At 36.6% G+C, this 72,089-nt stretch overlaps 1 protein-coding gene, 1 long non-coding RNA gene and 1 other non-coding gene across 4 annotated transcripts; 1 reads left to right on the top strand and 2 right to left on the bottom strand.

The window, feature by feature from the left end:
- Positions 1-7,786: 7,786 nt before the first annotated feature.
- Positions 7,787-18,452, bottom strand: LOC145556158 (geranylgeranyl transferase type-1 subunit beta-like). The gene is made up of 11 exons (XM_081617803.1): positions 18,217-18,452; positions 14,873-14,948; positions 14,649-14,707; positions 14,398-14,537; positions 12,764-12,819; positions 12,577-12,653; positions 12,427-12,472; positions 12,103-12,227; positions 8,856-8,923; positions 8,676-8,763; positions 7,787-8,342 (listed from the first exon to the last, which is right to left on the bottom strand). The coding sequence occupies exons 1-11, from the start codon at positions 18,397-18,399 to the stop codon at positions 8,193-8,195; spliced, it is 1,068 nt and encodes a 355-aa protein (XP_081473929.1). The 5' UTR covers positions 18,400-18,452; the 3' UTR covers positions 7,787-8,192.
- A 22,786-nt stretch (positions 18,453-41,238) lies between these two features.
- Positions 41,239-41,345, top strand: LOC145556939 (small nucleolar RNA R71). Its single transcript, XR_014092030.1, has one exon. It is a non-coding gene; the product is annotated as a small nucleolar RNA R71 (small nucleolar RNA).
- A 6,652-nt stretch (positions 41,346-47,997) lies between these two features.
- On the bottom strand, positions 47,998-51,912 carry LOC145641890 (uncharacterized). Of its 2 annotated transcripts, none has more exons than XR_014115583.1 (3): positions 50,706-51,912; positions 49,570-49,664; positions 47,998-49,014 (listed from the first exon to the last, which is right to left on the bottom strand). It is a non-coding gene; the product is annotated as an uncharacterized LOC145641890 (long non-coding RNA). The 2 variants fall into 2 exon arrangements; XR_014115582.1 differs by having other exon boundaries at positions 51,539-51,910.
- Between the last annotated feature and the right edge of the window lie 20,177 nt (positions 51,913-72,089).

Consider the following 72,089-nt stretch of genomic DNA (forward strand, 5'->3'; position numbering starts at 1 on the left):
TGAGAATTTAGACAAAATTCATGGTAATTAATTAATTTACTTAGGCTAAGGTGTTGTGAATTAATTAATAAAGATTATTAAAAGCAAATAATGTTTTGAAGAAAGTACAAAGAAGCAACGAGAAACATGATTCTCGGTTTAGAGAAGCTCTGTATTTGTCTTTCATGGAGTCCGATCAGCCGCCCGGTCAGGGTGGTTACCGCCCGATCGGGCGCGAGAGGAGTGAAGGAAAAGACAGGGTAGCCGCCCAATCGGGCTTTTACCTCCCTATCGGGCGCGAGAACGATGAAAGTTTTTTCGCTAGATTTTTCCCGATCGGGCCACCACCGCCCGATAGGGCACGAGAACCACCATTAATCGTCATTCAGATTAGCCCGATCAGGCGCGAGTCTGGGCTATTTGTATTTGTGACGGTTGGTTTCATCGAAGTTGAACAGTTTTCTTCATGGAGGTTGGTTATTTTGCATTTAATATAAATATGTTCTAAAGGAACATATGTTGTCAGATACTTTTCAAGAAGAAAAGTTGTTTTCTTTATTTTTCTTTCTTGAGAAAATCAATTGCAATATTTATTTATCATCATCATAAATCCAAAGGCTTATTTTACATTGTTTTGTAATCATCCTACTTGTGATTGCAATTGTTTCTTCGTTGTATCTCCTAAGTAAATTTCCGTGAAAACCCGATTGTAGTATAGGGTCGGAATTATACTTTTGGGAAAGTGATTCCGTTCACGCCTCGAAGATTTCCGTTCTAATTGTTTGCTATTTTTGTGACCCTTGTTCATACACAAATTCCCCAACAATCCAAAAGTATAATTCACAAAGATGACAAAAGTTAAGGAATTGATGGCCAACATTCAAAAGTTGGACAAATTCGAGGGTGTTGATTTCTGAAGGTGGCAGAGGAAGATGCATTTCTTCTTGACTACAGTTGGGGTGGCTTATGTTCTTGCTACTCCGAAACCCGAGGAGAAGGAGGAGGAAACTATTGATGAAGCAAGGAAACGCAACAAGTGGGAGAATGACAATTATATTTGTTGTGGTCATATTCTCAACGGTATGTCTGATGAACTCTTTGATATCTATCAGTTTAATGATTCTGCTAAGTCTCTATGGGATGATTTAGAGGCTAAATATATGGCTAAAGATGCTTCTAGCAAGAAGTTTCTTGTTAGTAAATTTAATAATTATAAAATTATTGATAGTAGGCCAATTATGGAACAATTTCATGAGATACAAAGAGTATTAGGAAGTCTTAGACAACATAACATAGTTCTTGATGAGACCTTTGTAGTGTCATCTATAATAGACAAATTACCTTTTTCTTGGAAAGACTTTAAAAGTGGTTTAAAGCATAGGAAGGAAGATGTTAACCTTGAGAGTTTGGCTTCTCACATCCGGATTGAGGAAGAAATCCGGTTGCAAGAGGGAAATAAGGATGCAAATCCTAGTTCTACTACGGTAAATGTAGTGGAGGATGCCAAACAAAATGTGAGAAAAAGGGGTAATGACTCAAACAAAAATAAAGGCAAAAAGCTTAAGTTAAGCGGTGATGGTTCAAAGTCACGTGCTTGTTGGGTTTGTGGAAAACCCGGTCACTTCAAGAAATATTGCACAATCTGGAAGAAAAGAATGAGCAAGAAGAAGGCTCAAGATGGGAATGGCAATGCTAGCCAATCCCAAGACAAACAAGGTAAATCTTGTGCACAAATTTCATTTAATTCATTTATGAATTATATGTGTATGATTTCTGAAATCAATTGTGTACAGGCTGATTGTTCGTGGTATATCGATTCGGGAGCATCGAGGCACGTGTGCAAGGATAGATCATTGTTCAAGACCTTCTTGGAGGTTGATGATGGAGAAATTCTCTATATGGGCAATGACTCTACAGCTAAGGTGCTTGGCAAAGGACAAGTGGAGCTAGTCTTTAGTTCGAGAAAATCTCTTATTTTAAGAGATGTGTTGTATTCTCCCGAACTTAGGAGGAATCTTGTATCCGGTGCGATCTTGAATCGATTAGGTTTTAAGATGGTGTTTGAGTCAGATAAATTTATTTTGTCTAAAGGAGGTCAATTTGTAGGACTTGGTTATTTGTGTAATGGTATGTTTAAATTAAGTATTTCAAATACTTTGAATGATGTTGTGTATGTTGTTAATGATAACTCTTCTCTATGGCATTTGCGACTTGGTCATGTTAATTATAAAAAGTTGTATTTTATGTCAAAGCATGATATGGTACCTGTGTTTGATCCAAGAATAGAGAAGTGTAGAACATGCATGCTAACCAAAATCACAAGGAAACCATTTCCTCAAGTTGTTGAGAAAAATAATTCATTGCTTGATTTAGTGCATAGTGATTTGTGTGATTTTCACAACACACCTTCTTTAGGGAATAAGAAATATTTGGTAACTTTTATTGATGATTATTCAAGGTTTTGTTACATTTATTTGTTATTCTCTAAAGATGAAGCCCTTGATAAATTTAAAATTTACAAAAGTGAAGTAGAATTGCAAACCAATGAAAAGATTAAAAAGCTAAGAACAGATAAAGGTGGTGAATACTATGATCCAAGTTACTTCCAATCTTTAGGTTTAGTACATGAAACTACCGCGGCATATACACCACAACAAAATGGTGTAGCGGAAAGGAAGAATAGGACACTAGAAGAAATGGTAAATTCTATGTTGTCATATTCAGGTTTAAGTGATGGATTTTGGGGTGAAGCCGTTTTAACGGCTTGTTACGTGTTAAATCGTGTTCCCATGAAAGGGAAAGATGTAAACCCGTATGAGCTATGGTATAAAAGAAAACCAAACTTGAGTCATCTCAAAGTTTGGGGTTGTAGGGCAATTGTAAAAGTGTCGGAACCTAAACGTAAAAAATTAGGTGAAAGAGGAGTTAAATGCATTTTTATAGGATATGCGGATCATAGCAAATCCTATAGGGTCTATGTAATAGAACAAAATGACTTTTTGTCGGTTCACCCCACCATTGAGTCAAGGGATGCATTGTTTGATGAAAATCGATTTTCTTCAATTCCTAGACCAAAGGACATAACTCTAAATGCCAATGCTCAAAGTATTGATCAAATTGTCATTGATCAAGAGGTGGATGACAAAACTCATTTAGAGGAGGCATCTACATCATCATCACAACCTAGGAGAAGTAAGAGGGCAAGGAAAGAAAATTCTTTTGGCCCGGACTTTCATGTGTACTTAGTTGAAGGATCAAGGGAATATGTTTCAACACAATTTCCATACATTTTTAATGTGGAAGATGATCCTTTGACCTATGATGAGGCTATGAGGTCTCGTGATGCTCCATTTTGGAAGGAAGCTATTAATGATGAGATGAAATCCATCATGGGAAACAATACTTGGGTTTTAGCTACTTTACCACCAAAATGTAAACCAATTGGGTGCAAATGGATCTTCAAAAGAAAATTGAGGATTGATGGAACGGTTGAAAAGTTCAAAGCCCGGTTAGTGGCACAAGGTTTTACACAAAAACCTGGTATCGATTATTTCGATACATATGCACCTGTTGCTAGAATCTCAACTATAAGATTGTTGATAGCACTTGCGGCTATCCACAATCTTGTGATCCATCAAATGGATGTCAAGACAGCATTCTTGAATGGATATCCAGAGGAAGAAGTTTACATACGATAACCGGAAGGGTTTGTTGTGGAAGGTCAGGAAGAAAAGGTTTGCAAGTTGATAAATCTTTGTATGGGCTAAAGCAAGCACCTAAGAAATGACATCAAAAATTTGATGAGGTTGTGTTGTCTAATGGTTTTAAGTTGAACAATTCAGACAAGTGTATTTATAGCAAATTTGATGACAATGGTCAAGGTGTCATAATTTGTCTATATGTAGATGACATGTTGATGTTTGGAACTGATTTGTCACAAGTTGAAAAGACAAAGTCATTCCTTAGTTTAAAGTTTTCCATGAAAGACATGGGGGAAGCGGATGTCATCTTGGGCATAAGGATAAAGAGGGAAAAAGAAAAGTTGATCTTGTCACAATCTCATTACATTGAGAAAGTGCTCAAGAAATTCAATGTGAGTGAAGACACTACTTCTCTTTATTCAACACCTATGGATCCTAGCATAAAGTTGATACCTAATTAAGGTTATGCGGTTTCACAACTTGAATATGCTAGAGTAATAGGTTGTTTGATGTATGCCATGACAAGTACTAGACCAGATATTGCTTATGCAGTTGGTCAACTGAGCAGGTACACTAGCAAGCCTAGTATGCTACATTGGCAAGCGGTTCGACGCTTGTTGAAGTACTTGAAGAATACCAAGGAATTTGGTTTGTCTTATAGTGGATATCCTTCGGTTGTAGAAAGGTATTTGGATGCAAGTTGGATCTCTAACAAAGATCATTCCTCCACAAGTGGATGGGTTTTCCGATATGGGGGAGGTGCCATTTCATGGGCTTTAAAGAAACAAACTTGCATTGCGGACTCCACAATGACGTCAGAGTTCATTGCTTTGCATTCAACTGGTAAAGAAGCCGAATGGTTAAAGGATCTCATGTTTGAGATTCCTTTGTTGCCAAAACCAATATCACCAATAGTGATACATTGTGATAACAATGCTACCTTGGCAAGGGCTTATAGCCAAGTTTATAATGGTAAGTCAAGGCATATTGGAGTACGACATAGTTACATCCAAGGACTTATCAAGGATAGTGTTATCACTATTGATTATGTTCGAACGGACCTTAATCTCGCCGATTGTTTTACAAAGGCATTGGCTAGAGATGTTAACAGTAGGATGGCAATCGGTTTAGGATTGGAGCCCTAAATAATCACAATTAGGAGAATCTCAACTTAACGCCCAATAAGACGTTGGGTCTTAAGTTCAATGAGATTAATTCTCTTAATTGATGATTGGGAACTTGTTTATTCATCCAAGGTAAAGTTCCGGTTTTCTGTGATGAAAAGAGGTTGTTTTAAACTTAATAGAATTCCTGATAAAAGTGCTTTGGTCACAGGAGCATGTTGGAACTCTACCTATATAAGTACGAGGTTTAGCCGCTTCAAGAAGCTATTAGGGGTGTAGCTTTGATGTACTTATGAATAGATATGGACACATGGCTTATAGTGTCAAGCTAATATGTATTTAAGTAATTAATCTTGTGTGTGTAATACCTTCAAGTTTCCAAATGTGTTGCTTTGGTTCAAACGTTTTACGATACCAAATGGATACGGATTCTTGAATTGTATATTGCACTAAGTGGGAGTTCAAGTCTATGTACACTTTCATTTATGCATAAGATTGTTTTGTGATGATGATGTATTTTCAATGTGTCTAGTTTAATTCTCAAAATGGGGGAGGATTGTTGAATAATTTTAAGAATTTAGACAAAATTCATGTTAATTAATTAATTTACTTAGGCTAAGGTGTTGTGAATTAATTAATAAAGATTATTAAAAGCAAATAATGTCTTGAAGAAAGTACAAAGAAGCAACGAGAAACATGATTCTCGGATTAGAGAAGCTCTGTATTTGTCTTTCATGGAGTCCGATCAGCCGCCCGGTCAGGGTGGTTACCGCCCGATCGGGCGCGAGAGGAGTGAAGGAAAAGACAGGGTAGCCGCCCGATCGGGCTTTTACCGCCCTATAGGGCGCGAGAACGATGAAAGTTTATTCGCTGGATTTTGCCCGATCGGGCCACCACCGCCCGATAGGGCGCGAGAACCACCATTAATCGTCATTCAGATTAGCCCGATCGGGCGGTGGCAGCCCGATCGGGCACGAGTCTGGGCTATTCGTATTTGTGACGGTTGGTTTCATCGAAGTTGAACAGTTTTCTTCCTGGAGGTTGGTTATTTTGCATTTAATATAAATATGTTCTAAAGGAACATATGTTGTCAGATACTTTTCAAGAAGAAAAGTTGTTTTCTTTATTTTTCTTTCTTGAGAAAATCAATTGCAATATTTATTTATCATCATCATAAATCCAAAGGCTTATTTTACATTGTTTTGTAATCATCCTACTTGTGATTGCAATTGTTTCTTCGTTGTATCTCCTAAGTAAATTTCCGTGAAAACCCGGTTGTAGTATAGGGTCGGAATTATACTTTTGGGAAAGTGATTCCGTTCACGCCTCGAAGATTTTCTGTTCTAATTGTTTGCTATTTTTGTGACCCTTGTTCATACACAAATTCCCCAACTGATTATGACCTAATCAAATTACAAACCAAGACGTTTATGACTTGATCCAAAATGAAATCATGTGAAAAATTATCAAACCAAGTGACCCACTATTTTGAATCAACCCAAACCAACTTTCCATACAAATGAATGTCTCAATCCAAATCAAAACTAAACAATCAATCCAACTTGATAGTGCTACCTGCTAGGGGGAACAGGTTTCGAAACGGAACCAAAACCTGACAAGAGATTATTTTGTCAAAATATAAAGAAATCATATTCAAAAGTTTCATATGATCATAATTACTCATTATTGAACCAGAATGTCTAATAGTAAAATTCCTAATAAATATCCAATAATGTTACAATCCACGACTCATTAGGGAAGTAGCAATATCGTGGCGAATAAACTCCATACTAAAATCAACCGTCAATCCGTCATGTTCTTCTAAAGTAGTTACTAAGTTGTCTTTCCTCTAATTTTCTCGTCCCCTTCAAATTCAAAAATATAATAAGGATCCGGATCACATTTATCAAATTCCAAATCTTTAATTAAGTGCATGTCTCTTATATAGTTATACATAGTCATAGTAGCCGCAACAAGTTTCTTTTATGTTTCCAATACATAATTGATAATATTTTCCATATACCAAATGTTCTCTCTATAACGTTTCTCAATGACGAATGTGAAAAATTATAGAGCTCAGTAATGTTTATGAGAGAGAAGAGGGATTTTTTTTTTTTTTTTTTTTTTTTTTTTTTTTTTTTTTAAATGGGGTGTTAGTAGTCTTTTGGTAAAAAAAAAAAAAAAAAAAAGGTATGAAGAACTCTCCTAGAAAATTAGAAATAGCCCTTGAGAACCTCCAAATTGGTGCTTCTCATGTTAGTATATTACCCTTCATACAAGCTATTTTGGGCTTCTTAAAAAAGTGGTTTTGCTCTTAAAATTCCCTTTATGATCCAGTTTCTATTTCTTAGATTGATAAACAGTTTGAAAAACTAGGCCAAACAACTCCTTAGACAACACTTGCAAGCTGCTGGGTGGCCTAGGAGCATAGTAAGTAACAACAGTTTAAGTTCTCTTGGATACATTTTAGAAAGGCGTGTTCTCAATTCTCATTACATGGTACTTTGAGTTCTTTATGTCATCAGCATACCACCCTAAAATAGATGGCCAAACTGAGGCTATCAATAGATGTTTGATGCATGTGTTGCGATATTCCTAAGGATTGATGTTCGTGGCTTCCTACTGAAAAACGGTGGCATACTCATTTTCACACGGCGGTACAGATGACTTTTTATGAGGTTGTTCATAATCAACCCCTACTTTGTATTTACCAACCTTTGGGAATTTTGCTGTGGATGTGGTTGATAGAAGTATGTTGTAGAGAGAAGCTACGATAGCTGCCTGGAAGTTCCATTTGATCGGGACTCAGTCAAGGATGAAACCACAGGTTAATAAATATAGATCAGAGGAATCTGAGTCTTAAAGAAAGAAGCACATATTTGTTCAGTCTCACTATCATCGGTCAAAAAACATACTCTGTAAAATAAATGATGATCATATCAAATATCTGTAGGTAAAAAGAATTGCCATGTATTTCATTGTAAAAAACTCGCTTTCTATCAATCAACATTGAAATGTCTGTACTCTCAAGGCTGGAACAATCAAACCAACATTGAACAAAGGTACCAGAGAAGAAGGGAAAAAAAAAAGGAAAAGAAATAAAGAGGAGAATTTACATATTGTTCAAGAGCAAAGCACTGCCAGTGGCATATTTTTTCTTCTCTAAATATCACGACCTACATATTTTATCCAACTTATACAGTTTTCGGGGTTGAAGAAACTTTGGCTGAAAACCTATAGAAAAAAGTTCGAGTCACTTCTCCAATCAGTAGTATGTCTAACCAGCCTTGAAGTTGCATGCTTCTTGTTCTCTGTTGTAGTGTACAACGAATGATATGATACAATCTGTGCCTCAAGTAGATCAAATTTCAATGAATGAAATCTTAATTCAAGATCCAAATGCAGCTCTCTTCGTTATGCCAAGTTCAACACAGAGAGAGTTCAGCGTAGGTTCATCCAACAGACTATATGCAGAGAACCCGTAATATGAGTGATAAAGCTCCGGCAATTCCCCTGGGAATTTACTGAAACCGCCATACTACAGAAAAAACAAAATTATCATTTCCACCGGAAAAAGAGATTCATCATATACTATATGAAAGAAATAATCATGATTATTAAGAAAGAATTTGCCACCATTATCAAGAAGATTCTCGATATGCAGAACCATCAGCTTCTGGTTTTTACAGAAAAGCATGCAACTATCTAATGAATAAGCATAAACATGAGGCACACTACCAGAGAAGCTTTGATAAACTTATGACAAACATGGCCATATAGCCCATTTCAAGTGTAATTTGAATTATTTGGACATAAAAGGGGGGGTTAGAAGGGGATTTAGTTACAGGCCCTTGGTTAGAGAATCACTTACCACAGATTGACAAGTCAGTAGCGAATCACGCAAAGCATCCTTGTTAACAAATTTGCTGCCTCCCAAGATCTTCAACACTCCACCCACCCTGTATGCGAAAAATTTTCATCTTCAGGATGACAAAACAAGCATGTGACTAGGTTTACCATATAACTACAGCATAGTCTACCCCAAAATTACCAGAACGCATAGCATGTGTCACTGGGTTTGTTTAGTCTTCCCTGAAATCCACCATCTGCAGCTTGTCTCTGAAGCAAGAAAATTGCATGAAAATTGTCATAATACCACATGAAATTAAATCATCAATCTATAAACTAATGTTTACAAAGATATATGTTCAACTCTTAGTGACGCGGGTGCATGGAACTTAGTGGAAGAAGTGGAAGACATGCCACGTGTCATGACACGAAGTAGGGCCAAGCTCCTTGGAGGTCACCTTTCGGGGCTAACCATCATCACACTTGAAGAAAAGAAGCTTATCAATATATGATGCAGCTACTTCATTCAGCCATATCTCCTTCGTTACAAGGAATTTTTAGGTGATTCAAGTTGGAGGTGAAAGTAGAGTTCAAGAGATTTCCAACGACCGGTCACATGCAAAATTTGAGCGAGAAACGAAGAAGTTATGAACGTTTGAAGTTGAGCTGTCCAGAAGCAGGAAAGTTCGGCCGAACCTACACTGTGGTTCGCCCGAACTCCCAGGCAGTTTCAGAGCTGATTTTTGCACCTTTGCAGGAGTGGCCGAACTCAAAAAGTTCGACCGAACCTACCCACAAGTTCGACCGAACTTACCCAGAGTTCGGCCGAACCTTTTCCCGTTTTTCTGCCAGTTTGTGCGAACTATTTAAGTTGTTTTAAGACGTTTTTGCATATTAATTTTTGTTGAACTTTGTAATCAAGAGACTTTCACTCTCTACCATAATCTTTGTGATTATCTTGCTTTCTTTGTGATTGCATCTCTTGTAATCTTTGTGGTTACACCTTAATCTTAGCTTTACTTGGTGTTGGCTTTGATTAAGACCCCTATTTCATCTATCTTTGTGAATTTGAGATAGGTTATCTTGGTTTGTTGGTTTGAACTTGTTGTTACTTGATTTCTCCTCCCTTTTACTTGTCTTTCCTTGGTTATTTCATATCACTTAGGGTTAAATATAGATTCCACTATTTCTAGTCACCACAAGGACTTTCACTAACAACAAAATAGGATAGGAAATTTAACAGCATGAGTGGAAGACCAAAATTACCTTGATTAAAAATAAAAATAAAACAAATGGTATGATGGTCCACTCTGCATTATTTAAAGATTGAGGAAATACTTTTTATTAGATTAAATAATACTCTCAATCCACAGATTAAATTGGAACAAGTTACACTATAATAATGACAATTATTTCTGGAACTCCATATAATTTAGGCATTAAGACAAATGCCAGACACTACTTGATCTTGATAAGAATTGTGGCTTCACAGACACTCAAAACAATACATTTCCGAATTCCGAGTAAGAATCCAGAATCCAATTCAACATCATTTAGTATCATTAATTTTTTTTATTTATTTTTTTTATGCTCTGCCCCCCTGGACAAAGCACACGTGATGTTTTCTGTAATTGGAAAAAAAGTAATGTTTGACAAGTTTAATTTGATTAACAAAAATAAGGTAACATTATTGTTTTTATAGGATATCCAAGAATTTTAGTGGTATAAGTTACGGTTTTACTGTTTCAATTCCTCAGCATAAGTACGTCAATTTGATTATAAGAGTGCTTCTAACAACTTCTACACTGTTTAATTATGATTTATCATTAAAAAATATAAGTTGAACAAAATATTGTTATAAAGGATAAAAATAAAACAAGGAAAATTTGTCAAAAACCACCTTTTAAAAGATAGATTTTGTTCGAAACCACATTATAATTATTTTTTTTTACCTTAATCACACTTCTTTCGTTTTTCATTAGATGCATCATTTTTAAAATTGCAGACTCCTAGGCAAGATTTGGAGTAGAGAGAGATAGAGAGAAAAAATAAAGAGATCCCATATGATATGGGAAAGGTAGAATTTATTGACTAAAAGGGACAATCATGCAGAAACTTCCATATATAGAAAGTAATGTATCTAATAAAAAACGGAGGAATTATTTGTTTTTACCAAAGACCACCTTTAGCTAGATTCCGACTGTTGACCTTTAACTCTCATTCTCTCTCATGCCATGGCTACCTCACCACCTCCTCTTCCCTCTCCACCACCTTGACTTCCCCTTTCCCCCTCCTCCTCCTCCTCAGCCACCTCCCCTCCCCACCCCCCTCTCTCCTTCCCTTTTATCTTTATCTCTCTTAGATTTAATTTGTCAAAAACCACCCACTAAAAACACTTTTTTGTGAAAAACCACCCACAATAAAAATTTTTGTAAAAAACCACCCAAACTAAAAAAAATGTTGCAAAAAGCCACCAACGGCCAAAAAAGGTTGTTGACCATATTTGCCGATGTTGACCGCCCTCCCTTGGCGTTGACCACCCGCCCTATCCCCTTAAAAACCCTTAGAATTTACCGGAAAACATCTAGCCGTTATTCCTCCTCCCCACCCCCTTCGAAAACCCCTAAAACTCACTCGAAAATAATGAAAAACCCTATACCACCACCGGAAAATATGGTCGGAGTGATTTTCGAGGTGGAGGGGGAGTGAATACTAGGAGTTTCCAATGGGGAGTGAATGTTAGGGGTTTCGAGGGGGAGGGGCAGCTAGACTTTCCTGTGAATTCTAGGGGTTTTCTAGTGTGGTCAACGTCGGGGGATGATGGTCAACGACCTGTTTTTGGCAGTGGGTGGCTTTTTGCAACATTTTTTTAGTTTGGGTGGTGTTTTACAACTTTTTTTTATTGTGGGTGGTTTTTCACAAAAAAAGTGGTTTTAATGGGTTTGACAAAATTTCCTTTTTTTAATGATTAGGGTTGCTTTAAGTCTAGGTTGTGTGATTATCCAAGTTTTTCAAGTTGTTTTGACAGTGTATGGGCTCGTTTTGAAAATTCGAAGAAGATGTGATGGGTTTGGGATGTTAAGGTTTCTTCTTGAGTTGATTTTTGGGCGTAGGTAGGTGGTTTTGGAGGTGATTGGGTGGTTTTGAGGGGTGAGTTTTGGCGTGGTTCAGTGGGGAGGCAATGGTGGTGATGTGTGTGTTTGTAGCAATCACATGGGTGGTTAATGCCCAAAAAGGATAGTCAATGCCGGAATTCGTCAAGTTTAGAAATAGGTAGCTTCTTACAAAACAAAAAATTAAAAGGTGGTTTTTGACAAAACTTCATTTTAAAAGGTAGTTTTTGACAAAACTTCATTTTAAAAGGTAGTTTTTGACAAATCTTCCTAAAAACAACAAAAATAATGACTTCGACAATGCAAACGCTATCTATATATTGTTGAAAAGCAAACCTGCATCATCCAATCGAGGAGCACAGGAATGTCTATGATTGAGGATGATACACCCTTGGAGATAAGATCATCTTCCATAAAGCCCATCAGTCGTAGAGATGCAATTGCGCAGTATGTTGCACCGCCTGTATCACTAGTGCATAGGTATACATTATATTGACAAGGAAACTAAATGGCAGGAATAAAAGGGCAAGGTAACTCGAACCAGAAATTATGTGCCTCAAGAAATTGACAATTTGCTAACACTTACATAAACAAAAAAAAATGGAGCATTTAAAAATACATGTATAAAGCTGGTTTAAAAGTCAAGCTTTATCTACTCACCATGGGATTCCAGACCAGGGCACAAACCAAAGCCACCATCATATGACTGCAAAAACAGGATCATACAACTCAATTCAGCATCAGGATAACAAGTTTGGAAGAACAAGGCATGTCAATAACTGCAATATAGCAAAAGGTTTTCAAATAGACCTGACAGTTCAAAATATATTGCTTTGCCATCTCTTTGTCCATTCCAGTCCAGTCACCCAGCAGATAGGAAATGGCAGCTGATTGTCACAAAGAAAACCAAATGGAAAGTAAGGGTATAACAGTAATAATACTGCACGAAATCATCTTAAAAAATGTTTTAAGTATAGAAGTAAAGCTCTCATCTTACCAGCACAATACACAAACCGCAGATCTGCCTCAGCCCCAATATGGATGGGCATAAAACTGTAAAAATGAAAAAAGTAACAATCATGCACCCCATAACAACAATAGTTCATGGCTACAGAATCATAGTAGAAGGGGCAAATGTGGATGTAAGAGAATTGGTGAAAATTTGCATGTGCTTAGTTTCTTAATAACTTAAATAGGATGTGTGCTTCAAGAGCATATTTCCCAAGAGCACAGTTGTTTCCATTTAATAGATTGAAATAGTAAGTAGTAACTAATACTGTGATACATATTAAAATAGTAAGTAGTAACTAATACTGTGATACATATAACTTCTGAAAGTGCCTCAGCATTTCACAGGCTGACAACATTCTATAATATAGAGTCTAAATCACAAATATCAAAAGCACCTAGCACAACAGTTTGCACGCATATTTCAGGCTTCCTTAGAATGCCAAAATCAACACTGTGAAGAGAAGTAGCAAATAAATAGTAAATGAAATAAGCACGTAAGAAATCTCAGGCAGCATAAACAAGAATTCCTTTTTTTTTTTTTTTTTTTGCTTCCATCTTTACAGAAATTTATTGTTATTTGATTCTAAAAAATAATACATCCTCCGTTTTTTTAATACTTGCAACACTTCCCTAAAATGAAAATGTCACAATACTTGCAACACAATATAAATGGAAAGTTTTTTGGGAAAAATTTGTACTATTCCTCTTATTTAAAGCACATGGCCCACTAAATTATACTCCAAAAAACCTCTCACCCCATTTTAAAGTGTATTACATCATGTGAACCCCACTTTTCTTAAATAGCGTGAAAAAGTGTGTGTTGCAACTATTAAAGAAAGGAGGAAGTACAACTTAGCACAAGCCTGATTGACAATTCAACATCTTCATTATAAATACAGTCTGAAAGAATAAGAAATCATGTACCCAAAAACAATCATCAGAGACCGCTGCTATAAGCCTACAACTACAGCTTTCGGCTCTTGGTTTAGGACTAAAAAATCTGCAAATGAAAACAGCCTTCTAAGCTACAAACAAAAATTGTACCACCAACACCCATCTCCAACAATTCAGGTCACTGCAAGCTGAAACAAATTTTACTTCCTTAAATATGATAATTTTGCTAAAATAGCATTTTCTCAAATTATGTACAGAAAACAACTGCAATATAACATGAGTGTGGTACAACCATTGAGTACACCAATAAACCTATCCTCCAATAGTCCAATAAGCACAATGATTTAACTCGCAAGTCAAAAAAGAAATCTAGTATCAGTATAACTTTAAGTAGCACATCTAAAGTCCACTGTTCTATGTTAAAACTTGCAACATTAACAACATATCAAATCTACCTTAACATCACTATAGCATCTGTTTTGATGCATTTAAAAGAAATAGAAAAGACAAGTCAGCTAGTGCATAGCATAATATCTCCATCTGAAAAATAGAAAGGAAAAGAAAAGAGTAGTCAAAGTGTGCCAGAATAAAATGTGGTTTGCTTGTTTTCATAGCCCTAAAGATGGCAGGTCCTATTCAAAACTTCAGAAGTTGGCATCAGAGATAAATGAAGTATACAAAAGACTAGATATATGAAAGGGAAATGAAAGCATGAGAAGAGCATACCTCCCATCAGGTTGTTGAAGGTTTCTCATAGATCTCAGTATGGATCCAGAATCAAACAAAGAAAAATCATAGCCAAGGATCTTCAGTATAGCTAAAGCACTATACGTGCTTGCCAAATGACTACTGTTACAATTTGAATTCTGCAGCAGCAGACAAAGAGTAAGAAATTGCTGTAATTAGCTTCTTATAACCTTTGTGCATAATTCATAATCAACCCAAGTAGTTCCACACTATTAGAATTCAAAACAAACCTTGAGAGCATCTGCTGGAAACTGTGATGACCTTGAACCAAGAAATCCATAAAATTGTCCTACGTCACCAAGATTGTACATCAAATATTTCTGTGTTACAAAATATTAATCCAGGATAATTTAAAAAGTCTACCTTAAACCCCCTCCCTTCCCCTCTATCGATAAAATAAAAAGAAGAAAAAAAAACAAAAAACAAAACAAAACAAAAGGCCAAACTCACTTACCGCTTCTCAAGTCATCTTGTTCTTCTTTATGAGCCTGAAAAGACAATACCCATGCAACTATTGCTTCCTTGTCAACCTATTAGTCAAACAGCTTAACACTTTAAAACAAGCCATACAACACATGATGAACAGAGGCATGAATCCACCATATGAGATATATGATATGATGTTAAAAATGGTCCAACATATGCAAAATAAAATCTGTACATGTCAATACAGTTATTCTACAACTTTACTGGCTGGTACCATACCAACTGCAAAGCTTATATATAAGTACAAGAGCTCTACCCTAACACAAAGATCTCCACAAAATAATTGGATTAAATACAATTTTTTTTCATGTTCTCTTTCTCTTTCACTTTCTCAAATCTCTCTCCTATTCCCCCTTCCTCAATCTAGCCATCTCTTTCTCAACCACCAAATCAATATAGACACAGCATAAAATGTTTCAAGGATAAACAACAGCGGCTGCTTCTATTATTATCACGAGATAACAGCACCTGGACAACTGCAAATAGAATTAAGTTAAATTCATATCACTAGCAAACACAAAATAAGTCGTGCTTATTTCCTTGAAGAAAATTTAAGAAAAAGAAGAGTACAAGTCAAATGTCAAAACATCATAGGTACAAGCAAAGATAATCAGCAAATACTGAAGATGACATTGTTGTCCATGATGAAATTTTAAGAAATGGCCTAAGGAGCAACATTAAGAAAAACTTGCAAAGAGTAGCGAAATTGGGCTCAGTAGCGAAGTATCAGGCTCCAATATACTGCTATGTCTAAAAGAGTAGATTTTAAAAAAAAAAAAAAAAAAAAAATCAATATCTATGACTGAAATTCTTACTTATAAATTTTTTCCCATCAATTCCATTTGTTTTCACACGGAACCTGTATGCACTATGTAGAAGCTACCAAAGTAGAAGACTTGAACTTCTATCAAAATCAATCAAATACATATGAGCAATCAGATTAGAATAGTATTAAGACCAGTATTTTAGTGTCATTTTAAGAGGGGTGGATTTGGAAAGTTCCAAACTCTATGAGCTTCCAGAATACAAATTTGGTTAGTTCGTAATGAGTTCCTTCCTCCAAAATAAAGCATAAGAAAATTGAATGACAATTGAAGAAAAAAAATGAAGAAATTTCCACATATTAGGCACCAAGGAGGACAGAAGTGATGGTGAAGTGAAAAGTGAGATGGTTTCTCACAAGAAGCTAGTTTCAATTTCAGATATGTATTTCACATACCCCTTTTGTATGTGACCAAGAAAATGTTGGTTTGTAGAAATGGTTTGACATGAGAGGATGTTTAGAGAGGGAAACAGACATAGGAAATTAAAGGCGCATTCATGTGGAGGCATCAAACTCGCATCTGGCACTGTATGATAGCATTCTGCACTATCTGCAGTGCAGGTAATGGCACACAACTGTGTACCAGTAGCCAAGAAGACTACAAATATTCTGCCAGATACGGCTGTGTGGTATTGGGTACACGGTTGTGTGGTCTCATTTCTCCTCCAAAAATGCATTTAGTTGACTAGGGTTAGGAAACAAATTGTAAACTAATATAAGCAGCCTATTGATCCACTTAAGAACACAATTCTCATATCCGTCAGGATAGAGAACCCTAAGAGGGACAGAGAGTTTTAGTTTATTGGGCTAAATGCAAATTTGGTGGTTTTACTCCTCTCTGGCAAAGAGAAGATTTTCCACGTATAATTCTTCAGAGTACTCTGTTGTTCTTCTTTTAATATTCCTGTCTATGATTCTGCAAATAATATTGTTGATTGCACAGTTTGTGAGCCCCTCAACCTAACAGAAACATAGCGCACAATGCTAGCACACAGTGAAACACATGATAATTTCCAAAATTTACATCTAATACCGCTAAACTTTTTATTAAGATATGCTTGAGGCAGACTGAGTCTATAGTCCTCCACGGGGTGCACACTCTTACCCATACTACCAACTAACTGTGCCTCAGGGGCATACCAAGCTTGGATATTTTCAGACCCTCTCCAATGGTGAGACTCAAGTGAGTATTTTTAGGAGAGAGAGAGAGAGAGTATTTTTTGCAATGTATACCAATAAGTTGGTATCTAAACTTAGCAACTCCAAAAGAAAGTTGTTAAGTTTAGATACTCAACTTTGAGTCTCATTTGACAAAAAGTGTGGGCCCCATGTCATTAATCTAATATATTTTGTAATTTATTTAAGTTTTACCCTTTTTTTAAATTATTTTTTAATCTTACAATATTTGATATTAAAAAAGAAATGGATTTTGTGGGCCATAAATTGAAAGTGACATTTGTATATTTTAGAGAATCTCACCATTGGAAAATTAAACTTCTTATGAGTTGCTAAATTGATAAGTGGTTATGGTATCACCATTGGAGGTAAAAAAAATAACTCATTTTGTGTTTCAATACTCAAACTTGAGTCTCTCACCATTAGAGATGGTCTGAGAAGCACATATAAATTGTGGTAAAAAATCTTCATTCCTTCCACCCTATATTCCCCCAAAGCTGTACAAGAATAGAAGTCAACCCAAAGATAAACGGAAAATAGAAAGAGAAAAATGAGCAAAGACCAGATGAAGCTCTCTACCACTTTGTCAGTCATTAAATAACACCCAATTAACAGAACTCAGTTAAAATCTTTCCAAAGTTGTAGCAAAAGCTTTGTCTTGTGACAAAAAGTCCCGGAATTATGGCAGTGTAGCAAAACATCCTGACTTAAGTTCGTGACCTTAGCAACTGACATACACATTGTTCTAAATTAAGAAGTTAAGTAACATAAACAAATTCTCTACAATGTTGAAACTTTATGCAAAACCAAATTCTTGCTTATCTCATAATTCGAATATCAACTGTCAACCATATAATCCATGACAATCCAAGCCAAACCAAACCAAACCAAATTCATCAAATCAGAAATCATCTAAATTTCAGAAATTACTAATGCAAATACTTACATTCAACCATCTAAACTATAACAAGATTCAGAATTCAAAGTGTATATAACACAATAATATAGAGTACTAATCACTTAATCAACAATATCACAAATTCCCTCTCAAAACTACATCATTTGATATTATTAACATAATCAAAACACATCTTTACGATTTACGAACAATGTATAACGGGTATAATTCAAACTTAAACCAAAAAAAAAAAAAAAAAAAAAAAAAAAAAAATATGAACAAAAAATCCCCAAAAATTCCCAAGCAATCTCAACAATTTTGAACAATGTATAATGGGTAAATGAAATACAATATTTTATCAATAAAATTAAGAATAATGACATACTAAAGGCAAGAAATTGGAAGAAGAAAGTACCCGATCTAAAGCACCAAGAATGTCGAGAGAAGAGAGAGTAAAGTAAGCAAGAGTAAGATGGTTGATCTCTTGAGACTCATAATCACTGGGTAGTAATTCGTACATCATGTCTAGGAATCGTACGTGCCTGTCTTTGTCAAACGAAGGATCTATTGAAAAAGGTTCTGTTAACTTTGACGCCATTTTTACACGAGTTGCAGGAGTGAGTGTGTTTTTTGGTTTGTTTAGAATTTTTGAGTGAGGGGGAATGTTTTAAGGTTTTAGTTGTATAATTTAGGGGTTGTTTGGTTGGGGTTAATTATCAAAGAGAAAGGGTATCTTTGTTGGAACGATTTCCATAAAAATTGTTGAAGTGTAAATTAATTCTCTATTTGCGTCGGTTTAAAAACTTATTCCCATAATATTGTCCACGTAGGATTGGAAAAAGGTTTGGTGTTTTTTTTTTTTTACAAAGAACCGCTAACGGTGATAGCGGTTCTATACTTGTTATAAAACCGCTAACGTTGTTAGCGGTTCTTATATTAAGTTTTAACTTGTGAAGTTTTCTTATACAAGAGCCTAATACAAGAACCGCTAACGACATTAGCGGTTTTATAAGTATAGAACCGCTATCACCGTTAGCGGTTCTTTGCAAAAAAAAAAAAAAAAAAAAAAAAAAAAAAAAAAAAAAAAAACTACCAAACCTACGTGGACAATATTGTGGGAATAAGTTTTAAACCAACGCAAATCGGGAATTAATTTACAATTCAACAATTTTTAGGGAAATCTTCCATCTTTGTTGAATTGTTGTTGTTTGTTTAATCATTTTCTTTCTCCATTTTTATTTTTGAGTTTACCTATTTTTATTTCAAATTGATTCCCCACCCCTAGTCTTTTGCATTCCCTTTCCCTAACCACCACCAACCACCACTCAGTCGCCCATAGACGCTACTCCTTAGCCCACCAACGCCCCTCCCCGGCCTACCGACTCTCCCGATAAACCCTCATCTTCTCCGAAAATATTCCCCCACCACACAACCACCCTCTCTTTCTCACTTTTCCAGCCACCACACCCTCCACCCCCCGCCGCCCCTCCTCTCCATCCCCCCCCCCCCAAAAAAAAAAAAAAAACTCCCCCACCAACGAAAAAACCTTAAAAACCCCTCCACCCCCACGGAAAAACCCTCACCGACCCGAGGGTAGCGAGGGTAAGGGGAGGGTGGTTGACTATTTTCTGTAGGGGTGGAGGGGTTTTTAGGGTTTTTCGATGTTGGAGGAGGGTTTTTGGGAAAGAAGATAGGTTTTAGAGGGGAGAAGGGGCAATAAGGGGTCGAGGAGGGGCGGCGAGGGGTGGTGGGGTAGCGTGGCTGGAAAAGTGCAAAAAGGGAAGGTGTTGTGGTGGTGGTGGAGTAGTGTTTAGAATAGTGGTTGGATTGTTTTTTGTTTTTTTTTAAACAAACAACATAGCAAATGGAATGGTTTTTCATTCCATTCTCTTTCATCCCCATTGTTCATTCCATTCCATTTACCCTGTGCGAACCAAACGACCCCTTAGTGTAGTCCACGTTAGATAATTCTAAGAGAAATTCTAAATTAATCAATTGGTAACAACATACTTCTTCTATCCCATAATAATTGACATATTAGGCCCCGTTCTTTAGAGCTGCTTTGCTGAAATATGTTCTGCTCTGCTTCAATCTACTCTGCCCTGCTTAAAAATGATACTTAATATTGAATTATTATAATAATAATTTATATTTAATAATAATAATAAATAATTAATATTGAATTATTATAATAATAATTAATATTTAAGAATAATAATAATAAATTAATATTTAATAATAATAATATGAAAAATTAATATTAATAATAAAAATAATAAATAATTAATATTTAATAATAATAACTAATTAATATTCAGTAATTATAATATTAATAATAATAATGTTTAATAACAATAATAATAATAATAATAATAATAATAATAATAATAATAATAATAATAATAATAATAATGATAATAATATTTTCTCAAAAAAAAATAAAGATAATAATAGTAATAATAATACTTATTATTAAGAATAATAATAATAATAATAATAATAATAATAATAATAATTGATTTTTATAACAAAATTAATATTTAAATATAATACTAATTATTAATTTTTAAAAATAATAATAAAAATAATAATTAAATAATATTTAATAATAAAAATAATAATTAAATAATATTTAATAATTATTATAATAATAATTAATATTATATGATAATAATATTTAATGATTATAATAATAATGAGATAATATTAATAGTAGTAGTAGTAGTAGTAGTAGTAGTAATAGTAGTAGTAGTAATAATAATAATAATAATAATAATAATAATAATAATAATAATAATAATAATAATAATAATAATAATAATAATAATAATATTAATAATAATAATAATAATAATAATAATAATAGCAGATGTGTTGCTTTATTCCTAGGATAGAGGCCTTGATGTATGTGTTGACTTGACGGGGTCTTCACCTTTAACGCAAACGGGGTTGTCTGACTTTGTTCCTGGTCGTGTTGTGTCGGCGCCGGCTCAGCGGAAGCGGGACAAGTATGGGGCGCGTTGCAGGGCTATTGGCTATGATTTTCTTCCTTTCTCCTTTTTATCGTTGGGGAAATTAGAGAAGGATGCTATTGCGTTGCTGAAGCGGGTTCAGGCGTTCGATAAGACTTAGGATATTGGTGCTCGTGCAGCACTGCAGCTACTCACATCTTCAGGAGGATCGGGTTCGCAATAGCTAGAGGGGTGGGGGCTCAGATTGTATCTCGGATCCCCACCAATTTCTTGTAAATTGATTGACTTTGTAGGTTTTTTGAAATTTTATAATAATAATAATAATATTAATAATAATAATAATAATAATAATAATAATAAATAATAATAAATAATAATAATAATAATAATAATAATAATAATAATAATAATAATAATAATAATAATAATAATAGTAAAATCTGCTCTGCTCGGCTCGGCTTGGCTCTGCTGAAATCTGCTCTACTTTGCCCAGAAGCTCAAAAGAACAGGGCCTTAGACCTTTTTTCACAATTCATATATTCAAGAAATTTTATATTTTACCATCCACAAATAGGGGTGTGCAAAAAAAAAAAAAAAAAAAAAAAAAAAAAAAAAAAAACCATAACCGTTAACCAGTATAATCGACTCATTTTATAGGTAAATAATCTGTATCGTTAAAAGCAAACAGTTATGGTTAATTGAATCGTTAAAAATAAATCATTATTGTTAAACGTGTTATGAAATATTTGTGGATATCCATTATCCTCTTGTATCATTCCACAATATTCTAAATGTAGGGTTTACATTCTTATCCAACCAAACCCTAATTATAATGTATGTATATATTATATATCATCTTATGGAATGAAAGAAGACAGATTAATTCTCTCTCAATCTCTTATGTTTCTCCCTATTTTATAACACGTTATCAACACCAATCTAGCCAATTGAGAAAGCCGACTATGCACACAAACAAAAGAAAGCAATGGACGTTACGTTTATTTTGCTAAAATTGTACAATTACAGGTTAGGTTTCTTTTATCTTAATTAAATTTTGAATGTAACTTTCTGTTTGATTTTAAATTTTGTCCAATTAAATTAGCTATGTTTGTGTCGAATTGGATGAATTTACGCTTTCATTAAGCTACTGGTTAATCTATATTGAGTAAATTATTTACCCGAAACAGTATAATTAATTAAACAAATTAAATAAAATAGAATATTAGTATTCAATTATTGACGAATGTTTTAAGCATCGAGGCATTCTTGCATCAACAATAATCCATTAGATGCTATAAAGTTGAATCATGAATTAATTATTTGCAAGTTAGTAGTAAATGTTTGAAGCAATTCAAGAAAGGTCATGAAGTTCTTTATAATTCTGATAGACTTTATGGATTGTGCTAGCTCGATGTTTCGTCAAGCTAAGATCCCCATTATTTAGCTATTGTGTGTTGTGTCAGTATTAATTTGTATAGCTAATATTATTAATTTGTCTGAATTGCTTTGATTAAATTCATATGCTTACATGGCTAATGGTTTGCATAATTGTCCTATATGGGGAAGTATTGATCTGATTTTGTATTGCGACGCGGCATATTATTGAATTTATTGTCTTTGATCAAATGATTATTATGTATGATTTATGAGATACATTATTATTAATATAATGAAACCATGATGTAAGCCTAATAGGATGATTAGTGCATGATTTACTCATCAGATTGCATATGTATTTGATACACTTATTTTGTTAATTCTTAGCTGTGAGGTCACACTAGTAATATCTACGGGAATTTTACTCCTAATAAGTCTAAGAGCTATAATATATCATTGTGTGCTAAAATTGTAAAAATCTTTCTATTTGTTCAGACTTATTATATCAAAGTTTAAAATATATTTGTTTGATTTGATTGATGGATAGAATATACTGATATTATATATAAAGAGATAATATTGAGATAATATTTTCATATATTCTCGTATATTTGATGAACTACCGTTTTGGTAGGATATCTTTTATTAGGTGTATCTAACATGGGCACGGCCGTACCGGCACGCGGGCGGCACGGGCTCGGCACGATCGCCGGCACGGCACGGCACGGCGGCTCACCTGTGGGCCGTGCCGTGAACACATTTTTGGAAATCGGCACGGGCACGGCACGTAGCACGGCGGCCGGCACGCTGGCACGACCCGCCGGCACGGCACGAGCCCGCCAGGCACAGCCCGACACGTATTATTAATTATCATTATTGTACGATTTTTAATTATCATTAATTATTTTGTATTATTAAATTATCGTACATTCGTACTGGCTACCGTCATATAATAAAATAAGTTATTCTTCAATTTTTTGTGTTTTCGGATTATCGCACTCGTATTTTTTTTTTATTATATGCATTGTTGTTTTTTGCTAAATTAATAAAATTGTTTTTATTTGTTTATATAAACTTAAACATAATTATTAATTAGATAAATAATTTATAAAACCTAAATTAAAATAAAGTTGTTCAAAAAATGTAAACAAATTATATTAACATAAACATAAATTAATCACATATATTAAGTTGTACTAAAAAAATATATATCGTTTAATTCGTTTTTTTTTCATTTATTAAAAAAAAAAATTCAAATTAAAAAGGGTGGCACGATTTGGCACGCGGCCCGGCCCGGCCCGCAAGGCACGTGGGCCGTGCCGTGCCGTGGGCTGGGGTGTGCCAATTTCAGGCACGGCACGACACAACCCCCACCGCGGCACGGCCAGGCACGGCCCGTGGCGGCACGGCACAACCCGTTGCCCATATTTAGGTGTATCTTTTAGGAAACGAACAACCTTGGTGAGCAAGGTTTTTGTTTTCTTCCGATCCTTGTATAAATATTGTGCCTGGTACATCACTAAACTCATAAAATTGTGCGTATTATTGTGCTTGTGTTTTACTGACTCCAATAATTTCTTCTATAGTAGTTTCTTCATGACTTTATAGCATAAATTTATATTTTAGCAATTGTTTTGTAGGATAAATCCCTTTGTAGCACAAATTCCTATTTTGAATTAATGGATAGTAAAACTTCTCTATTTATGTTGTTGTTGTATGGTAATGAGTAATTGAATCAAACCAAAAAGGTTTGTTAAACAACGACAATTTTCGTTGATTTATAACTAGAAGATCATAATTGAGGATATATGAGTTAATATTGCAAGACTAATTGTTACTTCGTATTATTTCTAACTATTCCTCCGTAGGAGTTTTTCTTTGTATAACATTATACCTTAAGTGAATGAAGATGTAAATGAAGAATAATTACTTCCATACTAGTTAACATATGCTTTTGTTACATAATTATGACATATGCCAAGTTATATTATTATGTTATCTTGCCTTATTTTTAAGGCATGATTTATGATTATCATTGCTACCTTATTATAAAGTAATACCGTGAGATGTTTGATTTTATTCTTTTGATTGCATATGGAGTATTTATATTTGTTCATTGCCTCACATAATATCTAATCTTAATTATAATTTTAAGATATTTTATTTATCCAGATATCTATATATATACAGAGATTTCCTATTGATTGGTATGTTACAAGTTCTAACAAACTAATAAAGATAAGATTGACTTATCAATTCGTAGCTCTATTAACCAAATATCTATATTTATTATGTTAATCTATAATTTTAATTTATCTTTATTTGTTTTGTTGTGGAATTGCTTGATACTTGATAACTTGATACTAGTTAGATGCATGTCTGTACAATTATATTTTAAATTGTAAAATCAATGATTAGTTTCAAGCTAATACTCTATAATTGCATACTCCTTTTCAATTTAAGACTTGAAGTTCCAAATTTTGTTCTTTTTATATATACTTTAAAATATCTCATGTACATTGACAGGCTCAAGTCGTATTCACCTAATTAAAAATAAAACCTAAATCCATTAACAATGTAGATAGGCAAGAAGGGTCGAACCACAGGGAAATAGGTCAATTTATTCCTAATTAATTAGAAGCAATCTAAATTATCAAGTAACCAAATTTGTTGTAAAAGGGTAATTAAACTACTAAAGGTAAGAGTAGGGAGGGAGTAAAATAAGATGTAAATCAATGAAGGAAAAACCTAGGGCATAGGTTCACTAATAAACAATATCCCGGGGTAAATCATAATAAGCAATCATCAATGCATCAATTAATCAGATTATAAAGTGTAGACACTCATTTGTTTCTCCCCCAAACCGAACCCAGTGATGAGTACCTTTCGCGTCGAATCATAATCGAATGAAGCGAAAGTGTGGAAAGTCTAGTGTTGCGGATAAGTTTTAATTTCTTTTCTCTTCTCTCTGTTTTTGAAAACTTGTTTTAAGAAAACAGTCAATCCAATTTGGTTGGTCCATGATGTGGGTCCAATAGTAGTGTAATTGGATGGGGCTTGACAAGAGCTTTCCAACGACATATTATAAGCCCAATTCCGATGAATATTGAAGAAGTTATGGCCAATATACTAAACTGGGCCCGGTTTGAGCCTTGTATGCGGCCCAATGATCCTGGGGAAGGCCTAATATAGATTTATCATTCCTAATGCAATTAGGAATGGTTTTAGTCTTCTAGAATCTTCTAGAAGGTTCTTTTCATTCCTAATTCAATTAGCATTGATAAATTGACTTTTGTTGACTTTTCAGAGTTTTAATTAAAATCAAAGAGCATTTTTGAGGAAAATACGATTTTATCCTCCCGTACGGCAATTTTTATCTGATTTTAAGAAAACGCGTAATTTTCCAGATCAGTGCCAAACACCAGCTGTAGCGCCTGGCGCTACGCTTGGCACCTGGCGCCAGCATTGGCGCCTGGCGCCAACTGCCAGCGTTGGCGCTGGTTCCTTTTTTGTTGCGCCAGACTCTGTTTTTAATTTTATCTTTTTGGCTGATTTTCTCTATAAATAACGTCGTAAAAACTCCGTTTCCATTCACCTACAACCAGTTTTCATTTATCGATTCTCACATTCTCTTCTCATTCACCATCTCTCTCTCTCTTTTTTCTAAACTCGCTTTTTACATACAAAATTCAGCATTCATTAGATCTAGAAACACCTAGCCGTATTCGAAGTTGCTTTCGCCCTAGACGTGAAAGGTTTAATTTCTGAGGGTTTGGTCCCAAATCTCTCTTTCAATTATTTAATTTAATTGTTTGTTTCTTATTTTCCTTGAAGTTACTAACGTGTGTATTTTGTTATTAGAAAGAGGTACGAGGCATCAAAGTAAGTACTTTAATGGTTTTATTGATGTTATGATGTAGAAATCATGTTTAGATTGTTATTTTGATTCATAGTATCATGTCTAGGGTATTTTTAATATTAAATATGATTGCTATGATGTCTTTTATTTTCTTCCTAATATTTATTATTGTTAGTATCATGTTAGAGTTAAAGATATGATTTTTAATGCTTAGTGACATGCTAGGGTTTGTTATTAATCTTGTTAGTATCATGCCTAGGATCTTGCTATTATTATGCTTTAACACGATTATGTTAATTATGATTATTATTATTATTGTTATAATTTATGATCATGATTATAATTATTATTATGATTATTGTTGCTTGATATATTTATTGTTATTGCTTGATCACACCTTTTATGCATGTTTAAAGGGAATTGATACTTGTAATCACGCTTAATAAGATAATTGATAATCTTGTTAAGGTTGATTTTATTATAATTTCAAGTGATCGCCAATAATAGTTTATTTGTGCATTAATATTCAACCAACATAGATAAACAGGTTTAGGGTTAATCCTATTGATTGCATGTTAGTCAGAAAGCGCACATGAATACGATCTGAATAAAGTAGAGGCCTATTATTAGGGCAGGTTCAATCTCTTTTAGGTTGGATTTGTACCTTCATCCCCGAACCCTTATTTGGTTCAAGACCTTATGGAGTTAACGATCTCTTGGATCGTTAAGGGGTGTAACTTTCACCCTGTGAACGGTTTACAAGTTCCTAAAACTTGTTGGCGACTCTTTTGCTCTATCTTCTTCCCTTTTGGATGCCACCGTACTTTAGTGTATGATCACAGTGGGGTTCAAGCTAGGGGATTAACGCTTGAAATTATTCCCTACATAAAGGGCTTTCGCTACGTATTACAATCACAGAATTAATTTACCGGTATTAAATCTCATCTCTCGAATCTCGACTTAACCATTTATAAATTAGTCTGCCTATTGAAACTAAGCCTAAACATCAATTCTCTTCTCTCGAATCTCGAATTAATATTGCTAAACTCATACAACTAAATCTGGCCAAACCTAATTGCATAGCATTAAATCAATCAATAGGAAATTAATCAAGCATTGATAATCAACAATCACAAATTACCCCTTCATATTATTTATTAGATCCCCATAAACCCTAGAAATAAAACTACTCAAGCATAATTAAATCTAAACTAATCAAAACAATAAAATAAGACATGATGAAAGAATTAAAGAAAATAACTGAAATTAAAAGAGAAGAAATTGTTACCAAAGGAAATCTGGATTAAGGAATGGAATTAAGAACAAAGTTGAGAGAATTTAGGAAAGAGAAAATATTCTAAGTAGAGAGAGAAAGTCTAAAAGAGAAGGTAATCAAAATTACGTACGAAAATCGTACTTAAACATCCCTAAAACAAATCCTAATTGAAAACTAAAAACTCGGCTCCAAAAACACGCGCCCGCGGGCGAAGGGCTGCCCGATCGGGCCCGCCTTTTTCTTCACGATCTTCCTGGCAGCCGCGCCCGATCGAGCTAATGCTCACCCGATCGGGCGCGCCTTCTTGTTGGTGCTCTCTTATGCGCGCCCGCCCGATCGAGCAGAAGCTTGCCCGATCGGGCCCGGTCTCTTTCTCGAGGCTTGGACTTCGATTGGGCTTGATTTTTCGGCCCAGTCTAGATTTCCTCTTCGGGTCTTGAATACTCAATCCAAATGCCCCGGTATCACATACCGAGCCCTTAATCACCGGCTCTAACCGGTCCTGGGCTTCAAAGACGGTCATGTCCTCCTAATGCTCGTAGTTGCTTCATGAAAAACCCAGAAAACGGTCCAAATGTGCAATTTCCTACAAAACTCAAGCAAAACTACAAAAACACTAGAAAACAACAATTAGTAATAAAAGTGGCTCTAAAGAGCCAAAACCACTACTAATTATGACCAAGGGACGGGGGTAAAACACTATATAAATTGGACATATCAAACTCCCCCAAGCCAAAACTTTTCTTGTCCCTAAGCAAATAGCTCATCAATAAACATATAAAACATGCTTCATCCCAAGTAAATAAAATCAAGCACAAACGATTTAAGGCAAATCTAATAAACATGCTTCAATGTCAATCAATCTCATTCATCTAATCATTCTTCCTCCCCAACAATTGTCAAGTAGAGCAAACCACATGAGCATATAGAATTCAAGACTAGTGCTCACACACTCAACTCTCATTTATGTGGCGAGTAAAAGATGTACTCGATCTCTCTCCAACCAACCCTTTTATATGTGAACAATGCCCTCCCAACTCACACTCTCGTGTGTTTAAAACAATGTACGCTCAACCTACTAGTCGACTCAAAATATGTCAAATCATAACTTGCATTGATAAACAACACTTTCACATTCATACAACTCTTATGCACAAAGGTCGGAAGGTCTTTAAAGCTTGTAGTGTAAGGCTAGGGTAAAGGGTAGGATAAATTTAGGAAAATGTGAGAGAAAAGTCATGCTTAAGGGAGCCATATCCTAATAAAACTCAAGGTTAAAACAAGTAATGACCAAAACATCTCCAATCACAACTTAACTCCACAAAAATTCACCAAGCAATCCCATACATAACAACAATCCCAACACTTACATATTCACTCACAAAGTATGATAATAGGAAATAGAGTGAATTAAAACAAACTTTGAACTACTTATTCTTTTTCTTTCTTTTTTCAAACTTTTAACTTTTTTTTTCTTGAGCAACCTTCACATAGAACATTTGAACATTTGAAACAATTTTTTTTTCCTTTGCTCTTTTTTTTTTTTTTTTTTTTTTTTTTTTCTTTATCTCACATTGGAAATTTTCAACTTGAAACACAAAACATCAATATTTTCCAACCATAATATCAAAAGAACGAACAGTCACTCTTCTTTTATTCCTACTGCAATCCCCGTATTTTTAAATATGTTATAAATGAAATTTAATTTTATTTATAATATTGATTTGTATTTTTCCGTAATTTAATTTCAAAATATTCAAATTATTAATTTGGGTCAAAAATTATTTTGGTACAAATTATTTTATGAACCTTCATTTTATAATTTATTTCAATACAAACAAAGCCTAGTCCATTTCATTTACCTAATTGGCCCATTAATTTTATGAGGCCCAATCTTCTTACTTACCCTACAATATCTCTCCTATAAATATCCCATTAATCCCCAAAAATTTCTCACACAAAAAGGTTAGTCTTATTTTCTCTCTCCTTTGTTTTATTAATTTGTATAATTATAATTATTGATTTATGGATTTTGATTTTTATTGTTTGAAAGTAATTTAATTAGTATCAAGTTGTATTTTGATGATTAAACTTTATAATTTCAGATTTTATAATGTCATAATTTTCATATTTTGTAAATTTTATAACCTGGGGTTTTTAATATTGAAAATCATGATTTTAGGGTTTTTATGAACAATTGATTTAGGGATTTTATATTAATGATGTTTTGAAATTTTGGTGATTATAACTACTAATTAGTTTAACTTAATTCGAGATTATTTTAAACACTTAAATTCGTGTTTTAATTTTAAGATTTCCGTTCATTAATATTAATCCCGTTTTAATCCCGATCAGATTTTGAATTCATCCGATTTTGATGAAAAAGTAGTATTTTCCATGTGGAAACAATATTTTAAGAAAGACTCACTACCAAAAGTACCCTCTCGTGGCCAAATTCAGCCTCTAAATATGATTTTCGGTCAGTTTTTGATTTTAACGAAGTTTTTTTTATACTTAAAATATTATCCTTGAGTTTGATTAATAAAATTAATTATGTTTAAAGTTAATTAAGCATAAATATATGTTTTTATTGAAGTTTTAAGTGCTGGAAATAGTTTCTAAGTATTACTTTTGATGTTTTATAAAAAGGGTTTAATCACCCATTAAAAGGGAGATTATTAAGGGTTTTTAAATAATTCTAAGATTTTTATTAAACTTTAAACTTGCTGTAATTTCATGTATAAGAGTGTATTTTAAGGTTTTTATGAAGAAAATTTAAAGAACTATATATAAGCCTTTAATTTTAACTAAAGGGAAGGTTTTAAAGTGTTGTTTGATTTGGATTTTGAAGGTTTTAAAGTAAGTCAGTATTGTTGTAAATTTGATTGATTGGGTATTGATTGAGATATTATTGTTTGGTTTAGGAGAGGAGTTTATTGAAGGTGATTTTTAGATAGTAAAGTGGCATACCAATTCGTTTATTCAAGGTACGTATGAGTTACGAAACCTTGCCTTTAGAAGCATGTTTAGGAACGTAACGAGAACCTAGTATCATGTATAGAGAAGACTGGGAATGATTGTTTGGTTATACATTGTGAATTTCATATGATGTGCACTATTTTATATTGCAAGTATTATTTGTGCTCTAATTATGCAAGGTGCGCTTAGAGGCAAAGGTATGTGATTGGTGCAAATATTAATTTATTACTCATTCATGATTATGCAAACAGGATGAGTAAAGGAAGAATTTAAGTCTTATAAGACGAGGTTAAGGTTTTTGGGGTGCCTTATGCACTCAAGGTGTTTATACACCGAGGTAGTTAAAGGAATAAATAATAAATGTTGCTTGTCACTAATAAATCAAGAATTGAAATGGGAAAGTTTGTTTTACTTGATTGAATTGATATTGGATTGATTATATTGTTTGCATATGAGTCATCACCAAGTCTAAACCTGTAAATCACGTAAAGTGCAAGATGGATGAGCAATAAAACTCTGGATTGGTGCACTTCTGGAGTAATGACAATCAGGGGTTGGGGTACACGGGGTATTAGCCGTGTACTTTTATCGAGGCCGTCTGATCTACAAGTCTCCTATTTCAAATATTATATTTTTAAAACTAGGAGTTAGGTGAGATCTCATACTAACTACGGTCACGGAGTCGCGCCCGTGGTCGTTGGATGTTTATTGATGTTTCCGAAAGGAGGCATGGGGTTTTTCTTTTATTGATGTTCCAAATGGAGCATGGGTTGGACAACCTTGTCTATTGCGTAATGCAATGAATAAAAATAATGATTTACCTATTATTAATTAATGGAGTCTTAGTAATATAAATAGTTGAGTCATGTGCCGAGTCTATAAACTAATGATGCGTAATGGTTGATTATTAGTAGCATGTTAGAGATTTCTTTTATGTTTCGCAGCTTGTATGTACTCAGCTTTGCTGATTGCGTGCTTTTGTGTGTGTGTCTTTCTTTGGTCATGGCCTTCGCCTTTCAATGACCCTGTGACGATCCAATTTTTACACTTGTAATATTGGGGAGCAGATTAACCACAGGTTCTTACATACGCAGCATTCGCATCAGGGTTGTAGGATTTTGAGTGGAGAGTTGGTTATTATTCGCAGTTTATTTCTTTTCATAAGTTTGAATTTATTTAAACTCTGGTTTTATTTATTTGCTACTTTTGTTGGGTTTTGAATAAGGGCCTTAATGGTTCCAAGTTTTATGACTTAATTTGGTTTCATTCGTTGGTTTTGAAACTTATTTATAACTGATTTAGTTTTTCCGCTGCTATTTTCTGATAAAGCCTTAATGTTTGAACACGTGGCGGTAGCACGCCAGTAATTCTCTTGAATATTGTTCAAGGTCCTCACAGGTTTAAAGAGAGAATTATTGGGGTGTTACACCCACATTATGCAAATAATATGCACACCCCAACTCCCTCACCTCACCAACTAATAGCTCTCCCAAGCCAAGCTTGGGACTAGTAACCAATGGGGCTCATATAGGCTTGTAATGTGGCTAAATAAACAATAAAAAAGGCACAAGCAACAACATGGGTAACAAGAAGGGAACAAGTGTATCTAATATCGTCTGAAGGATACCTAAGAGAACAAATGCCTTCGTCCTCCTCAATGTGCATAATATTGAGCCATACAAACATTACTAATAGTTGCAAACCAATACTCAAATTCCTTGACATACCAGGAACTATCACACAATTCTAACCAAATCAACTAGTCAAGCACTATATTCACAAATAGTTGGCAAAATTGATGCATGTTTAGGCATCCAAACAATTAAACTTCAAATCATGATCAACAAATTCACAAATCTCATTATCACATACCAAGAATCAAAACAATATTTTCCAAGTATGGGACACAGGGAAGCATAATTTACAATTCATAGGAACGTATTTTTGAATTTTTTTATTTTTCAATTTTTTTTGTATTTTTCTTCATAAAGGAAAGCAATAAAAACTACACTAGAAAGCAATAAATAGAGAGAAGAGAGAAAAAGTTACCATATGTACAAGAAATCTCCCCCTCAAGCCAAATCAAGCAATGCCCTCATTGACTTGGGAGTGTAGCTAGGAGAAGCTACTCATTGTCATCATCCTTTGGTAGCCTCCTCCATAACTCAAACCAGCACCACCCTGGCTTGTACCAACACCACCATAGCCCGAACCACCTGCAAAGTAGTTAGGGTCTACATTCCCCCCATTCCCCCAAAAGGTGCATCTCCCCCATAACCATGGATTGAAGAGTAGTCCACATAAGTACCAAAGGCTCCGGGGGTCGAATACCCTCCTTGGGGGTATTGGAACCAATCGGGAACTAATGCCTCGGGGGGGATAGCCCCTCGGCGTGCATAGTCGTCATACATAGGGTATAAACCCATCCTGAGGTTCCTCTCAACATGGCCTACCCTCCTATCTAAAGTGCCTAATCTAGAGTCTAGGTTTTGCACCATGCCCTCCACTCTCCCTTGCCCTCTCTCTATACGGTCTAGTTGGCTCCTAAAAGCCGAAAAGTCATAAGGGGCATGGGGGTCGATATTATAATCGACGGAGGAGGTGGGTATGCCATAGGTTTAGGGTTGGGGTGGTGGTTGGTATTGGGGTGAATGGTGTTGGGGTGAATGGTGGGGTTATGGTGAAAAGTGAGGCTCTTGAACCTCACCTTGACCGTTTATCTCAAAAGTGTAGGAAGGCTTCCCTTTCTCAAATTTGGTCAAGGAAGGGTTGGGTAGCGTAAATGCTTGGTCTCTCCTACCAAATTCCCGGTGGACTATCCACCATGTCTCACCACCCATAGGTTGCACCCAATTAAGGCCCCCTAAGTATGCTAGGTCCAGGAGGGTAGAACCCTCCACTTTCCTATGCCCTTTCGGGTTCCATCCTAGGTGTTTCACTGCTATATGGGTTACCAACTCCCCAAAATAGATAGGCGCTTTAGACCTACCCCCCTCGGCCGTATTGGTCGCCCTTTGAAAATTTTGGGCTATCCTATGTGGTATGTTCAGTTTTTCAGCATTAGGAATCATATAGGAAGCCAACAATTCAAGTTCATACCTCCTAACGTTTGCCGGTTTATGCCTCCCAAAGATTGTGAGGCCGGCAAACCTTTGCCAAAACTTTGGGACGGGATGTTGAATCCACGTCCCTTTGGCATGTTGGAGGTTAAGTAAACCCTCCACGGTGAGTCTTTTATAGACCACGGCAATGTGGTCTTGGGAGGGTTCAATAGGTTTATCCGTTTTAAGCTCAAACAATTTACCAAATTCTTTTAAAGTTAACCGCACATCATTGTTTAGCAATCGGAATTGGACATGAGTGATTAAAGTATTAGTTTTAATAACATTGAAACTAGAAACAAATTCTAATGTCAAATAATCATAGGTATCATAATGCATTTGGAAAATCCACTCATTCCTATGCCTTTAAACAATTTCTCTACCGGTTTATCAATTCCTAGCCTAGACAACGTAGGATGATGTACAAATAGAGTAGAGATTACCTGTCTCTAGATGAGGTTGAGCATCCTAGCTCGTTGTTCGGTTGAGGTTATGACAACTTCCTCCCATCTTGGTATTTGAAGCTCCGGGTTGACCAGTGGTTGTTGTTGTTGTTGCCTCGAACCTTCAACTCTTTGTTGTCTTGATCTCTTTGAAGCCATTTTAAGTAAAAAGGTTAGGAATTGAAGCTTTCTCTCGCTAAGGGTTTTGAGAAATCTTTAGAGAAAGTGGTAGAAATTTAGTGGAGATTGTAGAGGAAGGTGTAAGGATGAAGAATATGTGAAAAGTTTTGAGTTTTGATGGATGAATTTGAGGAGATCTTGAAAGGGAAGTGAGTTTGAAGGTTTAAAAATGGAGGTTTTAGAGAGAGAAAGTGTGAATGAAGAAGAAGAAGTAAGAAAGAAAAAGAAAAGAAAGGGGGAGAAAGAAACTTACACCCGGACTAAAAATTAGGCGCGCCCGATCGGGTGAATATGTGTTCTGCTGAAGTGTGAAGTGCGCGCCCGATCGGCCGTGAACTCAAACATGAAAATCGCCATTTTGCTCGCCCGATCGGGCAAAATTTCTCTTGATTTTCTTCCTTCCTTGCGCGCCCGATCGGGCGAAATAACACTCCGATAAAATCCAAATTGCGCACCCGATCGGGACTCCTTGCCTGATCGGGCACTTTTTGCTCGATTTATGACCCCTAGGTGCGCACCCGATCGGGCGAGCCTCGCTCGATCGGGCCCGTACCCAATCGGATGGTTCTTTTTCTTCAAACTTTTTCTCTTGAAAACTCCTTACTTTATGATCTAATACCTGTACAAAAACACTTATGAAAGGTAAAATTTCACTCTCCTCACCTCTCTAAAAAAATAAAAATAAAGGAAAAACTAGTCTATAAAGCAAGAAATACGGGTTGCCTCCCGCAAAGCGCTAGTTTATCTAGGTTTCGCACGACCTTCTTACCACATTGAAGCTCAAAATGAACCGGAACCGCTTAGGTGAAGTAGTTCAACTGCACCAATCGTAGCCCCCTCATGATATAGCTTGAGTCTTTGGCCATTAACCTTGAACTCGTTACCATGTTCATCGAATACCTCCATAGAACCAAATTTGTTAGCCCTTTTGACAGTAAAAGGACCCGACCACCTTGACTTCAACTTTCTTGGGAATAGTTTAAATCTAGAGTTGAACAACAACACTTTATCACTTTCTTTGAATTCTCTCGGAAGGATCATCTTGTCGTGCCATCTCTTTGTCTTCTCTTTGTAGACAAGAGCACTATCATAGGCTGTCAACCTAAACTCATCGAGTTGGTTAAGTTGAAGTAACCTCTTTTCTCCCGCTAATTTGGCATCCAAATTGAGCTCCTTAATGGCCCAATATACCTTGTATTCTAATTCCACCGGAAGATGACATGCTTTACCGTACACGAGTCTATATGGAGTAGTACCTATAGGGGTCTTAAACGCGGTTCTGTATGCCCAAAGGGTGTCATCCAACTTATCGCTCCAATCTTTCCTTGATTTTTCCACCACCTTTTCTAGAATGGCCTTAATCTCACGGTTGGAAACTTCAACTTGGCCACTAGTTTGGGGATGGTAGGCTAAACCTATCCTATGGTAGACACCATACTTTTTGAGGAGGGTATCTAACTTCCGCTCATGAAAGTGAGATCCTCTGTCACTGATTATAGCTCTAGGTGTAGACACCTAAAAATGTCTCCCCAAAACCAAACCCGATGATGAACAACCTTTCACCGCCACTATTGATCGGGTTCAGTATTTAATCCCGAGAGTGCTTAAAAAATCGTATTTGATTAAATTCAATTTTTGAATAGTCCATGGATTAGTCTTGATGTTTGGTCAAAGCATAGTTTTAATTTCAGCCCAAACTTATTATTTAATTTTAGCCCAAATTTTTTTTTTATTTTACTGTTTTATTATTTATTTTAGCCCAAAATTATTATTTATTTTAGCCCAAATAATAATAAAATCAGAAAATGGCCCGAAATTATCAATCGGCACTTAAAATGCTGAACGAAATTAGGGTTAAAAATGAATTTAGACGGAAAAGCGGACTGAAAATTCCCGCGTCATAGCAACAGTCCACCGTGTCACGGGAAACTTTCCCGTTTGACGGTGGGGTTCCCCGTGACACGGGAAACCTGCTGTGACACGGGAATTTCCGTGTCCTTTCGCGTAAACCCTTAACGCGTTTTCTCCCCCGTTCACTAAATATTTCCCGTGTCACACAAAATGTGCACCGTGTCACGGGAATGTTTCCCGTCTGACGGTGGGATTTCCCGTGTCACGGTACAATTTGCCGTGTCACGGGATACTTTTTTAGGGTTTTTATCATTTTAGGGTTCCGTGTGTTCCCTTAACACATTTTTTCTATAAATACCCCCTCATTTCTGATGTGCGAGGCATCAATTAATTCTCTAGTTTTTTCTCTCTTCTATGCTCTAGCCTAAACACTAGCCTACCCTTATTCTTTCAAAATTCCTTCTTCAAGCACTCCCAGGAGTCCATACTTTACTCGTAGTTCTGTCCTCAAGCCAAGGCGTGAAAGGTAGAACTGTTTGAGGGTTTGGCCCTAAATCAACTCTACTTAATTTAATTTAATTTAATTATTGTTCTATTATTATTTCCTTAAAGTTACTAACTCATTTATTATTTTGTAGTTGCAAGCAAACAGAATCTAAGTAAGAATTATGTTTCTTTTATTTCTATTATTTTTCTAACAATTTTGTATTATTGGAATTATTGTTAAATTGATTCCAATATTGATGTTATTATATTGTTTTTAATGATCACCATATTGCATGTTTAAAGGGAATATGTAATTGAAAACCGCGCCTAATAAGATAATTTGGACAACCGGTTTAGGTTCCTTTTTAATCTTGTTGCTTAATTCAAGTGATCACAAATATTTTAGAATTATGTGTTGCATTAATATTCAACCAATTTATCTTGACAATAGTTTGGAGCAAATTGAATCTCTGTTTTTATGCCTTTGAGATCGCAGGAATCACTTTTCACTATAAGAATCGAGTAGAGGCCAATACGGGCAAATGTGACTCCATGACTCACTTCGTACCATCATCCCCGATCCTCCTTTTGTGGTTCCGAACCATATGGAGTTAGTAATATCATGGATTATGAATGGGGTGTAACCTTCACGGGTTAATCGTTGTTGCCTATCGTTGTCCCTTAATCGTGGTTGCCTTTTTATGATCCGTGAACGGTTTACAAGTTCCTTAAAAACTTGTTGGCGGCTCCCTACTTTCCTTGTCCCTAATCGCATACGTCAATTCCCACTTCCTATGAGTGCCAAGCATATTCACCACATGCTTTAACGTAGGCGCACTTCGAGCGACGCCTACACTAGGCACTCCAAATCTTGGAAAGATAGTATTCTTAAAAAGTATGTGGACCACCTTGGCATCGCGATGGCCTCAACCCACTTGGATACATAATCGACGGCGACAAGTATATAGCGGTTACCGTTTGAAGAGGGGAACGACCCCATGTAATCAACACCCCAAACATCAAAAATTTCAACTTCCAAAATTCCAGTTTGAGGCATCTCATGCCGCCGCGAGATGTTGTCAGTCCTTTGGCAAGAGTCACAAGCCTGCACAAAAATGTTAGCATCCTTAAACATAGTAGGCCAATAGAAACCTGATTCATTAATCTTGGCCACCGTTTTGGTGGGGCCATGATTTCCTCCATATGGTGAGGTGTGGCAACTAGTGAGCACACCGTAAACTTCCCATTCGGGAACACACCTGTGAAATAATCCATCTGCACACTCACGAAACAAAAAAGGATCATCCCAAAAATAATGTTTAACATCAGAAAGAAATTTCTTTTTCTGTTGGTAGGAAAAGTCAGGAGGTAGAGTACCACCCACTAAATAATTAGCAAAGTCAGCATACCATGGGTGTTGCTCTACAATTTCATATAGGTTGTCATCAGGGAAAGAATCATCTATAGGAAGAGAATCCTTACCCTCATCATACCTGATACGTGACAAGTGGTCTGCCACTACGTTCTCTGCTCCCTTTTTATCTTTTATCTCGATATTGAAATCTTGGAGCAAAAGAACCCAACGGAGTAGCCTAGGCTTTGATTCTGCCTTAGCTATCAAGTACTTCAAAGCTGCATGGTCAGTAAAACAATGACTTTAGAACCAACAAGATATGATCTAAATTTTTCTAAGGCATATATGACTGTAAGAAACTCCTTCTCCATAGTGGCATAGTTGACTTTGGCTTCATCCAAAGTTTTGCTTGCATAATAAATAGCATTCAAATTAAAACTTTGTCCTTTCTCTGTTCGAGCACGACTCCTAGTGCAAAGTCACTTGCATCACACATAATCTCGAAAGGTAGATTCCAATCGGGAGCACATATGATGGGTGCCGGTATCAAAGCCTGCTTAATCCTGTTAAAAGCCTCAAGACACTCGTCAGTAAAAATAAAAGGGACATCCTTGAGTAAAAGCTAAGTCAATGGTTTAGCAATTTTAGAAAAGTCTTTGATAAAGCGACGATAAAACCCCGCATGACCCAAGAAACTTCTAACTCCCTTAACATTAACTGGGGGTGGTAATTGCTCAATCACTGAAATCTTAGCTTTATCTACTTGTATGCCCTTGTCAGATACAATGTGACCTATAACTACTCCCTCTGTCACCATAAAGTGACATTTCTCCCAGTTTAGTACCAAGTTGCATTCTTCACATCATTTCAAAATTTTAGCGAGATTTATTAGACATGAATCAAATGAAGAACCATACACGCTAAAATCATCCATAAAGACTTCCATAATAGATTCTATGAAATCAGAAAAAATGCTTATCATGCAACGTTGAAAGGTAGCGGGGGCATTACATAAACCAAAGGGCATCCTACGATATGCAAAAGTACCATAAGGGCATGTAAAGGTTGTCTTTTCCTGATCTTCAGGGTGAATTGGAATTTGGAAAAATCCCAAATACCCATCCAAATAGCCAAAGAACTTATGGTTAGCTAACCTCTCAAGCATTTTATCTATAAAGGGGAGGGGAAATGGTCCTTTTTAGTGGCGATATTTAATCTACGATAATCAATACACATACGCCACCCTATAACAGTTCTAGTGGGGATTAATTCATTTTTCTCATTAGTAATCACAGTTATCCCGCCTTTTTTAGGCACTACCTGCACAGGACTTACCCACTTGGAGTCAGAAATAGGATAGATAATACCTGCATCAAGTAATTTCATAACCTCTTTCTTGACTACATCCTGCATGTTAGGATTCAATCTTCTCTGGGGTTGAATGCAGGCCTTATAGTTATCCTCTAGATGTATTGTGTGCATACAAAAATCAGGGCTAATACCCTTGAGATCATCAATACTGTACCCAATTGATTTCTTATGGGTTTGAAGAACCCCTAGAAGTTGGGAAGTTTGTAGGTCATCAAGTGCAGTACTAATGATCACGGGGTATAGTTCCTGCTCATCTAGAAAAATATATTTTAAGTGAGAAGGGAAAGGTTTTAGTTCAGGTTCCTTGACCTCTGCAGGTTTCGATTCCTGAACTAAATTTACTACCTTCATTGTCTCTTTGGGGTCTAACTCTTTTAGGGAAAGAGCTCTTTTAATATCCTGTACTTCATTACCCCAGACGCTTGCATTATCTGCAGATAAATTCCTACAAAGAATTTCCTCCAGGGAATCCCTTGCAAGAACCTGTGGCAAGCTATCATCACAAATATCGTCCATTATATCAATTACATTAATAAAACAACAATTTTCCTCTAGCATAGGCCCTTTCAAAACTTTCCCTAAATTAAAAGTAACATTATCATCACCAATAGAAAGGGTTAGTTTACCATTTTTTACATCAATAATGGCTCCTGCAGTATGAAGGAAAGGCCTACCTAATATAATGGGTATTTGTGTATCCTCAGCCATGTCTAAAACTACAAAATCAACAGGAATAAAAAATTTACCAACTCTGACAGGGACATTCTCTAAAATACCTAGAGGGTATTTTACAGAACGATCTGCCATTTGAAAAGTTATATTAGTAACTTTTAAATCACCCATATTAAGTTTAGCACAGACAGACGATGGCATAACACTGACAATGGCACCCAAATCACACAAATCTTTATCAATAAAAACATTCCCTGTATGACAAGGGATAGAAAAACTACCAGGATCCTTTAATTTAGGAGGGGATTTATTTTGCAATAAGGCACTACATTCCTCTGTAAAAGCTACAGTTTCTACCTCATTAAAGACCCTTTTCCTAGTCAGAATGTCTTTCATAAATTTAGCATATGCAAGAACCTGAGTGATTAAATCAGTGAAAGGAACTGTTACCTACAAGTTTTTCACAACGTCCAAGAACTTACCGAATTGTTTATCAAACTTACTCTTTAATTGTCTATTAGGGAATGGTAGTTTGATAACTGGGCTCTACACATCTCCTCCCTTATCCTGAGATTTACCCTGCAAAGAAACATTAGAACGGTTAGTATCTGTTTGTAGCCCTGCAGGGTTAGCAGGATTAGCGTTTGGTATAGAGGAATCTGGATCAGGAACTGGTCCATCTTCTTTTGGCATAGAAGGTCCATCATAGTGTGAACCACTCCTTAGAGTGATTGCATTGGCATGATCTGTGGGATGTATTGGTTGTGATGGTAGAGCTCCCAGTTTACGGGTTTGTAGGGTAGATGAAGGTTGTGCAATTTGATTATCCATGATTTTATTATGGGATAAAATAGAATCAATTTGCGCATCTCTACTCTCCATATGCTTTTGCATGTTAGTAAGCATTGCTCTAATTTCTGTCATAGCAGGGTCAAAAGATGATGAGGGTTGTGCTTGGTTTTTCTGGCCAGAATTTGGGTGGTAATAATTCTGCTGTGGTAGGGGTTTCTGTTGTGGTTGTTGTGGAGGTGGAGGGTTTTATACATTGGTACTCCGGTACGAAAGATATGGATGGTTCCGGTAACCAGGATTATAAGAGTTGGAATATGGGTTATTTTTCCTATAGGTTTGGAAGGCATTAACTTGTTCCATGGAACTCCTACAATCTTGCTCCCAATGCCCTATAATTCCACAATTTTCATAAAAAGCTTCATTGTTAGCAACAACAGAAACATTAGCTACAGAGTTAGGAGTAGCAGTAAGATTATCTAATTTTTGACAAATAGATGTTAATTGAGCTTGCAAAAAGGATACGAAATCGATATTATGTTTTCCTTTATTTGCAAACCCTCTCAGATTCCTGTATTGGGAATTGTGTATTTCCATACCTTCGATAACCTATCCGGCATCGTCCACATTAAATTCATGAATCTCCCACTAGCTGCAGAATCTAGAACTAATCTAGATGAATTTCCAAGTCCATTGTAGAAAAGCTTGGATCAATTGCCATTGTGCTAGATTGTGGTGGGGGCATTCTCTCTGTAGATCCTTGAACCTCTCCCAAGCCTCATATAAAGTTTCATCGGCCTCTTGAGCGAAATTCTGAATAGCACTCCTTAGTACAACTGTTCTCTCTACAGGGTAATATTTATTATAGAAATTCAAGGCAAGAGTTTCCCAGTCAGTAATACCAAGTGCAGTTCTATTCAAACCATTAAACCATAATTTAGCTTTGCCACATAACGAAAAGGGAAAAAGAATCTCCCTGATTTGGTCCTGCGTGACCCCGACTTGTCTAATGATGTTACAATATTGGCAGAAATCTACAATGTGAAGATTAGGATCTTCACCCTTAGCTCCAGGAAATTGCTTCCTCTCTATCATAGTGATAAATTGGGGCTTGATTTCAAATTGTACTCCATCTAGGGCCGGAGTGGGAGTAAGGTGCGGAAAATCTTTGAGCTTTGGCTGCGAGTAATCACTAAGCTTCTTTTGGGCCGTCATCTCTGATTCTGAATCTGAAGGAATTTCTGTGTCGCTAGAATCATATGGAGGGGATCTCTTCGATTATTGTCTTCTTCAGAACCCGCCAGGATTTGTCTATAAAGATTCCTTTGCCTATGACACGAGCGCTCGATCTCAAGATCGAATGGGATGTAACCTGATTTGAACACCTGGGCATAAACAAGGAACTAAAAGACAAATATGAGAATTGCCTCAAAGAACTAATGTTCTCTGAGACAAGAGGGGATAATCTAGACTACAAAAAAAAAAAAAAAAAAAAAAATCAGAAAATAAAAATAAAACCGTTTCCCCGGCAACGGCGCCAAATTTTGACAGGCTCAAGTCGTAATCACCTAATCAAAAATAAAAAATAAATCCATTAACTATGTAGATAGGCAAGAAGGGTCGAACCACAGGGAAACATGTCAATTTATTCCTAATTAATTAGAAGCAATCTAAATAATCAAGTAACCAAATTTGTTGTAAAAGGGTAATTAAACTACTAAAGGTAAGAGTAGGGAGGGAGTAAAATAAGATGTAAATCAATGAAGGAAAAACCTAGGGCATAGGTTCACTAATAAACAATATTCCGGGGTAAATCATAATAAGCAATCATCAATGCATCAATTAATCAGATTATAAAGGGCTTTCGCTACGTATTAAAATCACAGAGTTAATTTACCGGTATTAAACCTCATCTCTCGAATCTCGACTTAACCATTTATAAATTAGTCCGCCTATTGAAATATCCTAAACATCAATTCTCATCTCTTGAATCTCAAATTAATATTGCTAAACTCATACAACTAAATCTGGCCAAACCTAATTGCATAGCATTAAATCAATCAATGGGAAATTAATCAAGCATTGATAATCAATAATCACAAATTACCCCTTCATATTATTTATTAGATCCCCATAAACCCTAGAAATAAAACTACTCAAGCATAATTAAATCTAAACTAATCAAAACAATAAAATAAGACATGATGAAAGAATTAAAGAAAATAACTGAAATTAAAAGAGAAGAAATTGTTAGCAAAGGAAATCTGGATTAAGGAATGGGATTAAGAACAAAGTTGAGAGAATTTAGGAGAGAGAAAATATTCTAAGTAGAGAGAGAAAGTCTAAAAGAGAAGATAATCAAAATTACGTACAAAAATCGTACTTAAACATCCCTAAAACAAATTGATATGTCCAATTTATATAGTGTTTTACCCCCGTCCCATGGTCATAATTAGTAGTGTTTTGGCTCTTTAGGGTAAGGATCAGCCATTAATGTCTGTCCACTTAGAACTGCGAGGATGCTAGGCATAAGGGATGAAGATTTAACCCCGTCAACGCAAGGAATAAGAGCCTATGACAACACTCGTCGTCAAGCTCTTGGTAAAATTACCATGAATGTAACGACGGGAGCGATAGAACATGCTACTACTTTCCAAGTAGTAGATATTAAAGCTTCATTCTATCTATTGTTGGGACGCCCTTGGCTTCATGACCTAAAGGTCGTCCCCTCATCTCTCCACCAACAAGTAAAAGCTATAGTTGGAGGAATTCCTATTACCATCGATGCTTCGCCTATGAGAATTAAGTCTATAGAGAATCCAATAATTAATGTGGAGCACGATGAAGATGATGAAGATTTATGGGGCTTTAATGAAGAGGTCTCCTTAATCTAGGAGGATGAAAGGACCCCTCTTTCTTACGACCCCCATTCTAACATGATCGTGAATGCTATTCTGAAAAAGCAAAGACATTTTCCTGGGATAATTCTAGGAAAGAAGAAAGGAATATTAAAACCGATGGAATCACCTGGCCTCCCTAAATTAGATACTTTCGGACTTAGTTTCGAACCGACTCGGAAAGATCTTAAGCGAGCCCAGGAGAAGTCGAAGGCGCATAAGGACGCTCGCATTCAAAAGAAAGCAATCCCAATGGATCAGTACCCTCTTACCCTTAATGGTCAATTCATAAAAGAAGGAGAGGACTATCCATGCTACGAATTTCCCGAACCATTTGTCGTAAACGGCATAAGGCAACCGGGATTCGAATTTTTCTTAGATTGCTATTTCATAGATGAAATCCCAACTCCTGTCCATAAGGAGAAAGCACCCCCATGCTTTGACTTTAATGTCACGGGATTATTATTTGGGCGAGAAAAGGATGAGCCGACATACAAAGGGGATAATTCCTCGCTCATTCAGATAGTCCTACAAAGTGAAAACTTTGATCCCTCAAAGCTAATCACTCCAGCGGAAGGATCACTACAAGGGTGGCGCAAGACCGTCAAGGTGACTACTCCAAGTGGAAGGAAGATCTCCATCACGACAGGGCAAGGACCGATGTTCGAAGAGTCGTCTGAGTCAGAGTCAGAGTCAGAGTCATAGTCTCTCCTTTTAGAGTCATCTAGGTCTTTATTTGTAGCACCTCCTTCTTCTATCCCTTCTCCTAGAATAGTTAGTGATCAAGTCCTTGAGGACATATCACTCTTCGATGTAATGATCTCATAATATAATAATATGACTTCTTCTCCTTACTCCTTATGTTCTTCTTTAACCCAAGATGACGAGCATTGCTTAGCTAACAATGAAAAAGACAAAGAACTTATTAAAGAAATGGAAACACTCTAAAAGAGGACACCGATAATTGAAGAAACTGAGACGGTTGATATCTCAAATGATTCAACCAATAAAAGAGAAGTTAAAATCGGACTAACACTTAATGAACAAGAAAGAACTTATTTAAGTAACTTGCTTAAAGAATTCATCGATGTATTTGCTTGGTCATACGAAGATATGCCAGGCATTAAGAGAGAAATAGCTCAACAAACTATACCACTAATTCCGGGAATGAAACCTGTAAAACAAAAGTTACGTCGAATGAAACCCGACGTAGCTCTTAAAATAAAAGAAGAAGTTCAAAAACAAATAACTGCAGGTTTCATCAAGATATCCAAATACCCCAAATGGGTCGCCAACGTCGTCCCAGTTCCGAAAAAGGATGGAAGGGTGAGAATGTGTGTCGACTATCGAGATCTAAATAAGGCAAGTCCAAAGGACGACTTCCCTTTACCACACATCGATATTTTGGTGGATAACACAGCAACTCACGCACTTCTCTCATTCATGGATGGATATGCAGGCTACAATCAGATTCTCATGGCAGAAGAAGACATGGAGAAAACAACCTTCATAACACTATGGGGCACTTACTGCTACACGGTAATGCCATTCGGGTTGAAAAACGCGGGTGCTACTTACCAACGTGCAGCGAATGCCTTACTCCATGACATGGTGCATAAAGAGGTCGAAGTATATGTGGACGACATGATTGTAAAATCAAAATATCGCCCAGGCCATCAAGTAGCCTTAAGAAAATTTTTCGAAAGGCTAAGAAGATACAATATGAGGTTGAACCCATCTAAGTGTGCTTTTGGAGTCACCTCAGGCAAGCTTTTGGGTTATGTCATAAGCTCTAGAGGAATAGAGATAGACCCAACCAAGATCAAAGCAATCATGTCAATGCCACCGCCCAAAACCAAGAAACAGATTCGAGGATTTATTGGCCGGTTGCAATACATAAGCAGGTTCATATCAAAATTGACGACAATATCTGAACCAACCTTTAAAAAGCTTAAGAAAAATGTACCAGTAATATGGGATGATGAGTGTCAAAAAGCCTTTGAAAAGATCAAAGCCTATCTCTCAAATCCTCCCGTATTAGCACCAACACTTACGGGAATACCTCTTAGGCTATATTTAACAGTTACCAAAGAGACAATGGGAGCTATGCTAGCACAAGAAGTAGAAGGCAAAGAAAATGCGATCTACTATCTAAGCAAGAAAATGCTCGAATATGAAGCACGTTATACACCACTTGAGAAATTGTGCCTCGCCTTGGTGTGGGCCACAACCAAGTTAAGACATTACATGCTAGTGCATACCGTCTTCGTAGTCTCCTGATTAGAACCACTCAAGTATCTATTCGAGAAATCTACACTCAATGGGCGCATATCGAGATGGATAGTCAATTTAGCTCAGTTTGATGTAAGGTTTATGCCACAAAAAGCTATCAAAGGATATGTGGTGTCAGATTTTCTAGCAGACTTTCCAATAGAAGACTCGACGCCGATACAAGACAATGAATTTCCAGATGAAGACTTAATGGTCATTGAAGATGATACCTGGACCTTGTACTTCAACGAAGCCTCAAACCAAAAGGGATATGGCGTTGGAGTACTGCTAGTATCACCTAAAGCAGAACATGTTCCAATCTCCATAAAGCTTGATTTCGACGTTACCAACAACGCTGTTGAATACGAAGCATGTGTGGTAGGCCTTGAAACAGCTTTGGCATTGGGAGTAAAAAGGTTACGAATATTCGGAGACTCTTCATTAATTTTCAATCAAATCTCCAAAAGATGGAAAGTAAGGAGCGAAAGTCTAGCCCCTTACCAAACCTATCAGGAAACCCTTACTAATCAGTTAGATAAGGTAGAATACACATATCTACCTAGAGAAGAGAATCAATTTGCTGATGCCTTGGCAAGACTAGCCTCAATGGTTAAGATTCCTACAGAAATCGAGCAAATGCCTCTAACTATAGAAAAAAGGCACAAACCAGCATATATTCAAGCTATAGAAGATGATGAAGTAATCCAAGACGAAGAAGAAGAAGAAGAAAAAGATGAAGAAGAAGAAGAAGAAGAAGAAGAAGAAGAAGAAGAAGAAGAAGAAGAAGAAGAAGAAGAAGAACCGTGGTATACGGATATAATCAATTATGTCACCAAACTCAATTATGTCACCAAACTCAATTATGTCACCAAAGGAGAATACCCTCCCCATGCTGACAAAAGAGCAAAATGAGCATTAAGACTCTTGGCTTCCCAATACGTACTCATAGACAACGAGCTACATAAAAGGGTACCTAAGGGTCGAGCTCTCTTATGTGTAGGAAAAAAAGATGCCCAAAGAGCAATGAGGATAGTCCACGAAGGAATTTGTAGAACTCACGTAAATGGCAAAATGTTAGTCCAAAAGATAATGCGAGAAGGATACTATTGGACTACAATGAATAGGGATTGCCATCAATACGTAAAAGGATGCCCTAAGTGCCAAATCTATGCCAATTTACAACACATTCCTCCATCCTTGCTCTACACCTACACGTCGCCATGGTCGTTCTCTACATGGGGAATTAACATCATCGGCAAAATCACTCCCCCGGGAACAGGAGGTCACGAATATATCCTAGTGGCAATTGATTACTTCACAAAGTGGGTCGAAGCACAATCATACGCTAAACTCACCGCAAAACATGTAGCACTCTTTATCGAAATATTATTTGTCGATACGGAGTCCTACATGAAATGATAAGTGACAATGGAACTCACTTTCAAGCCGAATGTGAAGAATTGCTATAAAAATATGGCATTCAACATCATCGGTCTTCCCCTTATAGACCTCAGGCAAATGGAGCAGTCGAAGCAGCTAATAATAATCTAAAGACTATCATCGAGAAAATGACGGAAAATTACAAGGATTGGCCTGACAAACTTCACTTCACATTGTGGGGTTACCGCACGTCAATTCGCACATCAACAGGAAATGCGCCATTTTCCTTGGTTTATGGAATGGATGTCGTACAACCTGTGGAGCTAGAGATTCCATCTCTATGCATCGCATTAGAGAGCAAACTCAATGAAGTTGAATGGACTAGGGCAAGATATGAACACTAGTGGAAAAAAGGCCATCCGTAACGGGCAAAAAGGGCCCATCCGTAACGGGCAGCGTCCGTTACGTATGCGGCCGTTACGGATGGCCATTGTTATTCGTAACGGGCACTGTCCGTTACGAATAAGCGGGCATTTCAAACACCCGTTACATTTTGCCCGTTACGAATAACGGGGTTATTTGTAACGGGCAGGTTTTGCCCGTTACAAATACTGTGAGATCCAATTAAAAAAAATAACGGGCACATGAAATGCCCGTTATAAATAAGTACTGTGAGATCCAAATCCAAATATTTGTTTTCATGGCACAAATATATATTATCAATCATGTCGTACACACTAAATTTATTTTACAATTAAAAACTGCTTACAAACTCATAATATTGTAAAAGGTTAATGATTAAAAAAAATGTAAATAATATTATAGCTTAACAGCTTCCTAGTGCAACAGTAACAGCAGAGCAGCAGCAACCATAAGTAGCAGCAGCAACAGCATAGGAAAGTCCCCAATCTTTAATTTTTTCCTTCTCACCTAATCCAATCAATGAAAAAAAAAAAATCAAAAACAGATAACACCAAATCAATAACACAAAAAAGGATGAACTTTGCCCATTGAGAGACAAAGAAAGTTACTTGTTTTGCTTGAATATACCCAGATTTCTTTAAGAAAGAATAGAGATTAAAGATAAAGAAAGAATGAGAGTGTGAGATAGAGAGAGCTTCTAAGACAACTCAAGTATTCAACGCAACTACAACAAACACATATGCATCAATTGAACCAATCAACCATTCATGGCCAGTTGAGTAATTCAACTCTTATATTATTAAAGAGGAATAATATAAGAGTTGAATTACTCAACGTATCACTATTTTGTCAAACGTAAACACTTAAAACGATTAAATTTCCAGCAAAGCATAGGTAATAGAGAGAATAATCGGGGGATAAATGATTCAAAACGGCCTTAACCTTATAAGAAAATTTACTTCCATCTAGACCTCCTATATAATGTCAGTGAAAAACTTAATATGAGCGGCAATAATTTTAACTCGGCACAACACTTTGAACAACAAAATGATAAGGCCTTATCATATGAAGCTAGAATTCTATTAAAGCTGATGATTATTTAAAACTAAACACAAACTTGAACTCTCAATTCCATGTCAAGGTTTCGGCAAACAGCAGAAGACTGGAAGACAAACAAAGTTCATTTAAAAAAATTCCAAGCTCAGCTCTTACGTATGTTCATATTTTCTATCAATTTTCCATGCTTAGACCATACCTTTTGCAACGTCGGAAGTAAAGTAGACCGTATTTCAAGTCCTGAAAACATGACTGATGAGTTATTACTTTGTTTGTGCTGTAAAAAAATACAGAGGTATCAAAGTGAACAGGATTTCTACTTCCTTGCAAGTACTTGTAGCCAAAGGATCTGAAAAGATTTAGACAGGTGTAAATTTTATTCAATACCTGACTCGTAGAAGTTATATAAGCCCTTGATACTAAGTGAGTTATCCGAGTATTGTTGCGATCCACCCTTAAAGCCTCCAGATGAAATGCTGATCAACAAGAACAGTCATCAATGTAAGAGTTGAAGCCTATGATAAGAAAAAGTAGAAAACAAAATGCTGAAAGTAGTTGTGTCAAAATATAGGAGAGTGTTGCAAGTGGGTAAGATAGGAAGAAAAAAATGCCAAAATAGGAATAAGGTACAAGTGACCAAACAATTAGGAACAGATGTATTATAAACTGTTTTGAATTCCAGAAAAAATCACACATTTCCTGGAGTATAACAGATTACGGTTATACTTCCAAACATACTGCAAGTACTATTCAAATTAGGGAGGAAATTATTATGAAGAGTATATTAGTGAAGTTTTGGTGAACCCTTAATCATGAGGGGGTGGGAAAATAATTAATTCCGATGGAGAGGTAAAAAGTTCAAAGCAGCAGCAGTATTTCCTTGTAATTCAAGACCACACAGATAACAATGACACTAAGTTATCCAAACCATTCTGAAGTTGACATCAAATAGGAGGTTTCAACCAAAAACAGATTTAGCAAGGATGCAGACCTAACATGTGATGATCTGGCATTTAAATTTGAGATCTCACCTCTGCAGAAAGTAAAAAGGTTAGACCCAGATTGAGTCTCTCCTCAAGAAAACCAGTACACAACCGTTTGAGTCTATCTTCCCTCTAACACATGCCTGCAGCAGAAATATATCATAATATGTAGTAAGTTATACCTTCCAGTTCAGAATTAACACGGATTAACAAGATAAATTACATTCCTTGTAATTATTATCATAATCTCCAATGTCTTTAACAAGCATCAAACCTAGGACAGTGAGGTGAGAGGGTTCGAACATACAAAAGCATTTTACAGCGTGATCAAAGAGTTTTGCCACTGTAATTTACAGGTCAGTTAGTTGAGTGATTTTGGCTATTATACACTAATGGTACTAAATAGCTAATTTGAAATCATTTCTATAAAATCATTCTAAAACACACTAAATAAAGAGGCAATGCAAACACATTTTATTTTAGCTTACATCCATAAAATTTAGTTATAGCAAAGTTGTACACTTGTCTTCAACTTTCTCACTCAGAATTTTTTTGTTTAAAGAAGCTTTCCATTAATTTTGTCATTAATCTATACAAGTGTTTACACACATCAGACTTTTAGTCAAAGATAAAATGAGTCAAAATCCTCTATAACATACACAGTCAGCTTGATTGCTCGACTGCTGCTTGAATTCTTGATGCTTATTATTATCTGTGTCATTTGTTTTTTACCTTCTACTTTTGTACTAAAGTCTGCCAGTATCTCCTAAGACACATCTCTAACCTTTTCTCCTTAGCCTTAACCTGATGGCAATCTTCTATATAGATTTATACTAATATGTATCAACAAAAAATCCTTCAATACTTCATTTAATAAGGGCATTAGGGGCGATAATAAGAATCATGAATACGTATTATTTCCGATATCTATAAACGAGAATCATTTTGTACTAAATTAAACTATGGCATGCATGAAGATGTTGATGGTGATTCATTCCTACTCTGATCGTAACTGTGATCAGCTGCTTCATCAATACGCTCTTCTATAATGAAATGCCATTCAATTAGTGGTCACAAGAACAAGACACACCAAAAGAACAGTGACAACAATTAAAGCCAGAGGGCTCTAGCTTGAGGAATAGCCAGGAAGTCGCGAGCCATCCTTGATAGTTGAGGATACTTACAGCCGTTGTCTTTCCACCAGTGCAACACGCTGAAATTCCCCACACATGACAAGATAGGCTCCTCTAACTACAAATCAAAATCACTCTTTTGGGCCTTACCATGCACAGATTGCATTGACTGACAGTACTCCTTCAGCAAACTCAGATTTTCACTCAGTAGAAATCACAGATTTTTAAATAAATAACATGTGAGAATAACAAAGGAAGTGAAAACACAAAGAACAAGCATTATTTCTACCACAACACTTGCCCCAAAACAAAATACATCCAACAAGAATTACAATAGTTCATACCCAAAATCATAACATCAATTCAAACGGAACAACTAATGACAATTAACACAACCCCCACCTCCAAAAAATCCCAAATACCGAATTTCAGAACCAAATTCAAAAACCCAGAAATCCCATCAACTAATCTCAAGAAAATCATATCAAATAACACAACCAAAAGACAATTAAAGTGATTTGAAAAAAAAACCCAACAAGTTAAATTCCTCAAATTTTAAAAAAACAAGCATAGATCTACAAAAATTACATAAAAAAACCCAGAAAAAAAAATAGAAAATAGAAATTGGTTATGGGAATGAATTAGAGTATTTAACATGATAATAAATGACATCCTTATATCCATGGAAATGCAGTATCATCCGTGTTTTCATACATAATGCCCAAAACTACCCAATGTCACCCCAAATGCCAAAAATGAATCAAATACAAATGCCAAAAAAAATTAATTGAAACGAAAATTAAACCACAAACAGTAGAAAAATAAGATGATTCAAAAACTAATTAAAATAAAAAATCAGCAAAATAAAAATAGAAAGCGAGTACCGTGATTAGGGTCATCGGGAACAAAAGCGATACCAAGTAGAACAACACCAGGATCAATCGGAGTAAACTCTATCCCATTCAGAAGGCAAGTCATCGGACTTCGCCGGAAGAGTAGTCAAGAACGGCAACATTGACAACCACAACACAAGCGCAGTAGTTCAAAAATGGAGGCTGTAAAATTGAAGACAACTCGCAATTCAAATTCGACATTGACAACGACAACGAAAGCGCAGTAGTTTTTTTCTCTAAAATTGATGGAGGAGAAGAGAGAAGGACCGGGAGGAGAGAAAGAGGAGGAGAGGAGAATGGCGGGGAGGAGATGAGAGGAGAGAGAGAGAGGAGGAAAGGAGAAATGACGGCTATTAGGTGAAACCCTAAAAAGCCAAGTAATGGGCTTCTCTATCAGTTGGGCCAGGTTACGTGTAATATAGTATTCGTAACGGGCAAAATGGTGTCAGTTACAAATACTTATTTATTTGTAACGGGCACTAATTTGTCCATTACAAATACATACGTATTCGTAACGGACACTTTTCGCCCGTTACAAATAAATAAGTATTCGTAACGGACACTATTTTGCCCGTTACGAATAAATAAGTATTCGTAACGGACACTATTTTGCCCGTTACGAATAAATAAGTATTCGTAACGGACACTATTTTGCCCGTTACGAATAAATAATAGTAACGGGCAAAGCTTTGCCCGTTACAAATAGCTTGTTACGAATGAGATTTTTTCCACTAGTGGAAGATCTAATTCTACTCGATGAAAAATGACTAGAAGCTCTACATCACACTCAATGTTACCAAACTCGTATGGCTAGGCATTTTAATAAGAAGTTCAAGATACGAAACATCAAAGTAGGAGACTTGGTGTTAAAAACATTAAGGAAAAATGTTTTAGATCCAAGGGGAAAATTCAGACCTAATTGGTCTGGACCCTACATTGTCAAAACAATCTTGTCAGGAGGTGCAGCAAAATTAACTGACATGGATGGCAATGAGTTTTCGAACATGACAAATCTTGACCAACTTAAGAAATACTACTCATAATTACTTGAGTAGGATACTCAAGAGAGCTACGTTTAGCCTGATTCCTTAAGAAAGGATACGTAGGCAACCCTTTACGGGTGCGGCCACTTTATTTTTTTCAAACCTCGCATCCCACACTTAATAAAAAAATCAACAGAAGATCGACGAAACATCGGCGTCACAGAAAAAATTCAAGCGCCAGACGACGGCATCCGTCGCTTGACGCCAGACTGCCGCAACTGGCGCCAGTCGCAGAATTGTGGCGCCAATTTACGGGAAAAATGTCTGGGAATATTTCGGTGTTTTTCGGAAAATTTTCGACTTCCGTACTCGAAAAAATTTCTGGAAAATTAATTCTTCGGTTTTCATTGCTTTAATAAAATAAATTTAAAGTAAATAATTTAGGAAAAATTGCCCAGAATAATCCCACCTTTAGGCCGTTCGCTAAAAATAATCCCACCTTTGGATTATTTTTAAATAATTCCACCTTTATACCCACCCCGCTATAAATGGTCCCAACCGGTCATTTAACTTGTTATAACAAGTTACCATACACGTGGCAGCTTGTAATTGGTCAAAAAATAAAAATAAAATAAATCTTTTTTAAATAAAGTAAAATAAAAAATTAATATTTAAAAACCATCAACCACCCAAGCCAACCCCAACCCCACCCACGCGGCACCGGCGAGCCACGTTGCTCCGGCCAGCCACGCTGCTCCGGCCATCCACGAAAACCTTCGGCGTTACTCCTTCCTCGGAACCACCCCAACCCTCACCCTCACTCCTTCCCCAGCGAAAACCCAGGTGAGCCACTGAACTCGCCGTTCCTCGATTCCACCCCGTCGACCACCCCAGCCTTTGTAGAATTTTAAATCGGACTCGATGACCTCCTGTAGACACCTAAAAATGTCTCCCCAAAACCAAACCCGATGATGAACAACCTTTCACCGCCATTATTGGTCGGGTTGAGTATTTAATCTTGGAGTGATTAAATCCATATTTCCATTTCATAAACCAACCCAATTCCTAGCCTATTTCCCCAAACCATAACTTATTTTCCTCTTTTCGTGCCTTTAAACCAAAAATAATTCATTTCGTGTCCTTTAAAATCATTCATTTCGTGTCCTTTTTATAAAACGTTTAATCCAGTTTATTTTGGTCCATTATCTGGGTTCAATGATTAAATAGTTGGATGGGGCTTGAAAAGAGATTTCCAACGATATATTATAAGCCCAAATCCGAGTTATAACGAATAAGTTATTACCAAAATATTAAACTGAGTCCAAAACCGAACCTAAGCCCACCTTACCTACGACCTAATGATCATGTGGAGGGTCCAAATTATTTAATCCCATTCCTAAACCAATTAGGATTAATTAGAAGCTTCTATAAGTTTCTAAAAGATCTTAATTATCCTTTTTTAAAAGATAAGATTAAAGAATTTGAAATTGAATAAAACTCCTTTTTTTAAAAGTCCTAATTCTATCCGAATTGAAAGACATTCAAAGATAGACAGATATTATTTTCGTGCCTCATAGTTTTAATCCAAATTTTATATGGTTGGATAGCCCTTAAAATTATATTTCCAATGATATATTATAATATCAATTTCGAGCTATAACGAAAAAGATATGAATAAAATGTCAAACTCTATCCAAAACTGACACCGTCTTACTAATTTGTCCATATCTTTTATTCTGTATAAAATTTTAATCTGATTATAATTGGGTTAGAAAGTAGACTTTAAGAGCTTTCCAACGATATCTTATTCATCTTATTCCGATTTCTGGATCAAAAGATATGATAAAAACAAAAACCACAAAAACAGCTGTCTATCGCAAGAGTTTTAATCCGATTCGAACTCGATCTTTTCTTGTTTTTTCGACCCTATTTTTTCCCTATAAATAGAGGTCATATCACCCCTTTTCCAAACATCAACAAGCTTGATCACAAAATAATTTTTTTCTCCCTCTTTAGCCTAAACACTAGCCTCCCTATTCTTTCATTCCTTCCCCTAAGCACTCCAAGGAGTCCATACTATACCCAAAGTTCTATACTTAAACCAAGGCGTGAAAGGTAGAATTAACTGAGGGTTTGGACCAAATCAACTCTACTTTTAATTTAATTTAATTTAATTTCTATTTGATTTATATTTTTATTGAAGTTACTAACAGTTTATTCATGATGTAGCAATTCAAGGAAACGCGGAATGTGAGTAATTAATCACTTAATTACTCTTATTTTTATTCTTATTGCTAGTATCATGATTAGGGTTATTATTATTATTTGATTTGACTAACAATTTATTGTTAAATTGCTTCCAATATTAATGTTTATTCTATTATATTTTTTATGATCACCATATTGCATGTTAAAGCAAATATGTAATTGAAAATCACGCCTAATAAGATAATTTGGACAACCGGTTTAGGTTCCTTTTTAATCTTGTTGTTTAATCAAGTGATCACTATATTATAGAATTATATGTTGCATTAATATTAAACCAATTTAGCCTAATAATAGTTTGGAGCAAATTGAATATTTTGTTTGCATGCCTTTGAGATCGCAGGAATCACTTTTCACTATAAGAATCAAGTAAAGGCCAATACGGGCGAATGTGACACCATGACTCACTTCGTACCATCATCCCCGATCCTCGTTTCGTGGTTCCGAACCATATGGAGTTAGTAATCTCATGGATTATGAATGGGGTGTAACCTTCACGGGTCAATCGTTGTTGCCTTCGTTGTCCCTTAATCGTGGTTGCCTTTTATGATCCGTGAACGGTTTACAAGTTCCTTAAAAAACTTGTTGGCGGCTCCCTACTTTCCTTGTCCCTAATCGTAATATGTCAATTCCCACTTCCTATGAGTGCCAAGCATATTCACCACATGCTTTTTACGTAGGCGCACTTCGAGCGACGCCTACACCTCCCTTGTCTCCCGATGCCGGCCTCGCCTGCCCTCGATTTCAGGCGCGCTGACCTCCCCCATCCTCCGCCCTCAATTTCAGCCGCGCCGATATCTTCCGTCCTCCCCTTGGTTTGGTGGTTTTCGAATAGTCTTGGGTTAATGGGGTATTTTCGAAGGGGGTTTTGATCGAGGTTGGGTTGGCTGGCGTGGGATGCCGGTAGGCGTGGTCAGGTGGCGGCGGTTTCGGGTTTGGGTTGGATGGTGATTCCAGGTTTTGGATTTGGGTCTAGTTGGTGGTGGTGGTGGGGATGGTGGTGTGGCTGAAGTGGTGGAGCGTGTTGTTTTTCTTTTTTTCTTTTTAATTAATTTTTCTTTTTTTATTTTTTTTTTACCAATCAAGAGGCAACAAGTGTAAATTAATTTTTTTTTTTAAAAAAATAACAAAAAAAAACCTATTCAACCGGTTACAAGTCACCTGGGACCATTTAAAGAAGACTGACATTAAAGGTCGGATTATTAAAAAATAATCCAAAGGTGGTGTAAGGAATATTTCAAGCATTACCCCTAGCTTGAACCCCACTGTGATCATACACTAAAGTACGGTGGCGTCCAAAGGGAAAGAAGATAGAGCAAAAGAGTCGCCAACAAGTTTTTTTAGGAACTTGTAAACCGTTCACGAGGTGAAGGTTACACCCCTTAATGATCCAAGAGATCGTCAACTCCATAAGGTCTTGAACCAAATAGGGTTCGGGGATGAAGGTACAAATCCAACCTAAAAGAGATTGAACCTGCCCTAATAATAGACCTCTACTTTATTCTGGTCGTATTCATGTGTGCTTTCTGACTAACATGCAATCAATAGGATTAACCCTAAACCTGTTTATCTATGTTGGTTGAATATTAATGCACAAATAAATCTATTATTAGCGATCACTTGAATTATAATCAAATTAACCCTAAACAAGATTATTAATTATCTTATTAAGAATGATTACAAGTACAAATTCCGTTTAAACATGCATAAAAGGCGTGATCAAGCAATAACAATATATATCAAGCAACATAATAAAAAATCACAATAATAATAATAATCATAATAATAATCATCATAATAATAATCATAAATTATAACAATTATAATCATAACCATAAACATGTTAAAGCATAATAAAAATAGCAAGATCCTAGGCATGATACTAACAAGATTAGTAACAAACCCTAGCATGTCACTAAACAATAAAAACCATATCTTTAGCCCTAACATGATACTTACATGAATATTAGTAAAGATAATAAAAGGCATCATAGAAATCATAATTAACATTATATTCTTTACCCTAAACATGATATTAGGAAGCAATAAAACATCCTAACATGATATTAGGAAGCAATAAAACATCCTAACATGATACTAGGAATCAAAATAACAATCTTAGCATGATTTCCATATCATAATATCAATAAAAAAAACCATTAAAGTACTTACTTGGATGCCTCGTACCTCTTTCTAATAACAAAATACACGCGTTAGTAACTTCAAGGAAAATAATAAATCAAACAATTAAATTAAATAATTGAAAGAGAGATTTGGGACCAAACCCTCAGAAATTAAACCGTTCACGTCTAGGGCGAAGGCAACTTAGAATATGGCTAGGTGTATCTAAATCTAATGAATGCGGAATTTTTATATTTGAGAGAAGGCTAGTTTAGAAAAGAGAGAGAGAGTAATCAAGAAAATCTTGATGAGAGTTGGTGAATTAGAAAGAATAAGAATTGATGAGAATTGATGATTGAAAACGGAGTTTTTAACACGTTATTTATAGAGAAAATCACCCAAAAAGATAAAACATCAAAACAGAGTTCTGACGCAGATAAAATTTGATTAGAGCCGACGCCGGCAATTGGCGCCAGACGCTAACATTAGCGCCAGGCGCTAACGCTAGCGCCTTGGCGTTAGGCGCTAATCCTGTTTTTAACGCGTTTTCTAAAATCAGATATAATTTAACCGTACAGGAGGATAAAATCGTATTTTCTTCAAAAAACGTTCTTTGATTCTGATTAAAACTCTAAAAAGTCAACAAAAGTCAATTTATCAATGTTAATTGAATTAGGAATGAAAAGAACCTTCTAGAAGAATCTAGAAAACTAAAATCATTCCTAATTGCATTAGGAATGATAAATCATATTAGGCCCTCCTCTAGATCATTGGGCCGCATATAAGGCTCAAACCGGGCCCAGTTTGGTAATTTGGCCATAACTTCCTCAATGTTCATCGGAATTGGGCTTATAACATATCGTTGGAAAGCTCTTTTCAAGCCCCATCCAACTACACTACTATTGGACCCATATCATGGACCAACCAAACTGGATTGTCTGTTTTCTTAAAATAGATTTTCAAAAACAAAGAGAAGAGAAAAGAAATTAGAACTATCCGCAACACTAAACTTTCCACACTTTCACTTCATTCGATTATGATTCGACGTGAAAGGTATTCATCACCGGGTTTGGTTTTGGGGAGACACAAATGGGTGTCTACAGAAGCCCCAACTTTGACTGAGTTTGGAGAAACGCGAGTTTCGAAAACAAAAGTCAAAGTATCGATAGGGACAGAGAATGATTCAGAACTTTCTGCGATCCTAAATCACTCTTGTAACGCCGATACCTGCAAACTAGCATTAGTTAAACAGATAAAAGAGTTAAGAAACGCGTATCTTGCACCGTCGAGCACACGTCTCTAGGGGTAACCAATTTGCTGCTGTATTTTGTTTTGATGAAAACCTACCAAGAGAATGCCATCCTGCTTGAAAACCGCTACGCTCGTAACTGCTTCCGATATTGAAGATTGCTTCGCTTGAAACGATCCTCTTCCGCTTTGATAATATTCCACGTCTAAGGGAACACTATCGAAGATTGCTTCGCTTGAAACAATCCTCTTCCGCTTTGTGACCATCTTCCACGTCTAAGGGAACATGAGCTGCCCCGTCAAATCAGTAGCACGGGCCCGATCGGGCAGAGCTCGCCCAATCGGGCGCGCGTACGCGTCAGCAAACTTTGTCAACTTCGACAGGCCATAACTTTTGCGTTTATTATCGGATTTTGAAGTGTGACCTATCTTTGGAAATCTCTTCAAGTCTAGTTTCCAATGCAATTAGAATCACTGTATTATCATTTATATATCAAAAGTTATTATCATAATAGTGCACCTGACTCAAATTTGAACTTTTTCCCACTAACACTTTGTTTCTTTCGTGCCCAATGTTGTTCCAAAGAGATGCATTTCAATCCTCAAGGCTTTGGTGACATTGATGTGGTGATGATGAATAGTAGTCACCTTGACTACTAGCTTCCCTTTAATACAATAAGGACATTGTCTAATTTAGCTTGGGGGGAGGTTCTCGTGTGTTCGTATGGTATATCTTTCACTCTCTCTTTTATTTATTTATTTTTCTTGGTGTGCTTATTATAGATTTTATTGCTTTTATAAGTTAGTTTTTATTGCTTTAAAATAAAAAAAAATCCAAAAATACATTCCAATGAATTGTAAATCATGCTTCCCTGTGCCCCTTACTTGAGAAATTTGTTTTGATTCTTGGTATATGATGATAAGCATTGTGGGTTAGTTGATCATGATTTGATGTTTGATTGCCTTGAAACTTTAACATGCGTCAATTTTTCCCAACTGCTTGTGAATATAGTGCTTGACTAGTTGATTTGGTTAGGAATGTGTGTTAGTTCCTGGTATGTCAATGAATTTGAGTATTGGTTTGCAACTATTAGTAATGTTTATATAGCTCAATATTATGCACATTGAGGAGGACGAAGGCATTTGTTCTTTTAGGAAGCCTTCAAACAATATTAGATACATTTGTTCCCTTCTTGTTACCCATGTTGTTGCTTGTGCCCTTTTATTGTTTATTTAGCCACATTACAAGCCTATATGAGCCCCATTGGTTACTAGTCCCAAGCTTGGCTTGGGGGAGCTATTAGTTGGTGAGGTGAGGGAGTTGTGGTGTGCATATCGTTTGCACAATGTGGGAATAAAAGAAGAGTGATTGTTCTTTGATATTATGATTGGAAAATATTGATGTTTGGTGTTACAAAGTTGAAAATTTCCAATATGAGGTAAAAAAGAAAAAAAGAAGAGCAAAGAAAAAAAGTTGTTTCATATGTTCAAATGTTCTATTAGAAGGTTGCTCAAGAAAAAAAAAAAGAAAAAAAAAGTTCAAGTTTGAAAAAAAGAAAGAAAGAAAGAGAATAAGTAGTACAAAGTTTGTTTTAATTCACTCTATTTCCTATTATCATATTTTGTAAGTGAATATGTAAGTGTTGGGATTGTGTTGTGTATATGATTGTTTGGCGAACTTTTGTGGAGTTGGGTTGTGATTGGAGATGTTTTGGTCATCACTTGTTGTGACCTTGGGTTTTATTAGGATATGGCTCCCTTAAGCATGGCTTTACTCTCACATTATCCTAAATTTATCCTACCCTGTACCCTAACCTTACATTACAAGCTTTAAAAACCTTTCGACCCTTGTGCATAAGAGTTGTATGAATGTGAAAGTGTTGTTTATCAATGCAAGTTATGATTTGACATATTTTGAGTCGACTAGTAGGTTGAGTGTACATCTTTTTATACACACGAGAGTGTGAGTTGGGAGGGCATTGTTCACATTAAAGGGGTTGGTTGGAGAGCGATCGAGTACATCTTTTACTCGCCACATAAATGAGAGTTGAGTGTGTAAGCACTAGTCTTGAATTCTATATGCTCTTGTGGTTTGCTCTATATGACAATTGTTAGGGAAGATTGGTAGTTAGATGGATTTGATTGGTTGACTTTAATACATGTTTGTCAGATTTACCTTGAATCGTATTTATTGATTTAAATTATTTTGGGGGTGAAATATTGATTTAATTATTCATTGCTTTGCTTAGGGACAAGCAAAGGTTTGGCTTGGGGGAGTTTGATAAGTCTATTTTATATATATTTTTATTCCTTGTCCCATGGTCATATTTGTGCTTATTTGAGCTCTACGGAGCTATTTTTATTACTAATATACGTTTTCTAGTGTTTTTGTAGAGATGATATTATTTTGCAGGAATTTGCATAATTATGGAAATTCTCTAGTTTTTTAAGCCACTACAAAGATATTGGAATTTGATCGTATTTTATGACCAAATATTTTAAGCCTAAGACCGAGTTAGAGAAGTTTAATTCGGTGATTAAGGCTCGATTATATGAAGAGGTTCAAAGTTTTATTGTTATTATCACGAAGGACACAAACCAAATCATTATTATGGAATGGACAAATTGGGCCGAGGTATTTCAGCCCAGTCAAGAAAAATAATAGAATTGGCAACCCAGCAGAAACCAAAGTTTGCTGCCAGCTCGTCTAGCCCAATTGGCCGAGTACGCTGCTTCATGTTGTGAAGTTGGTTTGAATAGTGGGCTGTTATAAAGGCCCAATTATTTGGCAGCCTTAGGTGGGATTTTCCACAGCTTTTGGGTTATGTCTAGGAGGTTTAGTTTGGTTGGGATTAGTTCTTCCTAGATTTATTCTTTAGAGAAGAAACTTAATCTTTATAAAAGGGAGGTGGCAGTACGTATCTTAGGAGCTGAGTTTGAGATTAGTTTTAACATTGTTTTTACTTTGTTATTTCTTTAATTTACTCCTTCTTACTCTTTCTCTCTCTAACTTTTCTCTCTCTCCCTTAATTAAACTCTTAATATTATTTTCTCTCTTGTTTCTCTCTCTACAACTCTTGGTTTAATCTCAGTTATTTATTTTCTTTCTTTCATCATGTCTCCTTTAATTGCATTGTTTATTTTATATTTAATTATGTCTGAGTAGTTTCCTTTCTAGGGTTTGTGGGGATCCATAAATAATATGAAGGGGTAATTCATGGTTGTTAATGGTCAATGCTAGATTAATTTCCTATTGATTGATTTAATGCTCTGTGACTAGATTTGTGCAGATCTTTTATGCATGAGTTTAACTATATTGATTCGAGATTCGACAGATGAGGATTGATATTTAGGTCTAGTTTCAATAGGCAGGTTAATTTATAAATGGTTAAGTCGAGATTCGAAAGATGAGATTTAATACCGGTAAATTAATTGTGTGATTGTAATACGTAGTAAGAGCCCTTTACAATCTGATTAATGTATGCATTGATGAATGATTATTATATTCTACCCTAGAATATTATTTATTGGTGAACCTATGCCCTAGGTCCTTTTATTCATTGTTTTCTCCCTATTCTTAATCTTTGTAGTTTAGTTTCATATTCAAAGTTATATATTGGTTACTTCATAATCTAGATTATATTAGTTAATTAGGAATAGAAAGACCCGTTTCTCTGTGGATTCGACCCTACTTCCCTATCTACATTAGTTAGAGGATTTTGGAATTACTTTTGATTTGGGGATACAACTTTACCCTGTCATCAATCGGCCCATATGTCCCCTGATAGTGGATGGACATACGGGGTGGCACGAACTCAGCAGAATCACCCTGACGAAGCAAAACAAAATCAATAAAGCATCACTTGGGGGCTACTTAACGAAAGGTAAAAGCTGAAAATCATACCGCCACATCCTCAGCAGGTACAGGAACTGGAGCTAACAATGGCAGTAGCTCCTCCTCATAGCACCGCCCAGGGATCGTGTAAGATCGCCAAGGGGTACCAGCTCCCTCTGACATGCTCACCAACCTCGCAACATTAAACATGTGACGCGGTGGAGGAGCAGGAACGACAAAGGTATCTGAGGAATGCTGAATAGCAACCCTCTCTCTAACATACGCAACCGCTCCATAGGTCCCCAAGAAATAGCGACGCTCAGCAGAATACTGCGCGGCTAGCCTAGGGACTGCCAAGTCGACCCACGGTCGGTATAGCATCTCAGGCTCCTACAAAGAGCGTCTGTCAGACAAGAATATATCGAAGGCATCACAAAATGTTCAAATAAGAAAAGAATCATACCGAGATGATCCAATCTCGGACATAGACAGTGGACATCCCCACACGGCGGCTGCCCAAGGAAGCACTAACTAGAAACCTGCACGGCGACGGTCTCTGTAGGGAATAATTTCAAGCCTTAATCCCACTAGCTTGAACCCCACTGTGATCATACACTAAAGTACGGTGGCGTCCAAAAGGGAAGAAGATAGAGCAAAAGAGTCGCCAACAAGTTTTTAAGGAACTTGTAAACCGTTCACGAGGTGAAGGTTACACCCTTTAACGATCCAAGAGATCGTCAACTCCATAAGGTCATGAACCAAATAAGGGTTCGGGGATGAAGGTACAAATCCAACCTAAAAGAGATTGAACCTGCCCTAATAATAGGCCTCTACTTTATTCTGATCGTATTCATGTGCGCTTTCTGATTAACATGCAATCAATAGGTTTAACCCTAAACCTGTTTATCTATGTTGGTTGAATATTAATGCACATACAAATCTATTATTGGCAATCACTTGAATTATAATCAAAGTTAACCTTAACAAGATTATTAATATCTTATTAAGCGTGATTACAAGTACCAAATTCCCTTTAACATGCAATAAAGGTGTGATCAAGCAATAACAATATAAATCAAGCAACATAATAATCAAAGTATAAAATATAATCATGATCATAAAATTATAACAATGAAATAATCATCATAATAACAATCATATTAACCATAATAATAATCATGAGCATAATAAACATAGCAAGATCCTAGGCATGATACTAACAAGATTAATAACAAACCCTAGCATGTCACTAAGCAATAAAAATCAAATCTTTAACCCTAACATGATACTAACAATCATAAATATTAGGAAGAACATAGGAAGCATCATAACAATCATATTAAGCATATTTGATATTAAAAAATACCCTAGACATGATATTAGGAATATCATAATAACAATATAAACATGATTTCTACATCATAACAATTAAAACCATAAAATTACTTACTTTGATGTCTCGTACCTATTTCTAATAACAAAATACACACGTTAGTAACTTCAAGGAAAATAATAAACAAAACAATTAAATTAAATAATTGAAATAGAGATTTGGGACCAAACCCTCAGAAATTAAACCTTTCACGTCTAGGGCGAAGACAACTTCGAATATGGCTAGGTGTATCTAGATCTTGTGAATGCGGAATTTTGTATGAAAACAAAGTAAGATAGAATTGAATGTTTTAAAGAATGCTAATTAAAACTTGTGAATGAAGAGAATTGGTGAATGATAGATGTAGATGATGAATGATTGTAGGTGAATGAAAACGGAATTTTTGATACGATATTTATAGAGAAAATCAGCCAAAAAAGATAATTTAACAAAACAGAGTCTGACGCACGCAAAACGAGGTTGGCGCCAACCCTGGCTAGCTGGCGCCAGGCACCAATGGCTAGCGTCTGGCGCCAAGCCTGGTTCCAGGCGCCAAGGCCTGGGGTTGGACGCCAAGCTTGATTTCAACGCGGTTTCAAAAATCTGATAAATTTCCCGTACTGGAGGATAAAATAATATAATTTCTTCGAAAATGCTATTTGATTTTGATTAAAACTCTGAAAAGTCAACAAAGTCAACTTATCGATGCTAATTGAATTAGGAATGAAAAGAACCTTCTAGAATATTCTAGAAGACTAAAACCGTTCCTAATTGCATTAGGAATGATAAATCATATTAGGCCCTCCCCAAGATCATTGGGCCGCACATAAAGCTCAAACCGGGCCCAGTTTAGTAAATTGGCCATAACTTCCTCAATATTCATCGGAATTGGGCTTATAATATATCGTTGGAAAGGTCTTTGCAAGCCCCATCCAACTACACTACTATTGGACCCATATCATAGACCAACCAAACTGGATTGGCTGTTTTCTTAAAATAAAGTTTTCAAAAACAGAAAGAAGAGAAAAGAAATTAAAACTTTCCGCAACTCTAGACCTTTCCACACTTTCGTTTCATTCAATTATGATTCGACGTGAAAGGTACTCATCACTAGGTTTGGTTTTGGGGAGACACATTTGGGTGTCTACAGTCTCGCCGGCGCAGCTGAGGGGAAATACTCGTAGAACCAGATCTACAAGAAGCAAAAGTTATCAACAAGTGCTAACTAAAATGTAGAGCTACACTTTACAGGAAATAAAGTATACCTCAACGACCCTCCAAAAGCCGGATAGAGCGACGTTCCCCGCGAAGGACCGATGTCGACACGAGTCCCGCAACACTCGGATGAAATCAGCATAGGCCAAGCTGGCCCAGTTGTAAGTCCCGATCCGGTGTAGATCACGGATAGCAGGAAGGTAGTAAAGCAGCGCCCTACTACCCTTGTCAGGAGAGAACGTCCCTGACAGCAAGATAAGTGCAAAGATGCGCACTCGCTGCTCTCGGGTAATCGCACCATCGTCAAAAGCCTCTGCAAGAGTCAAGCGGCGAATCCCCCTAGCACTGAACTGAGTCGTCTCTACCTCAGATCGAGCCCGAACAACAATGGGACCCAACAGCTCCTCAACCTCGGGAGAAAAGACGGTTTTCTCGCTGTCGAACGGCAGCGCCACACAGCTAAACTCTAGTCCTGTAATGAGACTGAAGTCGGTAGGAGTGACCATCATCTCATCCCAAGGGTAGTGGAAAGTGTTGGTGGTGTCCCAAAAGAACTCCACCAGAGCACGGACTACATGGTGACCTCCGCTAGAGGCAATCATGGCCTCTGAGGTCTCGAACAGTGCATTCAGTCCGCAAGACTCCCATTGAAGTCTCGTCTGATCGTCTTTGGCGATGAACATCTTGTACAAGTCACCCAAACCGTCGCAACCAGAGCCGTGACAACGTGTCCTCCCAACTGTGACGCCCCGTCTCACTCTCTCAGAGATATGGTGGACGAGAGAGAAGTACAAGGTCCGCTCATCCCACTCAGGGAGTCGGCCGAGCGAAGTGGACGGTTCAGCGTCGTCCTCTATGGGCTCATGCTCCCGTCGAACGTCTCGAGACCGTGAACCAGAGCCTCGCTGTCTAGCCAGGATACATTGTGCAGAATCATTATAAATTAAGGTTCTATGGTATCTAAGGTTCGCCTAGCCGCATGATACTATGTTCGCAAAAAAAAAAAAAAACAGAGTACGTAGTACTAAAACAGAGCACAAATTGAAATTGAGCATACACGACATTTTAAAGCAATCACACAATTTTTTGCAATACTATAGTAATTATTGTGACAAATTGGACAAGAATTGCTAGCAAAAACATCAAGAACAAGCCACATTGTTTTCCCGGCCTTAAGAGGTTCAACAATGGTGATTTGTTTGTTTCTTCACCAAATTGAGTCAAACAAGTCTCAAATTACTCCCAAAGCAATATATAAACATAATCAATCAATTTCATGGCATAAAATTTGATAAACAAAGAGAATTAAGCAATTCTAATTCCAACAAATGCATGCAAAATTCATTAAAACCGGCGTGAGTTTGGAGGAAAATTACATAGATCGGGAAAATGGATGGAATAAGCTTTGATTTGCAACAAATTTGAGCGAATTTGGTTGAGAAACGAGCAAGAACGAGTGAATTGAAGTTCTAGGAATTCTCGAGCAAGAAACACAAACAACAGCAGCAGAAATGAAGAAGAGAAGGGTATTTAAGGAAAACCTGACTCTAGCGCCAAGTGTCAGACCTTGGCGTCAGTCAATAAGGCTTAGCGCCTGGCGCTAGTACCAGCGTCCGGCGCTACAGTCAGATAAGCGGCGCCAGCGTTATTTCAGCGGCGCCAGAATGTTCAGCCACTCAGTACGGTTGTTCCAACCTTGTGCAATATATTTTGGGTTCCTTGGTACGCTAGTTAGCCCCTCTAAGCAAATTTGACACGATTTTTAGTAATCGGATTGATTACATAAAGTTATCGACCTGATGAAAGATCGTCTCACTTAGCTTAAAGCGCCTAAGCATTAACTCATCGCAAAAGGCACTGACACACTGGTTCATTCAGAAAGGACATACTGGTTCATTCAGCGAGAGGCACCGACATACAGGTTCAAAAGCAGCAGAAGCGCCGACGTACAGGCATAGCGGAAACAAAGTTCAAGCGAACTTTTAAAGATCAACAAGCGTCGGTCTTCGGTAATTTTCTTTGGAAATATTATCGCAATAAATGAAGGTAGCTTCAAGCGAGGATATCTCGGCAGGATTCCCTAGCTTGCGGAGAGTTGTCACAAATAACTGAAGGTGATTTCAAGCGAAGTTGTCTTCGATCGTGTTCCCTAAGATGTGGAAGATGGTCATAAAGCGGAAGAGGATCGTTTCAAGCGAAGCAATCTTCGATGGGGTTCTCTAGCTTGCAGAAGTCTATCATAGCGGAATTGGAGGCGGTTACAAGCGTAGCAGTCTTCAAGCAGGATGGCATTCTCTAGCTTGCAGGAGGTCGTCAAAAATACAAGAATACAAAGATACAAGAATGCAGCAACAAATCACTTACTTCAGAGACGTGTGCTCGACGGTGCAAGATACGCGTTTCTTAACTCTTTTATCTGTTTAACTAACGCTAGTTTGCAGGTATCGGCGTTACAAGAGTGATTTAGGATCGCAGAACGTTCTGAATAATTCTCCATCCCTATCGATACTTTGACTTTTGTTTTCGAAACTTGCGTTTCTCCAAACTCAGTCAAAGAGGGGGCTTCTGTAGACACCCATTTATGTCTCCCCAAAACCAAAACAAGTGATGAGTACCTTTCACGTCGAATCATAATCGAATGAAGTGAAAGTGTGGAAAGTCTAGTGTTTCGGATAGTTTTAATTTCTTTTCTTTTCTCTTCTCCTCTCTCTGTTTTTGAAAACCTATTTTAAGAAAACAGCCAATCCAGTTTGGTTGGTCCATGATATGGGTCCAATAGTAATGTAGTTGGATAGGGCTTGAAATGAGCTTTCCAACGATATATTATAAGCCCAATTCCGATGAATATTGAGGAAGTTATGGCCAAATTACTAAACTGGGCTTGGTTTGAGCCTTATATGCGGCCCAATGATCTAGAGGAGGGCCTAATATGGATTTATCATTCCTAATGCAATTGAAAATGGTTTTAGTCTTCTAGATTCTTCTAGAAGGTTCTTTTCGTTCCTAATTCAATTAGCATTGATAAATTGACTTTTGTTGACTTTTTAAAGTTTTAATCAGAATAAAAGAATGTTTTTAAGGAAAATACGATTTTATCCTCCTGTACGGTAAATTTCTATCTGATTTTAGAAAACGCGTCAGATATTTAATTAGTGCCAAACGCCAGCATTAGCGCCTGACGCTAAGCTTGGCGCCTGAGCGCCTGACGCTAACCTTGTTTTTGCGCGTCAGAACTCTGTTTCGATTTTTTATCTTTTTGGATGATTTTTTCTATAAATAGCCTTCTAAAAACTCCATTTTCATTCACCAATTTTCACCAACTCTCATCAAGAAATTCTTGATTTATCTCTCTCTCTCTCTTTTCTAAACTAGCCTTTTCTCAAAATACAAAATTCCGCATTCACAAGACCTAGATACACCTAGCATAATTCGAAGTTGCCTTTGCCCTAGACGTGAAAGGTTTTAATTTATGAGGGTTTGGTCCCCAAATCTCTCTTTTAATTATTTAATTTAATTGTTTTAATTATTATTTTCTTTGAAGTTACTAACGTGTGTATTTTTTTATTAGAAAGAGGTACAAGGCATCCAAGTAAGTGCGTTAATTGTTTACATTGTTATTATGTAGAAATCATGCTTAGGTTGTTATTATGCTTCCTAATGTTATGTTAGGGCGTTTTGATCTTCCAAGTATCATGTCTAGAGTAACTTTAATATCAAGTATGATTAAAAGTGTGATGCCTTTTATATTCTTCCTAATATTTATGATTGTTAGTATCATGTTAGGGTTAAAGCTTTTATCTTTATTGCTTAGTGACATGCTAGGGTTTGTTATTAATCTTGTTAGTATCATGCCTAGGATCTTGCTATTTTTATGCTTTAACATGATTCATGATTATTTTTATAATTATAATTGTTAATGTTGCTTGATATATATTTATTATTTATTGCTTGATCACGCCTTTATGCATGTTTAAAGGGAATTTGTACTTGTAATCACGCTTAATAAGATAATTATAATCTTGTTAGGGTTTATTTGATTATAATTCAAGTGATCGCCAATAATAGATTTATTTGTGCATTAATATTCAACCAACATAGATAAACACGTTTAGGGTTAATCCTATTGATTGCATGTTAGTCAGAAAGCGCACATGAATACGATCAGAATAAAGTAGAGGCCTATTATTAGGGCAGGTTCAATCTCTTTTAGGTTGGATTTGTACCTTCATCCCCCGAACTACTAGTCATGGTTCAAGACCTATTGGAGTTGACGATATCTTGGATCGTTAAGGGGTGTAACCTTCACCCTATGAACGGTTTACAAGTTCCTAAAACTTGTTGGCGACTCTTTTTCTCTATCTTTTTTCCCTTTGGACGTCACCGTACTTTAGTGTATGATCACAGTGGGGTTCAAGTTTGGGGTTAATGCTTGAAATATTCCCTACACACCTATGGTATGCCGATTTTGCTAATTATTTAGTGGGTGGTACTCTACCTCTTGACTTGTCCTATCAACAAAAAAAGAAATTCCTTTCTGATGTTATGCATTATTTTTGGGATGATCCTTTTTTGTTTCGTGAGTGTGTAGATGGATTATTTCGCAGGTGTGTTCCCGAATGGGAAGTCCACGGTGTGCTTACTAGTTGTCACACCTCACCATATGGAGGACATCATGGCCCCACTAAAACGGTGGCCAAGATTAATGAGTCAGGTTTTTATTGGCCTACAATGTTTAAGGATGCTAACACTTTTGTGCAGGCTTGTGACTCTTGCCAGAGGACTGGCAACATCTCGCGGCGGCATGAGATGCCTCAAACCAGAATTTTAGATGTTGAAATTTTTGATGTTTGAGGTGTTGATTACATGGGACCGTTCCCTTCTTCAAAAGGGAACCGCTATATACTTGTCGCCGTCGACTATGTATCCAAGTGGGTTGAGGCCATCGCTACTCCTACCAATGATGCCAAGGTGGTCCATAGACTTTTCAAGAAGACCATCTTTCCAAGATTTGGCGTGCCTAGAGCGATAATTAGTGACGGAGGATCTCACTTTCATGAGCGGAAGTTAGACACCCTCCTCACAAAGTATGGTGTCTACCATAGGACAGGTTTAGCCTACCACCCCCAAACTAGTGGCCAAGTTGAAGTTTCTAACCGTGAGATCAAGGCCATTCTAGAGAAGGTGGTAGCAAATTCCAGGAAAGATTGGAGCGATAAGTTGGATGACACCCTTTGGGCCTAAAGAATAGCATTCAAGACCCCTATAGGTACTACTCCATATAGACTCGTGTACGGTAAAGCATGTCATCTCCCAGTCGAATTAGAATATAAGGCATATTGGGCTATTAAGTAGCTCAATTTGGATGCCAAACTAGCGGGAGAAAAGAGGTTACGTCAACTTAACCAACTCGATGAGTTTAGGTTGACGGCCTATGATAGTGCTCGTGTCTACAAGGAGAAGACAAAGAGGTGGCACGACAAGATGATCCTTCCGAGAGAATTCAAAGAGGGTGATAAAGTGTTGTTGTTCAACTCTTGACTTAAACTATTCCCAGGAAAGTTGAGGTCAAGGTGGTCGGGTCCTTTTATTGTAAAAAGGGCCAATAAATTCGGTTCTGTGAATGTTTTCGATGAACATGGTAACGAGTTCAAGGTTAATAGCCAAAGACTCAAGCTATATCATGAGGGGGCTACGATCGGTGCAGTTGAATTACTTCACCTAAGCGGTTCCGATTCACTTTGAGCTTCAATGTGGTAAGAGGGTCGTGCGGGACCTAGATAAACCAGCACTTTGCAGGAGGCAACCCGTATTTCTTGCTTTCTAGACTAATTTTTTTGTTATTTTTATTTTTCATTTATTTTTTAGAGAGATGAGGAGAGTGAAATTTTACCTTTCATGAGTGTTTTGTACAGGTTTTAGTCACAAAGTATGGAGTTTTTAAGAGAAAAAGGCGAAGAGAAGAGAAGCTCCAGATTAGGTACGGGCCCGATCGGGCAAGGCTCGCCCGATCGGGCGCGCACTTAAGGGTCAGAATTGAGCATAATTTCGCCCGATCGGGCGCGAAATATGGATTTTATCATAGCATATAATCGCCCGATCGGGCGCTCAAGTGAGGAAGAAAATCAAGGGAAACTTCGCCCGATAGAGCGGAAATTTGGAGAAATCGAGTGCCACGAAAAGAAATATCGGGCGAGTAATCTGGCGAATTTGAGGTTCGTGTTCGCGCCCGATCGGGCGGAGGTCGCCCGATCGGGCGCGCACTTCACATTCCAGGAGAAACTAATTTTGCCTGATCGGGAGCGCCTATTTTCCGGAGGATTATATCCTCCTTCTTCCCCTTTCTTTTCTTTTTCTTTCTTACTTTTTCTTCTTTATTCACACTTTCTCTCTCTAAAACCTCCATTTTCAAACCTTCAACCTCACATTCTTTCCAAGATCTTCTCAAATTCATCCATTAAAACCTTAAAATTTTTACATATTCTTAATCCTTACACCTTCCTCTACATTTTCCACCCACTTTCTCCCACTTTCTCTCATAATTTCTTAAAATCCTTAGAGAGAGAAAGCTTCAATACCCAATTTTCTATCTACAAATGGCTTCCAAACAATCTAGACAACAAAGGGGCAAAAGTTTGAGGCAACAACAACCAATGGTCGACCCGGAGCTTCAAATACCGAAATGGGAGGAGGTTGTTATCACCTTGACGGAACAACGGGCAAGGATGCTCAATCTCATGAAGAGGCAGGTAATCTCTACCCGTTTCTTTCATTATCCTACATTATCTAGATTAGGTCTTGATAAATATGTAGAGAAATTATTTAAGGGTATAGGCATAAGTGGTTTCTTTCAAATGCATAATGATACTTATGATTACTTGACATTAAAATTTATTTCTAGTTTTAATGTTATTAAAATGAATGCTTTGATCACTCATGTACAATTTCGATTGCTAAACAAAGATGTGCGATTAACTCTAAAAGAATTTGGGAAGTTGTTTGAGCTAAAATTGGACAAACCTATCGAACCCTCCCAAGACCACATTGTTGTGGTCTACAAGAGACTCACCGAGGAGGGTTTGATTAACCTCCAACACGCCAAAGGGACGTGGATTCAACATCCCGTCCCAAAGTTTTGGCAAAGGTTTGCCGGCCTCAAAATTTTTGGGAGGCATGAACCGGCAAACGTGAGGAGGGATGAGCTAGAACTGTTGGCATCCTACATGATCCCTAATGCTGAGAAATTAAACATACCTCATAGGATTGCCAGCCACTTTCAAAGGGCGGCCAATGCGGCCGAATCGGGTAGGTCTAGGGCGCCTATCTATTTTGGGGGGTTGGTGACCCATATTGCTATTAAACACCTAGGATGGAACCCAAATGGGCATAGGAAAGTAGTGGGCTCAACCCTCATGGACCTAGCTTACTTAGGGAGCCTAAACTGGGTGCAGCCCATGGGCGGTGAGACTTGGTGGATAGTCCACCGGGAATCGGGTAGGAGAGACC

Source organism: Chenopodium album, chromosome 8 (genome assembly GCF_948465745.1).
Source record: "Chenopodium album chromosome 8, dcCheAlbu1.1, whole genome shotgun sequence".
NCBI classification, from domain to species: Eukaryota; Viridiplantae; Streptophyta; class Magnoliopsida; order Caryophyllales; family Amaranthaceae; genus Chenopodium; species Chenopodium album.

Coding starts and splice junctions, on each gene's coding strand:
- LOC145556158 (XM_081617803.1), bottom strand. CDS start 18,399: ATGGCGTCAAAGTTAACAGAACCTTTTTCAATAGATCCTTCGTTTGAC. Junction 14,949..18,216: donor TTCTTGGTGCTTTAGATCGG/GTACTTTCTTCT, acceptor TTTGACTAATAG/GTTGACAAGGAAGCAATAGT. Junction 12,228..12,426: donor CCCTGGTCTGGAATCCCATG/GTGAGTAGATAA, acceptor CTAGTGATACAG/GCGGTGCAACATACTGCGCA.